At 44.7% G+C, this 72,089-nt stretch overlaps 2 protein-coding genes across 2 annotated transcripts; one reads left to right on the top strand and one right to left on the bottom strand.

The window, feature by feature from the left end:
• Positions 1-16,167: 16,167 nt before the first annotated feature.
• Positions 16,168-32,571, bottom strand: mrpl46 (mitochondrial ribosomal protein L46). The gene is made up of 4 exons (XM_078427335.1): positions 32,284-32,571; positions 18,847-19,045; positions 16,848-17,021; positions 16,168-16,484 (listed from the first exon to the last, which is right to left on the bottom strand). The coding sequence occupies exons 1-4, from the start codon at positions 32,542-32,544 to the stop codon at positions 16,222-16,224; spliced, it is 897 nt and encodes a 298-aa protein (XP_078283461.1). The 5' UTR covers positions 32,545-32,571; the 3' UTR covers positions 16,168-16,221.
• A 406-nt stretch (positions 32,572-32,977) lies between these two features.
• Positions 32,978-68,369, top strand: mrps11 (mitochondrial ribosomal protein S11). Its single transcript, XM_078427336.1, has 6 exons — positions 32,978-33,097; positions 38,811-38,939; positions 42,481-42,579; positions 49,640-49,769; positions 58,081-58,146; positions 67,733-68,369. The coding sequence occupies exons 1-6, from the start codon at positions 33,030-33,032 to the stop codon at positions 67,838-67,840; spliced, it is 600 nt and encodes a 199-aa protein (XP_078283462.1). The 5' UTR covers positions 32,978-33,029; the 3' UTR covers positions 67,841-68,369.
• Positions 68,370-72,089: the final 3,720 nt, after the last annotated feature.

Genomic DNA, 72,089 nt, shown 5'->3' with positions numbered 1-72,089 from the left:
TGGATTAGTGCAAGCAGGGGGTTGGTGGTCAGCATGGATCCAGTGGGCCGAAGGTCCTGTTTCCATGCTATATCTCTCTAAGATTTGATAACTCCATCTGTGAGTCACTGCGACCAGTGTAAGACTCTAAAGTAAACCCAAGAAGGGGGATGTGATCCTTTAAAGTAACGGGGTATTCCTATTACTGTAGATGGTGTCACGATGTGGGACAGATCAAAATCATTACACAGAAATTGTGTGCAATCATAAGAGGTATTTCATGCAAGATAAGTATTGTGCAAATTCATTATGGTATCATAATACACGTGGATGTTCATACAAGGGATGGCGTACCTGTGAGGCGGTAAGGTTGCTGCCTTACAGAGCCAGAGACCCGGGTTCGATCCTGACTACGGCTGCTGACTGTACATAGTTAGTACGTTCTCCCCGTGACCACGTGGGTTTCCTCCGGGTGCTCCGGTTTCCTCCCACACTCCAAAGACGTGCAGGTTTGTAGGTTTATTGGCTTCGGTAAGATTTGTAAATTGTTCCTAGTGTGTAGGATAGTGTTGGAGTATGGGGTTGACGCAGATCGACGCGGACTCGGTGGGCCGAAGGGCTTGTTTCCACGCTGTATCTCTAAAGTAATAAACTAACCTAAATGAGATGTGTGTGAGGGAATCACCTGTAGTTTTGTACATGACCAATTAGGAAGGGGTGCCGGAGTCTAGAAATACTGGAGAAAAGGTCACAAGGTTCTCAACATTGGGGAGAGGTTCTTGGTCTAATGGGATAGTTTCCAAGTAAAGAGGAATCAAAATAGGAAAACAGGGAAATTGGCAGTCTTGGGGAGGCAGAGAAGCCCATTATTTAGCCTCTGAGCTCTCTCTTCACATAAACGGCCGTCATTGTTGTGCCTTTGTGTTTAGTTTAGTTTTCGTTAGAGATACAGTGTGGAAACAGGCCCTTCGGCCCGCCAAGTCCGCGCCGACCAGCGTGCACACTAACACTATCCTACGCACTGCTTTTAGGTCTGGCGATAGGGCTTTATACAGCATGGCCCGAGCTAACCTGAAGAGAGGCATCAGAGAGGCCAAATTAGACTACAGGAGGAAGATAGAGGACCACCTGGACAGTAACAACAGCAGGCAGGTGTGGCAGGGGATCCAGTATCTAACCAACTATAAGACCAACCTTGGAGCTGCTGAAGGTGACGCCTCGTTGGCAGAGGAGCTGAACCTCTTCTTTGCTCGCTTTGAAGTGGAGCCACCCGAGACAGCCATATCACACCACATGGTCCACAGCAGCCTAACCCTCAAGATAGAGGAGCATGAGGTGAGGCGCACGCTGCGGGCCATCAATCCAAGGAAGGCTACTGGACCCGACGGCGTCTCTGGACGCGTGCTGAAGGACTGCGCTGACCAGCTGGCTGGAGTCTGTACGAGGATTTTCAACCAGTCTCTGGCCCAGTCCACTGTTCCATCCTGTCTGAAGTCCGCAATCATAGTCCCCTTGCCCAAAAAACCCCACATTTCCAGCCTCAACGACTACCGGCCAGTCGCACTCACACCAGTGGTGATGAAGTGTTTTGAAAAACTGGTCCGGGGTCATATCACATCACTCCTGCCCCGAAGCTTTGACCCCCACCAGTTTGCGTACAGAGCGAATAGATCCACAGAGGACGCTATAGCCACAGCCCTCCATGCTGCACTGTTCCACCTGGAGCAGCCGGGGAGCTACGTGCGGATGCTCTTTGTGGACTACAGCTCTGCCTTTAATACCATCCTTCCCCATAAACTGGTGGACAAACTGGGGGACTTGGGACTTCCACACTCCACCTGCATGTGGATAAATAGCTTCCTGTCAGCTCGCAGCCAGAGAGTCAGAGTGGGCCATCACACATCCACGGCCCTCAGCCTCAGTACCGGCTCTCCACAGGGCTGCGTGCTGAGCCCCCTGCTCTACACCATCTATACACATGACTGCACCCCCGCCCACCACAGCAACACCATTGTCAAATTTGCGGATGACACTACGGTGGTGGGACTCATCACCGGGGGGGACGAGTACGCCTACCGGGATGAGGCGGAGCAGCTGATAGTGTGGTGTGGAGAAAATAACCTGCTCCTCAACACCTTAAAGACAAAGGAAATAATAATAGACTTCAGAAAGAATAAAACGGACATGGTACCATTAACTATCAGAGGGGACTGTGTGGAGAGGGTGGCGGATTTCCGCTTCCTGGGAATCCATATTGAGGAGGACCTGACGTGGAGCGTGAACACCTCTGCGCTGCTGAAAAAGGTCCAGCAGAGACTGCACTTCCTGAGGGTGCTCAGGAAGAATAACATCACTCAGAGACTGCTGTTGTCCTTTTATCGGTGCTACATTGAGAGCATCCTAACATACTGTGTATGCGTATGGTACACCAGCTGCACAGCGGCTCAGAGGAAAGCGCTCCAGAGGGCCATTGACAACGCCCAGAGGATTGTCGGCTGCCCTCTACTTACCTTGGAGGACTTACACAGTTCCCGCTGCATCAAAAAATCCCAGAGTATTATAAAGGACATTTCCCACCCCGGACACTCCCTGTTTGAACTGTTACCGTCAGGCAGACGGTACAGATCTACAAGGACAAGGACAAACAGACTTAAAAATAGTTTTTACCCCACTGCTATAAAGGCACTAAATGTAGCCGCCAAGGAACGCAGGGGCGATACATAATAAGAGACTGTGAAATCGACAGAAGGATGTAGGGTTGGGTGTTTATGCGTGCTATTTTCATGATATTTATTTTAGTTGTTTATCTTTTTTAAAATATTTTACCTTGTATGTATCGTTAGCTTTTAGAAATGTTTGAATGGTGCACTGACTGGCTGACATTTTACAATTTTGTTGTACATGGCTCATGTTACAATGACAATAAAGGAACTATTCTAACTATTCTAACTAGGGACAATTTACAATCTTTACCGAAGCCAAATAACCTACAATCCTGTATGTCTTATGAGTGTGGGAGGAAGCCAGAGCACCCGGAGAAAACCCTCACTGGTCATGGGGAGAACGTACAAACTCCGTACAGACCTCACCCGCAGTCAGTATCGAACCCGGGTCTCTGGGGCTGTAAGGCAGCAACTTTACCGCTGTGCCACCGTGATGTGTTCCAGCCATTTTTCTTAATTTAACCTCCAAGATACAACACAGGATGTCTTAATTCAATAAAGGCTCTCTCCAAATGGAAGTTAAGGCATTAATAAATTATATTTTACTCAATGGAGATAAAAGAGAGACTGCGAATGCTCTAATCTGTACAACAAACAAACTGCTGGAGGAACTCAGCAGGTCAAGCAGCATCTGTGTAGGCAAAGGAAAGGTCAAAGTATCGGGTCATGGCCCTGTTTTCTGCATTATGCTTACAAAATTGCTTGGAAGAATAGATAAATCCTCCATACACGAAAAGCCATCTCCTACAGCTCAAAAGCTCATTGCTCATGCAGTACCAGTTTTTAGCACAGGGTTCATGGTACATGATTATCAGAGTTCAACTTTCAGTGTATTACAGGTGAATACATTAATTTTAAATTATTAATCTTGTTCAAAGTCACATTCTTGTATCTGTTTGCTGGAGTTTTCATTTAAGGTAAACGGAGTGGCACGGTGGTGCAGCCTTACAGTTGCTGCCTCACAGCGCCAGAGACCCAGGTTCGATCCTGACTACGGGTGCTGTCTGTACGGAGTTTGTACGTTCTCCCCGTGATCTATGTGGGTTTTCTCCGGGTGCTCTGGTTTCCTCCCACACTCCGAAGATGTACAAGTTTGTAGATTCATATGGCTTCGGCAAAAATTGTAAATTGTAACTTTTTCACACAGGGGGTGGTAGGTGTATGGAACAAGCTGCCAGTGGAAACAGTTGAGGCTGGGACTATCCCATTGTTTAAGAAGCAGCTGGACAGGTAGATGGATCGGACAGGTTTGGAGGGTTATGGACCAAGTGGACTGGGGTGGCTGGCACATTGTTGGCCGGTGTGGGCGAGTTGGGCCGATGGGCCTGTTTCCACACTGTATGACCCTACAACTCTATGATTCTATGACCCACCTCTCTGGTCCTTGGGGCCAGCAGGGGCTGGGCTCGGCGCTCCGCTCTCCAGGTGGGTTCTGGGCTGGCGAGCCAGGCCTGATGTCAGGGTATGGCTGCAGCTCAGCGGCATCCTTCTGCCACGTGACTCTTGCATTTAACTTCAAAATATCCTCAGCCAACGCGTCAAGATGTGGACCCTTGTACATCGGACCCTTGTACATCGGCGAGACCAAACGTAGACTGGGCGATGGTTTCGCTGAACACCTTCCCTCAGCCTACCTGAACCTACCTGATCTCCCGGTTGCTAAACACTTTATTTCTCCTTCCCATTCCCACACTGACCTTTCTGTCCTAGGTCTCCTCCATTGTCAGAGTGAGGCTAAATGCAAATTGGAGGAACAGTATCTCATATTTCGCTTGGGCAGCTTACAGCCCAGTGGGATGAATATTGATTTATTCACAAAATGCTGGAGTAACTCAGCAGGTCAGGCAGCATCTTGGGAGAGAAGGAATGGGTGACGTTTCGGGTCGAGACCCTTCTTCAGACTGATGTCGGGGGTGGGACAAAGGAAGGATATAGGTGGAGACAGGAAGATAGAGGGAGATCTGGGAAGGAGGAGGGGAAGGGAGGGACAGGGGAGCTATCTGAAGTTGATTTCTCTAACTTCAGGTAGCCCCGGCATTCCCTCTCTCTCTCTCTCTATCCCTCCCCCACCCAAGTCGCATCAGCTTCTCATTTTCACCCAACAAACAGCTAACAATGGCCTGTTTCCTTTATCATCGTTACTTTTTTTGCATATCTTTCATTCATTGTTCTTTCTCTCTCTCCATCACCATCTATATCTCTAGTTTCCCTTTTCCCTGACTAGTCTGAAGAAAGGCCTCGACCCGAAACGTCACCCATTCCTTCTCTCCAGAGATGCTGCCTGTCCCGCTGAGTTACTCCAGCTTTTTGTGTCTATCTTTGGTTTAAACCAGAATCTGCAGTTCCTTCCTACACATTGCGTCAGCTTTAGTTTAGTTTAGTTTCAGAGATACAGCATGGAAACAGGGCCATTATATCTGCTCTCTGAGAAACTAAATTTTTCCAAATCATAGAGAGGTCAAAGTATCGGGTCATGGCCCTGTTTTCTGCATTATGCTTACAAAATTGCTTGGAAGAATAGATAAATCCTCCATTCACATAAAGCCATCTCCAACAGCTCAAAAGCTCATTGTTCATGCAGTACCAGTTTTTAGCACAGGATCCATGGTACATGATTATCAGAGTTCAACTTTCAGTGTATTACAGGTGAATACATTAATTTTAAATTATTAACCTTGTTTAAAGTCACATTCTTGTATCTGTTTGCTGGGGTTCTCACTTAAGGTAAATGGAGTGGCACGTTGGTGCAGCCTTACAGTTGCTGCCTCACAGCGCCAGAGACCCAGGTTCGATCCTGACTACGGGTGCTGTCTGTACGGAGTTTGTACGTTCTCCCTGTGATCTACGTAGGTTTTCTCCGGTTGCTCTGGTTTCCTCCCACACTCCCAAGACGTACGGGTTTGTAGATTAATTTGGCTTGGGTAAAAATTGTAAATTGTCCCTATTGTGTAGGATTACGTTAGAGTACGAGGATCGCTGGTCAGCGCGGACTCAGTGGTTCAAAGGGCCTGTTTCTGGTTCTCTAAAAAAACAAAACAAGTCACCTTGGGAGGCCTGTTGTAATTGGCAGACTTGTTACATGGATACCATCTAATGGAATGGAACAAAAAGTGCTGGAGTTACTCGGTGGGTCAGGCAGCATCGCAGGAGGACATGGTTAGGTGACGTTTCGGGTCGGAACCCTTCTTCAGACTGAAGAGGGGTCCTCACCTATCCATGTCCTCCAGAGATGCTGCCTGACCCACCGAGTTCTTCCAGCACTTTGTGTTCTACACAAGATTCCAGCATCTAGTTTAGTTTAATTCACTGTTTGTGTGCTATCCAGTTAAGAAAAGTCTACACGTGATTAACATCAAGCCGTCCATGGTGTACAGATATAGAACAATGGGCACAACATTTAGTGCAAGGTAAAGTCCAATAAGGTGCATGCCACAGGGAGACTGAGCTGCATAACTGTGGCACCGTGATGGAGACAATCATCTGGGGAAATCAACCTCCCCTGTGCCTTTGCCCTCTCACCGACTGAACTATTTATACCCTCCACAGCCTGCATTCCTTCCTCTAGCTTCACAATTTATAACTCTTCCAACCTGTCGCACCCCTTCTGCTTTTATCTCTGGCCTTTGTTCCAACCATCTGACCATCTAACCCCTCTCTCGCCTCTTTCCACCTATTACCTGCCACACTTTGTCCTGCTGCGCCTCTCTTCTAGCCATCTTCCCCCCCCCACTCCCCACCCTCACAATCATTCTGACGATGGGACCCGACTTCAGGCACCTCACCGATCCATGTTCTCCAGAGATGCTGCCTGACCTGCTGAGTTAATCCAGAGCTCTGTGTCCTTTTGTGTAAACCAACATCTGCAGTTCCTGGTTTCTACAAGAATGGAGTGGTAGCAGGAGATAGTTTGAAGAAGGTGTGTAACATTCAATGGTTCCATGGCACTTTATTGTCCCATGTGCCGAAGTACAGTGAAATTCATTTTTGCATACAGTTCAGTACAAGTATTATTATGCATAAGTACATCTTAGATACGGTAGAAGCGTAAAGCGTTAGTACACTGAGACAGTATACAACAGTTGCCAGTTTGGTCCCATTTTCAAGTCCCGGCTGCTGTAAGTGCTTAGTTTCTTAACCTGCCATGAAGGCCCGTTGTCCTGGCAGTGTTGCAGGGTCGGCCTGGCCAAGCGTAGACATTGTGTCGCTGCAGGCCGTGTCTGGTCCATGGGCCCGGCCTCTTGGAGCGGTGCCGACTCAAGCCGAGCCCCAGGCTGCTGCAGGGCCTCCAGTGGCCCACTCCCCCGTCCTGTGCCTCCAGTGGCCCACTCCACCATCCCGTGCCTCCAGTGGCCCACTCCACCGTCCCGTGCCTCCAGCGACTTCAAGGTCGGCTGCAGGAAGCGTCCCCAGGACACAAAGAAGGCCGGGCGTGGAGAGGGACGTTGGATCGCCTTGGCTGAGCAGGGTGAGGGTGATGGGAGAAGGCCCTGCAGGAGCCTGGGGCTCACTGGGATTGGGAACCGCTTCAGTAGACCAAGCACGTGCACGGGCACATCTCTGTGGAAATGACGACAAACGTCATTGCAAAAATATGCAAAAATAATTTCACTGTGGTTGAGGCTGGGACCATCCCATCGTTTAAGAAACAGTTGGACAGGTACATGGATAGGACAGGTTTGGAGTGTTACGGACCAAGCGCAGGCAAGTGGACTGTGGTAGCTGGGACATTGTTGGCCGGTGTGGGCAAGTTGGGCCGAAGGGCCTGTTTCCACACTGTATGACTCTACGACTCTATGATTCTATGACCTTCCTCTCTAGTCCTCGGGGCCAGCAGGGGCCGGGCTCGGCGCTTCGCTCTCCAGGTGGGTTCTGGGCTGGCGAGCCAGGCCTGATGTCAGGGTATGGCCGCAGCTCAGCGGCATCCTTCTGCCACACGGCTCTTGCATTCAACTTCAAAATAGTCCTCAGCCAACGTGTCAAGATTTGGACCCTTGTACATCGGACCCTTGTACATCGGTGAGACCAAACGTAGACTGGGCGTTGGTTTCGCTGAACACCTTCACTCAGCCCGCCTGAACCTACCTGGTCTCCCGGTTGCCGAACACTTTAATTCTCCTTCCCATTCCCACACTGACCTTTCTGTTCTAGGTCTCCTCCATTGTCAGAGTGAGGCTAAACGCAAATTGGAGGAACAGCATCTCATATTTCGCTTGGGCAGCTTACAGCCCAGCGGCATGAATATTGATTTCTCTCACTTCAGGTAGCCCCGACATTCCCTCTCTCTCTATCCCTCCCCCACCCAAGACGCACCAGCTTCTCATTTTCACCCAACATACAGCTAACAATGGCCTGTTTCCTTTATCATCGTTACTTTTTTGCATATCTTTCATTCATTGGTCTTTCTCTCTCTCCATCATTGCCTATTTCTCTCGTTTCCCCTTTCCCTGACTAGTCTGAAGAAGGATCTCGACCTGAAACGTCACCCATTCCTTCTCTCCAGAGATGCTGCCTGTCCCGCTGAGTTACTCCAGCTTTTTGTGTCTATCTTTGGTTTAAACCAGCATCTGCAGTTCCTTCCTACACATTGCGTCAGCTTTAGTTTAGTTTAGTTTCAGAGATACAGCATGGAAACAGGCCCTTCAGCCCACCGAGTCCATTGCCCTTGCAGCCAAGGACAGGGCTCGAGGCTGCATTGTCTGACCTATGCAAGGGTTTGGGATATCTGTTGTGTGCTGGTGTGCTGGTGGACAAGCTGGGGAGATGGACCCTTTACTGTACCTACCAGCGATGGAGAGTATAAAGGAACAGGTTTGCATCTAATGGTGAAGCCAAACCTCAAAGATAATTATCTCCAGATAATTCTAGTTCTCCAACCAGTCCGACTATCCTCCTGAGTAAATATCACATTATATGCCTCGTTGTCACCTTCTCCTTATTAACAATGAAAAATTTTCCTTAATCTTCGTCCCCTTTTGATCTCTTGTTCAAAGTCTGAAGAAGGGTCTCGACCCGAAACGTCACCCATTCCTTCTCTCCAGAGATGCTGCCTGACCTGCTGAGTTACTCCAGCATTTTTGTGTCTAAAGCAGAACTAAGGTTTGATAACTGATTACAGATTACAGACTGATGGGTTAGACATTGGTTCTGATGCTTGGAGTATTGGCAACACCAAGGAATCTCTGAGTTACACCACTGTGCTGGTCCTGAAGCAGGCCAATGTTCCAGCTTGCTGTATAACTCCACCAGGTGGCGCCACCGGCACTGCCTGCCTCGCCAAGTCTGTCTGTGCTTTCTACTGTTTTTTTATTATTTTAATTTTGTGTTATAAGTATGTTTTAGTGTTTCTTGGTTTGTTTTATGTGGGGGGTGGGGGTGGGGGTGGGGGAGGGGAATTGGGGAAAACTTTTTTTCAATCTTTTTTTACAAATAATTTATTTGAAAAAGGGACAATGTACATTAATTGACCTTTAAACAAATGTAAATGTACTCGAGTTAGCCGAGAGGCTAGTTTTCGTCGACAGTCCCTTAGCCTGATGTTGTTAGGCATCCTAGAAAATAAATACAATACAATATGTGCAATAGTTAAAAACATAGTACATTACCATACAAAGCAATACAGTTCATTAAAATGAGCAGACAAAACCCAAACAGCAGATGTAGATTTTAGATTTAGATTTAGAGATACAGCGCAGAAACAGGCCCTTTGGCCCACCGAGTCCGCGCCACCCAGCGATCCCCGCACACTAACACTATCCTACACACACTAGGAACCATTTTTACATTTGCCCAGCCAATTAACCTACATACCTGTACGTCTTTGGAGTGTGGGAGGAAACCGAAGATCCCGGAGAAAAGTCACGCAGGTCACGGGGAGAATGTACAAACTCCGTACAGACAGAACCCGTAGTCGGGATCGAACCTGAGTCTCCGGCGCTGCATTCGCTGTAAGGCAGCAACTCTACCGCTGCGCCACCATTCTCCTGCCTTCTCCCCATAACCTTTGACACCCGCACTAACCAATTGTCTATAAAATCTCCACTTTAAGAATACTCAAGGTCTCCACGGCCGTTTGTGGCAATTAATTCTACAGATTCACCAATCTCTGGCGAAAGAAATTTAGAACCATCCGCAGGCGGTGCTGGCGACTGTCCGAGGGCCTCGCGTTGGGATGATCGAAACTCCAGCGTCGAGATGGTTGAAAAAATTCTCCGTGGCATTGGAGCTCCTGAGTCGGCCTCTTCTTACCAGAGGTTAAATTCCACAGGCCCTTTTTGGATTTTTTTTTTTTTACCTTGCTGGAGATGCGTTTTTTTCTCCGTATCGTATCTCCGTCCCCACTGCGGCCTTTCCTGGGGACCGGCCCGGCGCTTCGTGCCACGGGCACGGCGCGGACTTTAACATCGCGGAGCTGCGATCCTTTGCCGAGGATCGACTGTGGAGAGCTCCAACAGTGGGGCCTGTGGACTTTAACCTCTGGTAAGAAGAGGCCGAGAGAGAGAGAGACAGAGAGAGAGACAGAGACAGAGAGACAGAGACAGAGACAGAGAGAGAGAGAGAGAGAGAGAGACGGAGAGAGGGAACAAGAGAGAGTGAATATCAAGCAGATAACAACTTTCCATGCTTGATTTTTTTTTAAATGAAAAGTTAACCAAGAACGTTTGGTACAAAAAGTGAGCCTTGTAATGGAAAAAACAAGGAAATGGCAAATGAATTCAACAGGGCTTTGTATCAGACTTCACTGTAAAAAGGATGAAACAATGCCCCAGAAATAACTACAGGTCAGGAATCGGCATGGCATTGTACAACACAAATTGTTGGAAGTGCAGGCTGATGATGCTGTGTGTGCTGATGGACTTTATCCTTGAGTTTTAAATGAAGTCGTTAAGTGGGATAGTTGATGCATTGTCAGTCACACCGAACAGAAACAGGCCCTTCAGCCTCTCTGGGACCACCTTTTTGCACATCCACACCAATCACATTAACGTGCATTGGGGCCGAGTCTGCAGAAGGGTCTCGACCCCGGTATCTCACCTATTCCTTTTCTCCAGAGATGCTGCCTGTCCCGCTGTTACTCCAGCTTTTTATGTCTATCTTGGAGCTATGCTTTGCCTATTTCAGTATCTATTAGTATATTCTATCAATCCTAAGGACGGCATGATAGCGCAGCAGTTGCTGCCTTACAGCGCTTGCAGCACCAGAGACCCGGGTTCGATCCCGACTACAGGTGCTGTCTGTGCGGATTTTGCACGTTCGCCCCGTGACCGTATAGATTTTCTCCGAGACCTTCAGTTTCCTCCCACATTCCAAAGATGTATAGGTTTGTAGGTTAATTGGCTTGGACTAAGTGTAAATTGTCCCGTGTGTGTAGGATAGTGTTAATGTGCAGGGATCGCTGGTCGGTGCAGACTCGGTGGGCCAAAAGGCCTGTTTCTGCGCTGTATCACTAAACTAACTTTTCCCTCCACAGATACTGCCTGGCCTGATGAGTTCCTCCAGCACTCTGTTTTTTGCTCGAGCTTACAGTGCCTGCAGTCTCGTGTAGCCAGAATAAGTAATTTATGAGAAAGATTGGGTAGCCAAAGCTTATAGCCACTGGAATTTTGAATAAAAGTTTTGAAAGTTAATATTCTGCAGGAGCTTGACATGAACATAGAACAAGAAGTATAAGAAAATAACTGCAGATGCTGGTACAAATCGATTTATTCACAAAATGCTGGAGTAACTCAGCAGGTCAGGCAGCATCTCGGGAGAGAAGGAATGGGTGACGTTCAGCACAAGAATGGTCCCCTTTGACACACAATGTTTAGGCCGACTATAGTACTAAGTATAACCGATCTTGTCTTCTTTTACATGTTGAAATTATCGTCATGTACAGTAAAAGCTTTCGTTGTGTGCTAAGCAGTCAGCAGAAAGACAACACATGGTTACAATCGAGCCGTCCAGGGTGCAGATGCATGATAAGGGGAATAGCGTGAATAATGTTTAGTGCAAGATAACGCCAGTAAAGTCCGATCAAAGATAATCCAAGGGTCTCCAATGATGTGGATAATAGTTCAGGACTGCTCTCTAGTTGGTGACAGGATGGTTCAGTTGCCCGATCACAGCTGGGAAGAAACTGGTGCTGAATCTGGAGGTGTGCGTTGTCCAATTCCACATGCCTTTCAAATGTGGAATTGGAGTGGACGTTTCCTTGTGAGAAAACCCAAGAACTGGAATCTCAGTTTAACCGCCACTCATTTTTTTCAAAATGGTTTTCGCATAACAAATCTCTGGAATGCTTTGCCTCAAAAAATATTGGAAGCAGTCTTTGAATGTCTTAAAGGCAGCGGTACATGGATTCTCAAGTGCAGGAGGATGAAAGATTGCTATAGGGCGGCACGGTAGCGCAGCGGTAGAGTTGCTGCTTTACAGCGAATGCAGCGCCGGAGACTCAGGTTCGATCCTGACTACGGGTGCTGCACTGTAAGGAGTTTGTACGTTCTCCCCGTGACCTGCGTGGGTTTTCTCCGAGATCTTCGGTTTCCTCCCACACTCCAAAGACGTACAGGTTTGTAGGTTAATTGGCTGGGTAAATGTAAAAATTGTCCCTAGTGGGTGTAGGATAGTGTTAATGTACGGGGATCGCTGGGCGGCACGGACTTGGTGGGCCGAAAAGGCCTGTTTCCGGCTGTATATATATGATATGATATGATATGATAGAGGGGAAATGGAGTTGTGTTGCAATCAGATCAGCTATGACCTTGTTAAATGGTGAACACATTTAAGGGCCCTACTCCTTTCTTCACTTGAACCATCCATTTAACTTTTATCTTAAAACTCTTGTTCGTTTGTTTGTTCCTGAACTACAGCCGAAACGGTACACGATAGCGCGATAATTTTAGGCCCACCTTACTCACCGTTGTCCCTTTGGTGATAATGGAAGAAGTTTCATTGAAATCGGTGTTATATTTTTAAAGTTATTCACATTTTAAAGTTTAAATCTATCTCCTAGGGAGGGAGGGGGGAGGGAAGATAAGGGGGGATAGAGGGGGATGATTTGGGGGAGGGGGATGGGGAGGGGAGGGGGTGCTGCACTAATGCTGGAGAGGTTTGGGCCCAACGGGTCCACTTGGCCTAGTTTAATACTAAATCAGTTCCCTTATTAAGTGATTTTTGAAAAAGAATGGGAAACAAAAATGTAAGATTTTTTTTCTCACTGCCATTAGCTTAGTTTAGTGATACAGCACAGAAACAGGCCCTTCGACCCACCAAGTCCGCACCGATCTGTGATCCCCGTACCCTAGCACTATCCTGCACACGAGGGACAATTTACTATCTTTTACCAATGCCAATCAACCTACAAACCTGTACATCTTTAGAGTGTGGGTGGAAACGGGAGCCACCTGATTGTAGAAACAAATCAGGCAAAACTAATACCTCGATTTCACCTTTTCCTTATGGAAAATCTTTGGCTGCCCATTGTGAATGAGATCAGGCCAGTAATCCAGGTTTTTAAACTTTCAAACTATCACGAAAAGATCGTAACAGGTGCTGTTTGACTGCAGATTTTTAATATAAAATTTTTACTAACATACTGGAAAAAGTAAATAATTCTAACATGGAAATCATCTGATATATAGACTCAGGAACAGCTTCATCCTGTTATTGGGTTTCTGAACAGTTCTTCCATCAGTCAGGGTGCTGTCTGATTCACCTCTGTCCCATTGAGGACATTGGACTTTGTCTATGGAACTATAACTATAAAAGTGGGCAGGTGGGACTAGTGTAGATCAGGCATCTTGGTGGACATAATTGAGCCAAAGGTCCTTTTCTGTGTTGTATGACTGTAAGACTCTAAATGCGCTACAATGCACTCTGTATCTTCTCCTCTGCTCTATTTAATGTACTTGAGTTTGAACTGATTGTATGGTATATCTGATCTGTTTGGATAGCAACAATAGACAATAGGTGCAGGAGGAGGCCATTCGGCCCTTCGAGCCAGCACCGCCATTGAATGTGATCATGGCTGATCATTCTCAATCAGTACCCCGTTCCTGCCTTCTCCCCATACCCCCTGACTCCGCTATCCTTAAGAGCTCTATCTAGCTCTCTATTGAATGCATTCAGAGAATTTGCCTCCACTGCCTTCTGAAGCAGAGAATTCCACAGATTCACAACTCTCTGACTGAAAAAGTTTTTCCTCATCTGTTCTAAATGGCCTACCCCTTATTCTTAAACTGTGGCCCCTTGTTCTGGACTCCCCCAACATTGGAAACATGTTATATAAGAAAATAACTGCAGATGCTGGTACAAATCGATTTATTCACAAAATGCTGGAGTAACTCAGCAGGTCAGGCAGCATCTCGGGAGAGAAGGAATGGGTGACCCGAAACGTCACCCATTCCTTCTCTCCCGAGATGCTGCCTGACCTGCTGAGTTACTCCAGCATTTTGTGAATAAATTGGGAACATGTTTCCTGCCTCTAACGTGTCCAACCCCTTAATAATCTTATACGTTTCGATAAGATCTCCTCTCATCCTTCTAAATTCCAGTGTATACAAGCCTAGTCGCTCCAGTCTGTCAACATATGACAGTCCCGCCATTGAATAAATTGTGGCGTAACGGTAGCGTTGATGCCTTACAGCACCAGAGACCCGGGTTCAATCCTGACTACGGGTACTGTCAATACGGAGTTTGTAGTTCTCCCCGTGACCTGCATGGATTTTCTCTGGGTGCTCCTGTTTCTTCCCACACTCCATAGGTGTACGTTTGTAGGTTAATCGGTTTGGTAAAATTGTAAACTTGCCCCTAGTGTGTGTAGGATGGTGTTAGTGTGCAGGGATCGCTGGTTGGCGGGTACTCAGGCCGAAGGGTCAGTTACCTGTATCTCTAAACTAAACTAACTCAATTAGTATATGCAATCAGATCTGCAAAGCACCTCTGCTTTAACCTTATTTTGTCTAAAACATGAGGGAAACATAGCTGAAACAACTAACAATTTTATGCTGCTCAGTGTTTTATTTGCTCCAACCATGCTTTTGGTATGTCCACCATTAGGTGTACCCAGGCTATTTAGACTTTGCAATTGTTTAACATAACATTACGCACCAAAACGTGACAGGGATATGTTTGTGAGACTTGAAATCGCATATGTGCAATGATTTAATACTTAATGTTACCACATGGCATAAATGAGTTGTTGCGTGAATCTTCCACCAAAGTAGAGGGGAAGAACATCACCCAAAGTGACTTGCAATAAAATCCCGTGAAGTATTGTTTTAGATTCTGTTCACTCAATAGCAAGTACATTTCAGTCGGGTGAAATCTAGATAATCTAATTTGCATCTTCCAAGCTAAAAGCAATTTAAGTGCAAATTTCATTATCACTGACAAGCTCAGAAATTGTGCATACAAACATCTAACAAATGCAGTTTATAAAGATGCTGGTTTACACAAAGACACAGAAGGATACAAATTGCTGGAGTAACTCAGCAGGTCAGGCAACATCTCTGGAGAACATGTTTTAACAAATAGAGTAGTTTGATAATGCCTGGCTTAAAATCAGCTTCCATTTGTCACTGGTCTGAAGGCTTCTGATTTTACTAGCTGGTAACAGATAATGGTTGATTATGGAACAGTTCTCACTGATAGTGCGAGATGGGGGATAAACTGTTGAAACCAAACAATGCCCTCGCTTTTAGATTCTCCCATTCCAAATTTCTCCCTTTATTCCCACAAATATCTGTTGCTTACCGATATACAATTTGAGAGTCTGTAACAAAACTTCAAGTGGCTCAATAGTTTTGTTTTTCCTAGGATATTATAGTCAAAATCAATTGTTTTCTTGCACTGATTTCTACCACACAAAATGGTATAGTGGTTCAAATTACCAGACCGCCAGTTCAGAGACTAGAACACAAATCCCACTACGACAGCTATGGAACTAAATTGTTAATAATCTAGAACAGCCATTAATAAGAATGAGACATAAACCGCTGAATTGGAATTAATTCTCACCTGGTTCACTAATGCTAATCTGCCATCTTTACCTGGTCCAGGTCCAGGTACTTGGTCCACGACTCCAGACACAGCAATGTGGCTGACTTTGAAATGGCTGCAAGAGCATGGATGATTGGGGATTGACAGTAAATGCTGGTTTCAACCTGTGATGATTATATATTTTTTTAATTGAAAATGGACTAGATTTGATAACTAAACTGGATTTGATAAATGGACTGGATTTTAAAATGCTGCCTTTACCTGTGATTGCCCTAATCAAAATATAAATTAAATAAAATGGACTGGATTTGATCAGTGGACTGGATTAAATAAAATAGTGTGGATTAAATGAAATGGACTGGATTTGATCAATGGACTGGATTAAATAAAATGGACTGGAACATACCCAGTTCGATTTCTGACAGTGACAAAACTAAGCTAAAGACTTAAGAAATCCCCAGCGTACGAGAAAATGGTAACACGCAGATTTGATTTATAATTTAATGTTGATAATAATTCTATTTTTAACAAAATAACTTTTCTATACATATATTGTCGAGCTATCAAAGATGAAGCGGTTCACTTGTTTCAAGTAGTTTGGTTTGAGGTAGTCCTTCAGTTCACTCTTGGTTACCCACACATGGTCCTCTTTATTTCTTGTCTCAAGATCTCCGTTTATCAGCAAGGCTTTAAAGAAAAATACTTTGGATCCGACATTACTGGAAGTTTGTATAGGCTTGGGATACTTGTATTTGTAGACACCGGTTGGAGCATTGCCCATAAAAACAGCTTGCAATTCATTTCCTACAAAATAGTGGGAGAGGATTGAAGAGAGAAAAGGACATATTAAGTTAAATTCAAAAAACCAACACCCTATACTGAAGAGATGCAACCTTAAATATGCAAGGACACAATATTTATTGTCAAACGAACCAGAGAAGGTACAAGAAGTTTTATTCCCAACTGCAAATTGGCGCGATGTGAAATGCAATGCTTGAAAGAACAGCGAAAACAGATTCAATAGTTATGTTCATAAATATCAAAAGTGAAAAAATATGACTAGTCTGTCGGGAAAAGACACAAGCACAATAGACTTGATGGCCATTTCCCCATCCTTTATCATGCTACAATTCTATTGACGTCAAAAGCTACCAAAAACGCTCTTACCAGCCAGCACCGACAAGGTACGTTCTGCAGTCTGCCTCATGGTTTCCCCTGGTGTCCAGTAACTCTGTGGCAGCAACCAGATCTCTTCACCCCCCACTTTTTCTTTTACTAACAACAGCAGTTTTTCATCCAGTCGCCTGTTCACTGTTGATCTATCATTCCACTTGTCCGTTTCTGTGTGGAAATACACATTTAAAAACTAATCTGCATGGACACCAACACGTTTGAAGGAATGATTCAGCACCACTGACTGCATTCTTCCCAATCGAAGAATTATTCACATTAAATAATCACAAACAAACCATTAATCGTTCTGTTACCATTCAGGAACCCGAGATTCTTAAACTCAGAAAGTTCAATGGAGATGTGAGGAGCGAAAGAATGGTGGGGGCCTGCAATGCTTTGCCAGTGGTGGAGGCAGATACCATAGTGGCATTTCGGAGGCTTTTATAGATTGGCACATCAGAGTACAGGGAATGGAGGGATTATGGATCATGTACAGGAAGATGAGATCATGTTCGGCACAAACATTGTGGACCGAAGGTGAAGGTGAATCCTTCCATCTTCAGTGGTCATTGCATCACACTGTCCCCATCTGTACTAATGGATATTGGTCACTCATCCATTCTGAGATGAAGATAGAAAAATTGGGAAAGAGAAGGGCAGAGTCAGAGGGAGACCATGCGAGCAGGCAGGAAATTGGCAGCTACAATGGTAAAACATTTTGAGTTCTGTGCAAATATTTAGGAGAATCAGTTGCAAATAAGATATGAAGGTTACAAAGGGATATAGATAATTTAGATAGGTGGACTAAGACCAGGCAAATATAAAATGAGGAAAATGTAAAATAAATGGTTTTTAAAAAGCTTATTAGCTTAATGGTAAAATATTTCACATGTAGAGGCCTCAGCCTATCCGAGTAAATGATCTGCAATAGGCTGTGTACCACTAGAATAAATAGTTAGGAAAGCTAACAATTTAATCCGAGCAGGTGTAAGGTGCTGCACTTTGGCAGGTCAAAGAGAAAGGGAAATTATGCATTTAATGGCAGAACCTTTAACACCATTGATTTACAGAGAGATCTTGGGGTCCAAGTCCATAGCTCCCTGAAAGTAGCAACACAAGTGGATAGAGCGGTAAAGACGACATATGGAATGAGCTGGAGCCTTTACTATGAGAGTCAGGAAGTCATGTTGCAGCTTTATAAAACATTAGCTTGAATACATTCGGAGTATTGTCGAGATCCAGGGGACAAACTCAATAATACAGGATTGATTCTTTAGGACAAAGATGAAAAGAAATGTCTTCACCAAAAATGTACCAAATGTCTTGAAATTTATATCCAGGATGTTTGGGGGAGGGGGGTTTAGTCACTATTGAACTCAGAGATCAATACCTCAGATGGTCACACACATGACCGGTCATATTTGACCGCTGACCCTAAACAAACATTGTCAGCATAACATAAAAATGTCACTTGATAAGCTTCAACATATACAAGTCATAAATACAGTACAAAACAATATACCTGTAATGCTTTCAGAATTTCAGAAGATAGGTATTTCACAATTTTTCACATTTTTGGGTCACACAAGTGACTAAGAATGGCCCTTTTGTTTATATGGTAAGTTTTGAACAGTATCTCTGGCAGGAATTACAGTGTCTAAACAGCACAGATACTGAGTCCACATTATGACTCTCTAACAGTTAAGGTACTGTGAAAGAACAAATGGGGTGGGATTGGGCTGTGTTTGTTGATCTGCGTCTTTCTGAGGAGCATGATTTTACAATTGTCATAAGAGCATTCTGATGAAGGAAAAAATGCTAAAGTGCCCGCAACCATAAACAACACATTAAAGGGAGATTCTGTATAAAAGGAGCAGATGAATCTTTGCTGTATTTGATGCTCTTAAATAAAGTTTTGATTGCCCTGCCTGATCTTTGTGGTGTGTTTTAGAGTATTTCTTTTAAACAGTACAAATCAGGAAAAGACACAGACCTTGCACTCTATCAGCAGGTATGAACTGCTTGAGCTTCTCTTCCCACACATCCTCTAGATCTTGGCTGCTCATAATGTCTTGGCTAGCATCCTCCTCTTCATCAGAATCATAATTGTTTGCCTGCCTCCGACGAATTCTTTCTTCATCTTCAAAGACTCGTAGCTCATGTTCAGAATAGAGACTTTTCTCCAGTTCCATCTGTAAGATGTCAGCAAGATCAATTGCATTTTAGGAAGCTGGATGTGAATGTACCATTGCATTAGTCATACACTCAGAGACAAGATCTCCAGCCCAGCAAATCCATATTGACCATCAAGCACCCATTTATATTATCCATATCCGTCTATTCCCTGCACATGAACGTGCCCACCCAGAAGTCATCAAGCACCCATTTACATTAAATCAACACAAATCCCATTTTATTCTCCTCACATATCCATCAACTTCTGACGCGGAGTGGTGGAGTTGCTGCCTCACATCCCGACCTCAGGTGCTGTGTGTATGGAGTTTGCACATTCTCCCCGTGACTGCGTGGTCATTTCCTCCCACACTTCAAAGAAGGTTAATTGGCTTCTGTAAATTGTCCCTAGTGTGTAGGACAGTGTTAGTGTATGGGCATCACTGGTCGGCACACACTCGGTGGGCCAAACAGCCTGTTTCCACTCTGTATCTCTAAACTAAACTTCCCCAAAATTCTACCATTCACATACCTGAAGGCATTTTAAGCGCAGCCTCCAGATTCTAGTATTTCACAATAAGCAAAATAAAACTTGAAAAATTAGACTGATTCAAGATGCACACGATGCATTAGTATGCAGTATCTTTTCAAGAAAGATTGCTATATCCAAAGCTGACAAGTGCCTAATTTAAAAGATTTCAGCCAGATTCAAATATCAAATATTAGAGGGCAGAGCTTTAAGGTGAAATGGGGCAAAGTTTAAAGGAGATGTGGAAGGCAGATTTGCTTTTTAAACAATGTGGGTAGTGAGTGCCTGGAGTCGGGGGTGGTGGTGGAGATGAGATGCAATTGTGGTATTTAAGACACTTCTGGATGGGTACATGCCAGTGCAGGGAGTGGAGGGATATGGATTATGTGCAGGCAGATAAGAGTTGGTCTTGGCACACACATTGTGAGTTGAAGGGCCTGTTCCTGTGCTGTACAACTCATGCAGCTTCAATCTCGAGATACAAACTCCAGGGTCTTCATATTTCCAGCTACTGTCATCAGTTATTATCAAATAATTAATCTACTCTTTGATTAAAATCACATGCTGGGTGGTGTCACACACACCTGCTGCCCCTCCCACACACCCTCCCACAATGTGCACCACATTGAACAAACAAGCTGTTTGACTGCAAACTATCTTAGCAATATTTGATATTTTTATAGACATGCACAATTTAGAGATTACAGGATACACAAGTACAAATTAATTACTTTTTTACTCCTCTCTGACTGAATTTGCAGTTGTCAATAACAGTGTCTGGATTTCTACTTAAGAAGAGATCAAATAACTGATACAGACAGGGACAAAGTGTTGGACTAACTCAGTGGGTCAGGCAGCATCTTTGGAGAACATAGATAGGCAGTTTCAGGCTGGAACCCTTCTTCAGACTGGTTAGGTAACCTTAGACCTTGACTTGAATCATCAACACCTATCCATGATTAGTTTAGAGTTACAGCATGGAAACTGGCCTTTCGGCCCACTGAGTCCGCGCCAACCAGCGATCCCCGCATACCAACACTATCCTACACACACTGGGAACAATTTACAATTTTACGAAACCAATTAACCTACACACCTGTATGCCTTTGGAGTGTGGGAGGAAAAACTCCACACAGGTCATGGGGAGAAGACAATAGACAATAGACAACAGACAATAGGTGCAGGAGTAGGCCATTCGGCCCTTCGAGCCAGCACCACCATTCAATGTGATCATAGCTGATCATTCTCAATCAGTACCCCGTTCCTGCCTTCTCCCCATACCCCCTGACTCCGCTATCATTTAGAGCTCTATCTAGCTCTCTCTTGAAAGCATTCAGAGAATTGGCCTCCACTGCCTTCTGAGGCAGAGAATTCCACAGATTTACAACTCTCTGACTCAAAAAGTTTTTCCTCATCTCTGTTGTAAATGGCCTACCCCTTATTCTTAAACTGTGGCCCCTGGTTCTGGACTCCCCCAACATTAGTGTTCCATCATATAGTACCAGTATCCAGTGGGGATTTATACTCTTTGTAAACTTTTTTTGTTACTGTTATTCTTTATATCTTACATTATTTATACATTAAAGAAAGAAAGCAGGAATTTTGATCTCACAATAAGACAGCATGATTGATTATTAATTAAATATTTATTTCACAACCAGGGTTATGAAAAGAGACCACCCGGTCAAATTTTTTTACATGATACAGTATTAGATTGAATAAAACAAAAGATCCTGCATTTATATTGCTTCTTATTTAACCTCAGGTCTTTCCAAAGAGTGATAACATCCAAAGTAACTGCTTCATTGTTGCAGTGTAGAAAATGCACCAATCTTTGCAAAATATGATAGACACAAGAAGGTGGAGTAACTCAGCGGGACAGGCAGCATCTCTGGAGAGAAGGAATGGGTGACGTTTTGGGTCGAGACCCTTCTTCAGACGGGTTAGGGATAAGGGAAACGAGACATATAGACGGTGATGTGGAGAGATAAAGAACAATGAATGAAGGATATGCAAACCAGTAACGATGCTAAAGGAAACAGGCCATTGGCTCTATTAACATCAGTGATTACACAATAAGATGAACGGTTTTAGATAATCAGATAGTTGCAGGAATACCAGATCAACTGCTAAATGTATCAGGTTAAGATAGAGTCTGAAGAAGGGTCTGGACCCGAAACGTCACCCATTCCCTCTCCTGCGATGCTGCCTGACCTGCTGAGTTACTCCAGCATTTTGTGAATAAAGAGTCATCACACAGCCAGCGCTGCCGTCGCAGCTGCGGCTTGCCTGCAGTCCGTCTGTCTTTTGTGTTTTTTGTTGTTTTTGTATGAATTGTAGTTTTAATATGGTGTAGTGTTTGTATTATGTTTGGGGGGGGGGGGGGGTGGGAGGGAATGGGAACTGTATAATTCTCTCTCCCGAACGGAGACGCGACCTTTGTTTCTGTGTCGTGTCTCCGTTCCCGCTGCGGTCTACGACCGGCCATGCACCTGGGACCACCTGGGGCTCTGGTTCGCAGAGCCCGCGGCCCGGACTCACCACCTGCGGCGCTGGCCGCCTGCGGATGCTGCGGGAGCGGCTGCGACTCGTCTCCGGAGGCTCCGGCGCGGGCCGCGTGGACGTCGGAAGCCCGCAGGCCCCTGGGTGGGGGCCGACATCGGGAGCACCGGCAGCGGCAGCGATAGCGTCTTCGCCCGCCCCGAATCGCGGGGCTTGGGTCGGCCCGCCGCGGACCTTTCACCGTCAGCAGGGGCTTCAATGTCCCGACTGCCCCGACGTGGCAACGACAACAGCCTGACCGCGGGAGAAGACGGCAGGGGAAGAGAAAAGACATTCTGGCCTTCCATCACAGTGAGGAGGGGACTGGAGGAGACTCACTGTGATGGATGTTTCTTTTTGTTTGGTGTTAGTTTGTGATTGTATGTGTTATTGCATTTTTATTGATTATTCTTATTGGTCTTATTGTTCAACTGCGGGTAATGTTTCATTTCACTACACATTTATGTGTATGTGACAAATAAACGACTATTGACTATTGATATTGAAACAGGCACTTAGGCCCAATTCGTCCATGCCGATCAAGATTAGGTCCTACCTGCCCCCATTTATAGACAATAGACAATAGGTGCAGGAGTAGGCCATTCAGCCCTTCGAGCCAGCACCGCCATTCAATGCGATCATGGCTGATCACTATCAATCAGTACCCCGTTCCTGCCTTCTCCCCATACCCCCTCACTCCGCTATCCTTAAGAGCTCTATCCAGCTCTCTCTTGAAAGCATCCAACGAACTGGCCTCCACTGCCTTCTGAGGCAGAGAATTCCACACCTTCACCACCCTCTGGCTGAAAAAGTTCTTCCTCATCTCCGTTCTAAATGGCCTACCCCTTATTCTCAAACGGTGGCCCCTTGTTCTGGACTCCCCCAACATTGGGAACATGTTATCTGCCTCTAATGTGTCCAATCCTCTAATTATCTTATATGTTTCAATAAGATCCCCCCTCATCCTTCTAAATTCCAGTGTATACAAGCCCAATCGCTCCAGCCTTTCAACATACGACAGTCCCGCCATTCCGGGAATTAATCTAGTGAACCTACGCTGCACGCCCTCCATAGCAAGAATATCCAGGTGCCTTACAGCGCCTGAGACCCAGGTTCCATCCTGACTATGAGTACTGTCTGTATGACGGAGAAAGGTTCTACGTCATGCTGGGCTGGGAACTCATTGTGGTCGGAGCAGAGAGGAAGCAAGTCTGGGTTAAAACATGGTCGTAGAGCAGTAGGAATCACAGAGGGGGAGCAGCGAGAGTTGGTCTCACATAACTTCCGTCAGAGAGAGGAGAACTTCGTCAAAGTAGGCATACCTTGAGAGTTGTAGAGCAGACAAAATGTGTAGGAAGTCAGATTCTTGAACTGACCTGCACAACCCTAATCCTACTTGGTAACAGAACACAACAGACCACCTCTTGCACTACAATAGACGTTTTCTACTGTGTATTTTTGCAGTCTTTTTCTCTTCACTGTCTTGTATAATTTGTTTACAAGTGTGTTTGTTTAGTCTATGTGCCTGCGATGCTGCTGGAGGCAAGATTTTCATTGTACCTGTGCCTCACCATACTTGTGCGTATGGCAATAAACTCAACTTGACGCCTTCATTTACCATCTTTATCTTCTTCCCTGCACCGTTATCTCTACAATCACTCAACTTCATCTACCAAAGACCTTTTGTATTTTTCCTTTCTCTTCCCCTTTATTCTACTTGTACTTGCTTAAAAACAATTTTCAATGTTGACAAAAGAAAACATTTTTCCCCACAGGCATCTACTGAGACTGGCTGAGAATTTTTAAGCAAGTGACAGTTTTCTTTCAGATCCACCATAGTTTCTTTAGGAAGTATACCCTCAGAATATTAAAGAGTATATGTACATGGCCACTGAATGCTTCAGGGCAGGTGACAAATTTCATCAAAAGCAATCTAAATTACATTCTTCAAAACAAATAAATAACTTACCTCAAATGTTTCCAAGGCCTCACCGAAAGCTAACCTTACTGGATAATTCACTGTCCTATTCTAATTTGGTCCTTTACTGACCCACAAATTTAAGTATTATAAAGTTAGCAGCTACATCTTCAATTACCAAGACCCAAACTCTAATTCCTTCCTACCTCTTTCCTCGATCTATCTACACTCTTGGACTCTCGTTGATCGGACTTTACATTGCACTAAACGTTATTAACGTTATTTCCTTTAACATCTATCTGTACACAGTGGATGGCTCGATTGTAATCATGGATTGACTTTCCGCTAACCGGTTTGCAAGCAACAAAAGCTTTTCTCTGTACCTCGGTCGGTACATATGACAATAAACTAAACTGAAACTCCATTTAAATGCCCCAGAAAACTTCCTTCGTTAACTGATTCTAATAAGAGCACAAAATGTAAGTAGCAGAAATGTGCCATACAACTTGGAAGTTTTGCTAATCAAAGAACAGTGCTTATCTGATTTATGATCCCAATTTTATTCTCTTCTTATGATTTCAAAGATCAATTACTCAACATCATATCTCTTTGAGAATTCAAAATTCCAAAGATTTACAACCTTCTAAGAGATGTATCCTAATTTCTGACCCACCAATTCAACCCCCCCCCCTCGCCTAAGGGAAACATCCACACAACATTTATGCAAGATAATTCCCTCAAAAGGACTATCTAGGTTAGGCAGTCAGAATCTTTCTCCCCAGAGTGGAAATGTCCAACACTTGAGGACAAAGCTATAAGATGAGAGGGGAAGGTTTAATGGAGATTTCACAATGAATAATGGGTAGATGGAACGAGCTGCCAAAGGAGGTAGTTGAGGCAGGTACTATCACAGAGTTTAACGGACATTTGGACAGGTACATGTATAGGATAGATTTTAAAGGATATGGGCCAATTGCAGGCTGGTGGAGCTAATGTTAGTTGGTGTGGGCAAAATAGGCTGAAGGGCCTGTTTCCACATTGTATGACAAAGATTTTCACACAAAGAGTGATTGGGGCCTGGAACACATTGCCAAGGGTGGTGCTGGAGGAAGATACAATACGGGCATTTAAGAGGCTTTTAGACAGGCACATGGAAGTGCAGGAAATAAAGGGATATGGATCATGTACAGGCAAGTGAGATCAGTTTAACTTGGGGCCTGGATCACGGCCTGCTGCCGATCACAGCTGGCCAGCAAGTGGTGGTGGATGTGAGAGGCGATAGACTGGACTCGAGGCCTGGGCGGCACCTCCCCTCTCTGGCGGAGGGGGCCGGAATCAGAGAGTCATACAGCACAGAAACAGGTAATTCGGCCCAACTTGCCCTATGCCAACTAAGATGCTCCGTCTACACTAGTTCCACCTGCCCAGATTTGGCCCATATCTCTGAATCTTTCCTTTTCATTTACCTGTCCAAATGTCTTTTAAATATTGTTATATAGTATCTGCTCGACATCGGTGTGAAGTCCTGGGAGAGCCTTGCAGGTGACCGTACGAGGTGGAGAGGTACCCTGAACCAACATCTCAAAACTGGGGGAGAGAAACTGATCAAAGCAGGGGCAGACAAGCGGGCACGCAGAATGGAGCGCAGCAACTTCAACAGACCAGAGACCACACACAAATGTGACCTTTGCGACAGAGACGTCACTCCCGCATTGGTCCCTTCAGCCACAAGCAACGCTGCTCTAGCCGAGGTGTGGAGCAAGCAGCCAACAACTAGGATGCATCACCATGGTCAGCCATGACCAAGGGGGCCCGAGAGTACCTGCCTCCTCCATATATCTCCCACCCTCTGTGTGAAAAAAGTTGCTCCTCAAGTTCCTACTAAATCTAGTTCTTGATTCCGCTACTTTGGCTATCATGTACAGGCAGATGAGATCAGTTTAACCTGGCATTGTGTCTGGCACATCATTGTGGGCTGAACTGTGCTGTACTGTTCTATGTTTAAAACCTTACCTCTTTTACCAATGAAAATACCTCTCATTTTTCTATACTCCAAAGAATTTAAGTCCATTTTGCTCGAATTCATACTCTAAGGACAACCCATACATCCCAGGAATCAAACTGATGAACGTGTACTGCCCCACTTCTAAAGTCATCATTCCTTAAAGGATATCTTCAAGGCACAGAGCAAGAACATATGAATTGCTCTGCTTTCCTGCGCAAATGCAGCTTCAAAAAATCTCAAATAGCACAACATTAGAAGGTTACATGAAACACTAAGGCATAGAAGATCAGCGATTAATTAATGAAAATGGGATGTGTAGATAGATGGACCAGAGTCTGCTTCTATGCTGTGCGCCTGTATTCAGGTCAAAGCAGCAAAATTGGCTCTAATGCCATCAAACACCCTGAATCACCAGCACACTACAAAACCAATGCGTATCATCTACAAAATACACAAAAGACAAAGTATTGGAGTAACTCAGTGGGTCAAGTAGCATTTCTTGATAACATCAATAGGTGAAGAAGGGTCGCAACTCAAAACGTCACCTGTCCATGTTCTTCAGGGATGCTGCCTGACCCTGCTGAATTACTCCAGCATTTTTTGTGTGCTATTTTGTAAACCAGCACCTGCAGTTCCTTGTGTTTACATACACAAAATACAACTTGGTCAGCATATATAGATTTATTATTGTCATATGAACTGAGATAGAATTAAAAAAATGTTTTGAATGCTATCAAGGCAAATCATACCACACACGAGTACACCAGAGAAAATAAACAGTACAGAATATAGTGGCACACTATATATATACATATGCATATATATATATATATATATATATATATATACAGAATATAGCTGGACAGAATGGCCAGTTCCCAAATTGTATAGCTCTACGACTACTACTGACCCAGAATATTCCAAAATTATCTCATTCCAAAAATGAGAAGAGCGACAGGCACAATAGACAATAGGTGCAAGAGTAGGCCATTCGGCCCTTCGAGCCAGCACCGCCATTCACCGTGATCATGGCTGATCATCCACAATCAGTACCCCGTTCCTGCCTTTGAAAGAGTTAATAGCTATTAACTTTGCATGATGGGATGCTTGGCCATTGTCTGCAAACCTGTTTATATGCTTTTGGGGCTTCTGTATTGTTGTAAGTGGATGAATGTTAATTGATCATAAGGATGAGTCTGGTAGCTGAAACTTACAATCCCTGGAAACCACAGAAATAATAAAATGGTAGAATGAATGAACAGGATGAGCCTGAACTTTGGGTCCTGAATAGGTGATGTTTGCAAAATTGCACCAGGCAGGATATAACTATGTGATTCCTAAAGCTTCAATGCCAGCTTCGATACTATATCCTGTTATCCCTGGGAAGGATGTCTGGGAAAGACAATGGACAATGCTCTCGCTAATGTGGTTAACTGTTGACTATTTGTGAGAATGTGTAAACAAGCCCTTCTGTGGTATGATAAGGATCCTTACCTTCGACTAATGACTTATTGTGTGGAATATTTTATGACTGTAGGGTGTCAAATATATTGTGTTCGATACAGTTTGTGATTGATTTGAAGGAAATGTTGTGTTAAACATCCTGGCTGCAAATTCTGTATAGAAATGCTGTGAAAATGCTGTATCTTTGAGTGGAAGCAAGGGGAGTGCTATGTATGGTCACACCCTTAGCACTGGTCCCCCCACTCCCGTCAGATGATAATTAAAGCTTTGCTTGGTTTACCTTTAACTGTTTGTGTTGTTGTTTGTTTTAAGAACCGAACTTTAACACCTTCTCCCCATATCCCCTGACTCCGCTATCATACAGAGCTCTATCTAACTCTATCTTGAAAGCATCCAGGGAATTGGCCTCCACTGCCTTCTGAGGCAGAGAATTCCACAGCTTCACAACTCTCTGTGAAAAAGTTTTTCGTCATCTCCGTTCTAAATGACCTACCCCTTATTCTTAAACTGTGGCCCCTGGTTCGGGACTCCCCCAACATTGGGAACATGTTTCCTGCCTCAAGCGTGTCCAATCCCTTAATAATCTGTATGTTTCAATAAAATCCCCTCTCATCCTTCTAAATTCCAGAATATACAAGCCCAGTCGCTCCAGTCTTTCAACATACGACAGTCCCGCCATTCTGGAAATTAACCTCGTGAACCTACGCAGCACTCCCTCAATAGTAAGAACGTCATCCCTCAAATTTGGAGACCAAAACTGCATACAATACTCCAGGTGTGGTCTCACTCGGGCCCTGTACAACTGCAGGACCTCTTTGCTCCTATACTCAACTCCTCTTGTTATGAAGGCCAACATTCCATTAGCTTTCTTCACTGCCTGCTGCACTTGCGTGCTTACTTTCAGTGATTGATGAACTAGGACATCCAGATCTCGTTGTACTTCCCCTTTTCCTAACTTGACAACATTCAGATAATCTGAAGAAGGGTCTCGACCCGAAACGTTACCCATTCCTTCTCTCCCGAGATGCTGCCTGACCTGCTGAGTTACTCCAGCATTTTGTGAATAAATCGATTTGTACCAGCATCTGCAGTTATTTTCTTATACCATTCAGATAATAATCTGCCTTCCTGTTCTTACCACCAAACTGGATAACCTCACATTTATCCACATTAAACTGCATCTGCCATGCATCTGCCCACTCACACAACCTGTCCAAGTCACCCTGCATCCTCATAGCATCCTCCTCACACTTCACACTGCCACCCGGCTTTGTGTCATCTGCAAATTTGCTAATGTTACTTTTAATCCCTTCATCTAAGTCATTAATGTATATTGTTAATAGCTGCGGTCCCAGCACAGAGCCTTGCGGTATCCCACTAGTCACTGCCTGCCATTCTGAAAGGGACCCATTTATCCCTACTCTTTGTTTCCTGTCTGCCAACAAATTTTCTATCCATGTCAGTACCCTACCCCCAATACCGTGCACTAATTTTGCCCACTAATCTCCTGTGTGGGACCTTATCGAAGGCTTTCTGAAAGTCCAGATACACTACATCCACTGGCTTTTTCACAAAATGCTGGAATAACTCAGCAGGTCAGGCAGCATCTCGGGAGAGAAGGAATGCGTGACGTTTCGGGTCGAGACCCTTCTTCAGAAGGGTCTGAAGAAGGGTCTCGACCCGAAACGTCACCCATTCCTTCTCTCCCGAGATGCTGCCTGACCTGCTGAGTTACTCCAGCATTTTGTGAATAAATCGATTTGTACCAGCATCTGCAGTTATTTTCTTATACTACATCCACTGGCTCTCCCTTGTCCATTTTCCTAGTTACATCCTCAAAAAGTTCCAGAAGATTAGTCAAGCATGATTTCCCCTTCGTAAATCCACGCTGACTCAGAACAATCCTGTTACTGCTATCCAAATGTTCCCCAATTTCTTCCTTTATAATTGACTCCCGCATGTACATAGGAATGTACTATTTTTCCTCTCCAAGTCACACCACCCTGACATGAAGACCTATTGCCATGCCAAGGTCTTTGGGTTGGTGTATTGGAACTCCATCCCCAATGACCATGGGAATGGCCTTGGGATTATGAAGGACTGCAGCAGTTCAAGAGGCACCTCAACCCCACGTTTTTGAGTGTAATCTGCGGTGAGAAACCGATGCTGACCTTTGAAGAACTTGTTAGTAATTAACACTGTAGACACAAAAAGCTGGAGTAACTCAGCAGATTAGGCAGCATCCGTACCTCTGTACCATCTGCATATGTACAGTGAAAGCTTTTCACTGTGCCTCGGACACGTGACGGGACTCGGTAGTTTAAACTAAAGGTCAAAACCCTTCTTCAGACTGAGAGTCAGGGGAGAGGGAAACTAAAGATATGAAAAGGTACATTGAACAAATGAATGAAAGGTATGCCAGAACACAAATCAAAGCCAGCAAAGATGATCAAGGAAATGTGGAGCCCACAATGATCCATTGTTGGCTGTGGAGAGGGTGATAACGAGTGAAACTAACGAGTAGTTTTGTTCTGTGTAGGAAGGAACTGCAGTTGCTGGTTTAAACCGTAGACACAAAATGCTGGAGTAACTCAGCGGGACAGGCAGCATCTCCGACAGAAGGAATGGGTGATGTTTCTGGGCGAGAGTAGACACACAATTCTGGAGTAACTCAGCGGGTCAGGCAGCATCTCTGGAGAGAAGGAAAGCGTGACATTTTGGGTTGAGACCCTTCTTCAGACTGATGTCAGGGGAGGGGGCGGGACAAAAATAGAATGTAGTCGGAGACAGGAAGACTAGTGGGAGGACTGGGAAGGGGAGGGGATAGAGAGGGAAAGCAGGGACTATCTGAAGTTAGAGAAGTCAATGTTCATACCGCTGGGGTGTAAACTACCCATTGAAAATCCTGCGGTCTATTTCAGGCCGCGCCGGACGGTGAAAGGTCCGCGGCGGACCGACCCAAGCCCCGCGATTTGGGGTAGGCGAATACGCTGCCGCTGCCGGAGGTCCCGATGTCGGCCCCCACCCAGGGGCCTGCGGGCTTCCGACGTCCAGGCGGCCCGCGCCGGAGCCACTGGAGACGAGTCGCAGCCGTTCCCGCAGCATCCGCAGGCAGCCAGCGCCGCAGGTGGTGAGTCCAGGCCATGGGCTCTGCGAACCAGAGCCCCAGGTGGTCCTAGGTGCATGGCCGATGGTAGGTGGAGCCCGCCGGTCCCAGGTGCATGGCCGGTGGTAGGCCGCAACGGGAACGGAGACACAACACAGAAACAAAGGTCGCGTCTCCGTTCGGGAGAGAGAATTTTACAGTTCCCGTTCCCGTTCCCGTTCCCTCCCCCCCCCCCCCAAACATAACATACAAACATTACACCATATTAAAACTACAATTCAGACAAAAACAACAAAAAACACAAAAGACAGACGGACTGCAGGCAAGCCGCAGCTGCGACGGCAGCGGAGGTAGGTTAATAATAATAATAATGCATTTTATTTATATAGCGCTTTTCATATACTCAAAGACGCTTTACAGAGATTTTGAGAACATAGGGAAATGAATAAATAGATAAATAAGTAAATAAATAAATGAACAGAGAAAGGAGACAGAAGGTGAGGTGACCTTCAGTGGTTGAAGGCAGTACTGAACAGGTGAGACTTCAGCGATGTTTTGAATGTGGTGAGTGTGGAGGAGTCTCTAACGGTTTGGGGTAGTGAGTTCCATAGGGTGGGAGCAGCGATGGAGAAAGCCCTGTCCCCCCAGGATCTGAGTTTGGTCCGGATGTGGGGGGATAGAAGATTGGCAGCGGCAGAGCGGAGGGTGCAGGTGGGAGTGTGCCTGTGGAGGAGGTCGGTCAGGTAGGATGGGGCCAGGTTATGGAGGGCTTTGTAGGTTATGAGGAGGATTTTGTACTGGATTCTCTGGGGGATGGGGAGCCAGTGGAGTTTATAATGTACGGGGGTGATATGGTCACGGATCGAGGTGTGTGTGAGTAGACGGGCAGCGGAGTTTTGAATGTATTGAAGTTTATTGATGGGTGCGCCATAGAGGAGGCTGTTGCAGTAGTCCAGACGGGAGGTGATGAAGGCGTGGATGAGGGTTTCTGCAGCTGTGGAGGAGAGGGATGGACGGAGACGGGCAATGTTTTTGAGGTGGAAGAAGGCTGTCTTTGTAATGTGTTTGATGTGTTTGTCGAAGGAGAGGGTTTGATCAAGGATGATTCCAAGATTCTGGATGTGAGGTGAGGTGGATACTGGGAGACCATCAATGTTGAGGATGAAGTTTTGGGTGGATTTGGTGAGCGTTTTTGGACCAATGATGATGATTTCAGATTTGTTGCAATTTGTTGCAATTAAGACGGACTGAGCAAAGGTGTTCAGTGAAACGATCGCCGAGACTGCGTTTGGTCTCGCCGAGGTAGAGAAGTTGACACTTGGAACAGCGGATGCAATAGATGAGGTTGGGGGAGGTGCACCTCACCTGGAAAGACTGTTTGGGTCCTTGGATGGAGTTGAGGGGGGGAGGTAAAGGGACAGGTGTTGCATCTCGTGCGGCTGCAGGGGAAAGTGCCCGGGGATGGGGTGCTTTGAGTGGGAAGGGACGAGTGGACCAGGGCAGGGGGTTATGGAGTGAACGGTCTCTGCGGAAAGCCCTTCTTCAGACTGAGTCACATTGCCTGTCCCGCTGAGTTACGCCAACATTTTGTGTCTAGGAGTGGTTGTGCTCTTATGGGTGGCATCAGTATGACCCCTCCCCCCCCCCTTGATGCAGGCACGTCCCCGCTCCCCCAGTGCGCGCCCCTGCTCCCACCTGCTCCAGCAGCCGCGTGAACGCGCTCTCCAGGCCGTTGCGCTCCCGCGACACCACGGCCGCTCGCTGCAGACACACGGCGCTGTACAGCTGCCAGCGGCTCACCGCCAGCTCCTGGCCACGGCTGCCCTGGGGCTCGGGCTGCAGCGAGGCCTGGGCCGCGGGACCTGTGGACACTCCCCGGGCGGCGGTGGCGGGGCTGAGCCGTGCGGCGGTCGCGGACGCCCCGAGCGCGGGCAACCGGCGCAGCGCTGCCGCCATGTTGGCGATACCACTCGTCTGGGGTGGGGGAGTTTGGGGAGAAGGTGCAACTCACAAACCCCCACCGCAGCCCCGATCAGCAACAGTCCGCATCCCACCGCTTAGAATAAATTAATACCCAACTCAATAGCGGTCGCCGACCCCCAGATCACAACAATCCTCCCCGTATTCCTGATTAAACCTTGTTCTTCGCCCCCTGCCCCTGAGTTGGAGCAGTCTGAGCGGGACCAAGTGCTGCGGTGGGGGGGGGGGGGGGGGGGCGGGGACTAATTTTAAGACAAATCCGTTAAAATCCACTAAATCAGAAAGGAGAAATATGAACAGAATATTGAGGAGGAAAGTGTGAAATATACTGCCTTACTCCTGAGGATGAATGGGTGGGGAGCTGTGAGGACGTTGTCCGTCTCCGCCGCCTCGCCCCCTGCCAGGGGTAGGGGAGGGGGAGGAGGAGGAGGAGGAGGAGGAGGACAGGCGGTGTCTGGACGATGCAGGCGGCGGCGGCGCGGCGGCTGTGGGGCCTCGGCCTCGGCCTCTCCCCGAGCGCGGCCGGCCGGTGAGTGCCAGCGGCGGCGCCTGGCGGGGCATGTGTGAGGGGGAGACGTGTGTGTGTGTGTGTGTGGGAGGGGTTGGGGTGGGGGGGGGGGCTTCACATAGCGCGGAAACAGGCCCTTCGGCCCACCTCGCCCCGTGCTGACCCAAGATGGACACCAAATGCTGGAATAACTCAGCGGGCCAGGCAGCATCTGTGGAGAAGAAGGAATAGGTGACGTTTTGGGTCGAGACCCTTCTTCAGACTACCCATGCTGACCCATCTACACTATAGTCTCACCTGCCCACATCCCTCTAAACTCTGCCCTATCCAAGTACCTGTCTAAATATGTAGGAAGGAACTGCAGATGTTGGTTTGCATTGAGGTTGGACTGTGGTTGACCTTTCATTTCACTGCACATCTTGTATGTGACAAATAAACTGACTTGACGTGAAGTTGTACACAAAACGCTGGAGTAATTTACCAGGTCAGACAGCATCTCTGGAAATAAGTCTTTTAAATGCTGTTCTGGCACCTGCCTTCTCGGCAGCTCGTTCCGTGTACCGACGACCACCCTTTAGTTTAGGTAGGAACTGCAAATGCTGGCTTAAACCAAAGATAGACACAAAAAGTTGGAGTAATTCAGTGGGTCAGGCAGCATCTCGAGAAAAGGGAAGAGGTGACATTTTGGGTCGAGACTCTCAGTCTGAAGAAGGGTCTCGAACTGAAACGTCACCTATTCCCTTTCTCCAGAGATGTTCCCTGATCTGCTGAGTTACTCCTGCTTTTTGAGTCTACCCTTTAGTTTAGAGATACAACGCAGAAACAGGCCCACCGAGTCCACGCTGACTTGCACTATCCTACACACTGGGGACAATTTACAATTTCTACCAAAGCCAATTAACCTACAAACTTCTACGTCTTTGGAGTGTGGGAGGAGACCCGAGCTACAGGGAGAGGTTGGACAGACATTTATTATTTTCTCAGGAACACTGGAAGTTGCGGGAGAACTGATAAAAGTATATAAAATTATGAGAGCCTATGATAAGGTGGACAGTCAACCTTTTTTCCAGTATGGAAAATTCAAATACTATAGGTCATAGCTCTGAGAGGCGCAAAGTTTAAAGGAAATACACGGGTCAAGTTTTTTAACGCAGGGTGATGAGTGCCTGGAACACACTGCTAGAAATGGTGGTTGAGGTTGAAGCACATATGTTGGCATTTAAAAGACTTTTAGATAGGCTCGTGGATATGCGGGGATACGGATCATGGGCAGTTAGGCACGGTGGCGCAGTGGTAGAGTTGCTGCCTTACAGCACCAGAGACCCGGATTCAATCCTGACCTACGGGTGCTGTCTGTGTAGAGTTTGTACGTTCTCCTCGTGACCTATGTGGGGTTTTTTTCCGGGATCTCCGGTTTCCTCTCACTCTCCAAAGACATATAGGTTTGTAGGTTAATTGGTTTTGGTATAATTGTAGATTTTCCTAGTATGTGTAGATAGTGTTAATGTGCGGGGATCGCCGGTCGGTGCGGACTCATTGGGCCGAAGGGCCTGTTTCCACGTTGTATCTCTAAACTAAACTTAACTCTGCTGGACAGGGAGCATGTCTGTGACGTTTTGGGTCAAGTCAGACTCTCAGTCTGGCCTGTTTTGAAGGGCCAGCATTATGTTTCCATGCTGTATCTCTAAACTAAACTAGTGTAAGAAAATAACTGCAGATGCTGGTACAAATCGACGGTATTTATTCACAAAATGCTGGAGTAACTCAGCAGGTCAGGCAGCATCTCAGGAGAGAAGGAATGGGTGACGTTTCGGGTCGAGACCCTTCTTCAGACTTCTAAACTAAACTAGATAAGCGATGGTCTTGGCATCATGTTCAGCACAGACAACGTGGGCCTGTTCTTGTGCTGTACTATATTCTACTCAGCAGGTCGAGTGGCATATGTGGGAAAAGAAGCTCAAAGTCTCTGCGGACAGTGCAAGAACACTCCGCAAAGCCGTCACTCTTCCTGCATTTTATTTTTCCAGTGTAGAGTTGACCGCATTGTAAACACTGAATATTAGATTGGAAGAAGTGCAACTGAATCGATGGTGTGTGTGCTTTGGGTCACTGGAATCAAGATGTTCAATTGTCATACGTACCAATTACAGAACAATAAATTCTTACTCGAGTAACATAACCGGCCTGTAAACGCAATACACACAGATAAGATAAAATAAACAAAAAAGTTCAACAAATTAATCATTACAATATTAATGCAATAAAACCCATGGTCAATGCAACCAAAAGCAATCCATAGAACTTCATAGTTGAGGTTAGTGTTGTGCAGTATTAAAAGCTTGATGGTTGTTAGGAAGAAGCTATTCTTGAACCTGAAGATATGAAATGATAGGTAATGAAAAGGAACTGCCGATGCAGGTTTATACCAAAGATAGACACATGCTGGAGTAACCCAGCGGCTCAGGCAGCATCTATGGAGAAAACGGGTAGATGAGGTTTCGGGTCTGAAGAAGGGTCCCGACCCGAAAAATGACATCCATTTTTTCCAGAGATACTGTCTGACCTGCATCATTTTGTGCCTATGAAAGGATCGGTGTTTGCTTCTCCTGCAGTTACATGGGGAAATGCCGCAAGACAATGAGTTGGGGACAGAAAAGCAGAACAGGGAGTCATGAAAGAAAGGATGCTGAAAGGGGAGGGGGAGATGTGTCCTGTGATGTTATATTATTGGAGCTGGTGGATGACCTGATTAATATGGAGACCAGTAGGATGGAAGATGTGGTCCAGAGCAATTCTATTCTTGCTCTTTCCATGGAAAGATACTGAGAGCAGAGGTAAGGGAGATACATAAGGTGCGGTCAATACTGTGTCAGTATTGTCGAGGGGAAGGCGCAATTTGGGAGAAAAGAAGACATTTCAAAGGCGCAGGAAGCAGTACCAATGCAATCGTTGATGTACTGGAAAAACGGTTGGGGCCCTGAGTTTCTGAATGTCCCACAGATGAATAGATGAAGTTTGTCCACATGCAAAGGCCCATCACTATGTCTTTGGCTAGACTTAATGAAAAATTGTTCATTGGGAAATGGTTGGGTGGCTGCTCAAGGAAGAAGCGAATGGCCATCAAACTCGCTGATGTGTGACAGAGGTGGCGTGGGATTGTGTATCCATGGTAATAGACAATAGGTGAAGGAGTAGGCCATTCAGCCCTTCGAGCCAGCACCGCCATTCAATGCAATCATGGCTGATCACTCTCAATCAGTACCCCGTTCCTGCCTTCTCCCCATACCCGCCCACTCCGCTATCCTTAAGAGCTCTATCCAGCTCTCTCTTGAAAGCATCCAACGAACTGGCCTCCACTGCCTTCTGAGGCAGAGAATTCCACACCTTCACCACTCTCTGACTGAAAAAGTTCTTCCTCATCTGTGATTGGGGAAATGAAATAGAAAACTCAAAATGTTGGAGGGTATCAGAAGATGGAGTAATGTAAGGAAGAAATAAGTTGGTGGGGAGAGAACGAGGTGAAGCAATGCATTTGCTCAGATAATCATTGTCAATTTGGGGCAGCAAGTTAATGTGAGCTGTGCAGGAAGGGGTCGTGCAAAATTAGAGGCTGTGGAGGACAGTCCTCCTGAGGAGCAGGTCCATGACTGAGAAAATGGCCTGAGGTTTTGTGGTGGGATCATAGCACGAGGTTCATCACAGCACATCAACACAACCCTTATTGCATTGTTTGACGATATCAGGTTTAGTTTTTAATGAGTGGAGTGCTGCAATTTGAGAATGAGGTCAATTAGAACAAGTGACCGCAGTGGTAGAATCAAGGTGTTCAAGTCCTCTCAACAGTTAACGGAGAATCGATTTAGGGAGAGGATAGGGATGGATAGAGAAGTCAAATTCACCCTGAAATTAGAAAGAAGGGGAAAAATCTGGAATAAAAACTCTTCGACAAAGAAATGGTCACAGTCGATGGAAAAAAATTCTAAATTTTATTGGCCACAAAATTTGTTATGCTGGGGTCTCTCTTGAGAGTGAACCTTCAGACTGAGAGAGGGGAAGATCAGAAGAGATGGTGAAAACACATCACAAAGTAGAACCGGAGCTAGAACTTGGGTTGGAGGAAAGTGAAGAGGGAGAGAGGTCGGGAGGGAATTGGAATACAGGACTCGATAGAGTTTGCGATCTTTGATATAAGAAAGAAAAGAAAGTTGCCTGTTCCAGCGCCAAATGTGGCAAAGAATAAAGTTAGACTGAATCACGTAGCTTTGAAATGAAGTGAGTAGGTGTTGCTGTAGAGAGTGGCAGAGAGTAGGCGGTGGCTCTTGGGATTTGCTTTTCTGCATAGCTTGAATATACCTGTGATCTCCAAATTGTATCCATGTTCAAAATATGCCCCAATTGTGAGGGGTGGAATTTGAGTTGACGCTAATGTGGGATGATTTGGAATTAGTGCTAGAGACATTCGTGAAGGGAACGGGTATGGTTGTAGAATGGAGTTTTGGACAAAATCTTACCATTAGGCAACAAGGGAAACAGAAACAAAGAGTGACGAAAGCAAAAGAGAGAGAAATCCCACCGGAGAGCATTTCTTCAAGGTTGACCTTCACTGCATCTTCTCTTCCAAGCAAATAAAAATCAAAAAACTTCAGATGCCGGAAATGAGAATAAAAACAAACTACTGGAAACATTCAGGTTTAATCGAAGGTATCACAAAACGCTGGAGTAACTCAGCAGGTCAGGCAGCATCTAGGAGAGAGGGAATGGGTGACGTTTCGGGTCGAGGCCCTTCTTCAGACTGAAGAAGGTTTAATCCCTCTTGGTACAGGGGAATAGAAAAACAAGTTTGTTTCAGTTTGCTGAATGGTAAAGGAGTGGCTAGATAAACAGAGGAAGTGTCAGTATTAGGATGGGACCAGGAATGCGTGAGGGCATGTTGTGGAGGTCCCCTGGTCTTCCTACAGTCACCCTTGTATTGTCCCCATTAACTCACTTGACTGGAGCACCTCTACAACTGACAATTTATCCAAATCTTCCCTCGCCCTGTTTTCTCTACAGATTGCATCTAACGTCTGAAGAAGGGTCTTGAACCGAAACGTCACCCATTCCTTCTCACCAGAGATGCTGCCTGTCCCGCTGAGTTGCTCCAGCATTTTGTGTCTATCTTTGATTTACTCCCCCAGTTCTGGTAAAGGGTCTTCCAACCTCAATTATGAACTCTTTTGCTCTCTGTAGATGCTGCATGACCTGCTGAGTGGTTTTGGCAATTTCCGTTTTCATTTCTTTCACCTTGTCTGTGGCCTGACCTGAGCATTTGACCCATTCCACTACTTCAGATATTCAGCATCAGCGGGCTATTGCTCTCGGCTTACCTGGTCCTTTCATCACTGCTGAGCAGGAATGTTTTCCAAGCCATGCAGACGTGTACTCTTGTGATGAGATTTTTATCACTTGCCTAAACCTGTTATGTGGTGCTTCAGGAAAAATGCCTTATTCAAAAGGCAACATCTCTGAAAATAATGTAATTTTCAGTCTATATAAAAGAAAATAAACATAAACATATGGTTTTAAAGGCTGTGAAACCTGGTATTCATGAGTTGATAAGTTGTTCTGCAGACAGATGCTCATGGTTCACCCGCATGAGTTACAAATACTAATGGAAATTCAGTTCAATTTTTATCTCTCATGTGTGGAGTTCTATTTATGTTTGTGCTAACCTGTTCATATTTTCTGCTCCCAGTTCTCATGTCAGTTCAATGGAGTCCCAGTGCCGATTAATACAGACAGGTTTACGGAAGCACCAGGCACCAACAGAAAAGGAGAGAGCCTCTACAGCACAGGCACAGTCCAGGCAGTCGGAGGATTTCAGGTATCTCCTTTCTATACCAGCTCCATCATTTCAAGGCAGTGATCTGTTGAGCGTAACCAATTGCCTAATTTTAATCCAGATAGGAAAATTTCATTAGAGGCGGTCAAGAAATTGTGACACTTGAAAAATGAACAAAACAGCTCTTTTTAAACAGGACCTTAATGAAGACCACATACAAAATGATCCAATCTTTCCTATGGAGCCATCCCCCATTTTATACAATGGCAGTCAAAAGTAGCTCACAAGGTTTAGAGATTGAATTTAGCTCTTAAAGATAGCGGAGTCAGGGGGTATGGGGAGAAGGCAGGAATGGGGTACTGATTGTGAATGATCAGCCATGATCACATTGAATGGCGGTGCTGGCTCGAAGGGCCAAATGGCCTACTCCTGCACCTATTGTCTATTGTATTGTCTTAGAATCATAGAATTATACAACACCGAAATAGGCTCTTTGGCCCAACTCCTCCATGTTGACCAAGGAGCCTTCCCATTTTCCTATATTCCTCAAATCTGGAGTATGGTATGCAGTTCTGGTCGCCAAATTATAGGAAGGATGTCGACAAAATGGAGAGGGTACAGAGGAGATTTACTAGAATGTTGCCTGGGTTTCAGCACTTAGGCTACAGAGAGAGGTTGAACAGGTTGGGTCTTTATTCTTTGGAGCGTAGAAGGTTGAGGGGGGACTTGATAGAGGTTTTTAAAATTTTGAGAGGGACGGACAGAGTTGACGTGGGTAGACTTTTCCCTTTGAGAGTGGGGAAGATTCCAACAAGGGGACATAGCTTCAGAATTGAGGGACAAAGGTTTAGGGGTAACATGAGGGGGAACTTCTTTACTCAGAGGGTTGTGGCTGTATGGAATGGGCTTCCGGTGGAAGTGGTGGAGGCTGGCTCGATTTTATTATTTAAGAGTAAATTGGATAGGTATATGGATAGGAGGGGATTGGAGGGTTATGGTCTGAGTGCAGGTAGATGAGACTAGGTCAGGGAGAATGGTCGGCGTGGACTGGTAGGGCCGGACAGGCCTGTTTCCATGCTGTAGTTATATGTTATGTTATAAACCACTCCTATCTATAGGAACCTATCCAAATGTTTTTTTAATGTATTTACACCCGCCTCTACAACTTCTCCTGGAAGCTTGTTCCATCTACCTACTATCCTCTATGTGACAAACCTTGCTCCTCGTGTCCCTTTTGAATCATTCCCCACTAAACCCATGCCTTCTCGTTTTAGATTCTCCTATTCAGGAGGAGGAGGGGGAACGGGCCAACCATCTTATTTATGCTCTTCGTGATTTTATAAACTAAAAAAAATCGCCCCTCTGTCTCCTTCACTCCAGGGAAACCAGTCCCAACTTATCTAATCTCTCCTCATCACTCAATCAGCCAGTCCTGGCAACATCCTTGTTAATCTTTCCTGCATCCTTTCTAACTCAATTCATATCGCCTTTGTAGTATGGTGACCACAGTGCTGCATACAACACTCCAAGCGTGGTCTCATCATTGTTCTATACAACCGTTACATGACATCCCAACTATTGGGTGTGCCAAGAAGGGTCTCGACCCGAAACGTCACCCATTCCTTCTCTCCCGAGATGCTGCCTGACCTGCTGAGTTACTCCAGCATTTTGTGAATGCATGACACCATCACGGTTTTGTCAATAGTGTCGCCACCATTAGGGAACTATGTACTTCTACCCCTAAGTCTCTGTTCTTCAACACTGCCCAGGGCCTTGTCATTTACTGTTCAAGTCCTATGCAGGTTTAACATCACCCAATGCATCACTTTGCACTGGGCTGAGTTAAATTCCATTTGCCTTGTCTTTGCCCACTTTCCCAGATAATCTAAATCCTGTGGAACCTCAGACAACCTTTTTCACTGTCCACCAAATCACTAATTTGTCATATCATATCATATCATATCATATCATATATCTACAGCCGGAAACAGGCCTTTTCGGCCCTCCAAGTCCGTGCCGCCCAGTGATCCCCGTACATTAACACTATCCTACACCCACTAGGGACAATTTTTTTTTTTACATTTACCCAGCCAATTAACCTACATACCTGTACGTCTTTGGAGTGTGGGAGGAAACCGAAGATCTCGGAGAAAACCCACGCAGGTCACAGGGAGAACGTACAAACTCCTTACAGTGCAGCACCCGTAGTCAGGATCGAACCTGTGTCTCCGGCGCTGCATTCGCTGTAAAGCAGCAACTCTACCGCTGCGCTACCGTGTCATCTGCATTATCATCCAAATGGTTGAAATACAGTCAATTCTCGTTAAACCAACACTTACTATTCCTGAATATTCACTATCTGACACTAACGTGTGAGGCAGATCTTAAGACATCAAAAATATACCTGTTCAACCAACAATTCATATTCTGACACCAACCGTTTCTTCGAAAATCAAACATTAATTTAGCCAAATATTTAAATCGTTTGACTGACAGTCAAACGACTGACTCCAACTCTTCAGTCAACTCACTGCCAACCAAAAGTATCAATGTGTAGGAAGGAACTGCAAATGCTGGTTTAAACGAATATTGACACAGAATGCTGGAGTAACATCGGGACAGGCAGTATCTCTGGATAGAAGGAAAGGGTGACTTTTCGGGTTGAGACCCTTCTTCAGACTGCCTGTCCTGCTGAGTTACTCCAGCATTTTGTGTCTATTAAAAGCATCTATGGTTGTTCACACCCCTATTTTAATTATAAGACCACAGCTGATTGGAAAGTGTGAAGCAATAACTTTAATACAGTAACTGAATTGCAACTGTGAGAATTGCATTCCATTGCATTTTAGCACTTTTGTAAATATAAAAGGAAATTAAATTGTCATCTATTCATAAAAGTTCTCATTAGCAATTCTTATGTTTGTCCGCGCATACTTTTGGACAAAAAAATAAAGGAATAGATTTATGATAAACTGATAATTCCATGCCTAATTTATATTTATCTTTCAATAAAGTGAAATTGTGCATTATATCTTGTGGACAAATAACCTCTATTTTAAGCAATCATTAGTTTGTTTTATAAACTATAAAAGATGTTGAAATGATGCACAGAGGATCATGTGACTCAGCAGCCCAACAAGCACATGCAGGCAGAAGGTGCTGCTGCACTGAATGGAGCTTTGTGTTTAGACAAGAAGCAATAACTTAAAGTTTCACAACTTTAATATATGCCTTCACTTCTCAAAGCTTTAGTGAGGGGGCACTACAATCACTGATCTACTGTCTATGACTACTATGTAACAAAAAATCTTTTCATTGTACCTCAGTACACGTGACAATAATAAACTATACTAACCCTGTAACTTGATAACAAGGGCGAATCATGAATGCAGAAGTCAGTTCAGTGTCAAATGTGCAATCGTAGTGCGTTGATAATAATAACATTGGGCAGGAATATAAAGAATCAAATGGCCTTTGTCTATTTACAGGTGATTTAGAAGGGGAAGACGATTTAACATTTCAGGTAGTGTTTTGCTTGTGTATTATTTATGTTGTAAAATTCATATTTTTGTGTTATTTATAGTTTTCTACCTCCAATGCCAGGACAAGAGAGCTCTTTACGCTGGGAGGGCAAGAAGTATGAAGATCTGCATATAGTGCATGTTAAGGCCACTTATAATAAGTAAGTCAAGAATGTTTTATTGTCGTACGTCCCAGATAGAACAACGAAATTCTTACTTGCAGCAGCACAACAGAATATGTTAACATAGTACTCTGTAAACAATATAATAAACAAGAAAAAAATAGTTCAGGCAAGTATACACACATACACACACTTCGCATGACTGTACACATGTACAGTCGATGATAATTTATGAATAATGGAGGACTTTCTAAACTTGTAACATTATTAAAAGCGTTGTTGCTCTGGGTTAAGAAAGAAAAGAACAGTAGTTGGGATTGCTGTTGCTTTCCATTGATTCGTGCTTAAAAATGCATACAAGTCAAGTCAAGTCAATTTTATTTGTATAGCACATTTAAAAACAACCCACGTTGACCAAAATACAGATTATTATCTCAATGGTGTCAGATTAGGTAGAGGGGAAGTGCAACGAGACCTGCGTGTCCTTGTACACCAGTCACTAAAAGTAAGCATGCAGGTACAGCAGGCAGTGAAGAAAGCTATTGGCATGTTGGCCTTCATAATGAGAGGATTTGAGTATAGGAGTAAAGAGGTCCTTCTGCAGTTGTATAGGGCCCTGGTGAGACCACATCTGGAGTATTGTGTGCAGTTTTGGTCTCCTAATTTAAGGAAGGACGTCCTTCCTATTGAGGCAGTGCAGCGTAGGTTCACGTGGTTAATCCCTGGGATAGTGGGACTGTCATATGAGGAAAGATTGGAAAGAAAGGGCTTGTATTCACTGGAGTTTAGAAGGATGAGAGGGGATCTTTTCGAGAGGCATATATTTATGAAAGGACTGGACAAGTTAGATGCAGGAAAAATGTTCCCAATGTTGGGGGAGTCCAGAACCAGGAGCCACAGTCTAAGAATAAAGGGGAGGCCATTTAAAATTGAGGTGAGAAAAAACTTTTTCACCCAGAGAGTTGTGAATTTGTGGAATTCTCTGCCACAGAAGGCAGTGGAGGCCATTACACTGGATGAATTTAAAAGAGAGTTACATGGAGATCTAGGGGCTAGTGGAATCATGGGATATGGAGAGAAGGCAGGCACAGGTTACTGATTGTGGATGATCAGCCATGATCACAATGAATGGCGGTGCTGGCTCAAAGGGCCAAATGGCCTCCTCCGGCACCTATTTTCTATGTTTCTACATATTACTGAGAATAGTATTGTGCTTGGCTTTAGTGCGAATCATAATCAAATCTTCAGGACGCTTGTTGCCCATGTGGACTTTGGAAAGACAATAGGTGCAGGAGTAGGCCATTCGGCCCTTCGAGCCAGCACCGCCATTCAATGTGATCATGGCTGATCATTCACAATCAGTACCCCGTTCCTGCCCTCTCCCCATACCCCCTGACTCCGCTATCTTTAAGAGCTCTATCTAGCTCTCTTGAAAGCATCCAGAGCATTGGCCTCCACTGCCTTCTGAGGCAGAGAATTCCAGGGTCATTGGCAAAGCACATGTCCTTAGGAGTGAAGTTTGATGAGTCAGGCTGGTGAGAGGAATAGAACTGGCAGTAAAATATCAGTACTGCACATAAACCTTTAAAGTGAGGTTGTCTTATAAGCATTTAATAAGATTCTGTGTGGCAGGCTGCTCTGGAAGGTTAGATTGCTTTGGACCCAGAGAGAGCTAGCTGACTGGATAGAGAATTGCCTTCAAGGAAGGACACAGCGGGTGATAGTGGAAGGTTGGATTTCGGAATGGAGGCCTGTGACTGGTCGTGTGTCTCAGGGATCGATGCTGGGTCCATTGTTGTTTGTAGTTTATATCAACTATTTGGATGAGAATGTACACGGCATGATTAGTAAGTTTGCGAATGACACAAAAGTAGGTGGCATCGTAGATAGTGAAGATGGTTATGCAAAATTGAAGCAGGATTTTGATCAGTTGGGCAAGTAGGCTGAGGAATAGTTGATGGAATTTAATATAAATAACTGCGAGACCTTGTATTTTGGGAAGTCAAACCAGGGTAGGACCTCGTGGTGAATGGCAGGACTCTGAGGAGTGTTGTGGAGGTGAGGGATCTAGAAATGCAGGTACATAGTTTCTTGAAAGTGGTGTCAAAGGTAGATGGGGGTGGTCAAGAAGGCTTTTGGCACACTCGGAACATTGGCCTTCATCAGTCGGAGTATTGAGTATAGAAGTTGGGATATTATGTTACAGTTGTACAAGACATTGGTGAGACCACGTTTGCAGTATTTTGTTCAATTTTGGTCAGCCTGTTATTAAAAAAGATGTCACTAAGTTGGAAAAGGTGCAGAGAAGATTTACGAGGATGTTGCCAGGATTTGAGGGCCTGAACTATAAGGAGAGGTTGGGCAGGCTAGGACTTGGAGCGCAGGAGGATGAGGGGGGATTTATAGAGGTGTATAAGATCATGAGGGGAATGGATAGGGTAAATGCACAGAGTAAATTTACCCAGAGTTGGGGAATCAAAAACCAGATTTAAGGAAAGAGGGGAAAGATTTAAAGGGAACCTTGGGGAAGTTGCCAGAGGAGGTAATTGAGGCATGTCCTATCATGATATTTGAAAGATATTTAGACGGGTACACGGATAGGAAAGGGTTGGAAACGGTGTGGGCCAAAAGCAGGCAGGTGGGACTACAGTAGATGGGACCACATCTTGGTCGGTGTGGGCAAGTTGGGCCAAAGGGCCTGTTTCCATGCTGTATGACTCTCTCTAAGTGCACTAAGTATCTATTGTGCCTCAAAAACAGCATCTTCCATTTAAATAGAACTTTTAAAATGTCAAAAGCTGCACAAATGTAATTAAACAACAGTAATACTGAGCCATAATAGAATGAAGAACAACATTTAATCAATAATTAATTACGAGACAGTCAATGCGGACTGCAGTACATATCCGAATTCCACTTTCTCCTTAATCCCACCTTCTCTGCACTTTGATTTCTTCTACCACTAGTTCAGTATTATTAACTTCCATAGTCTATCTGCCTCTGATACTCCTACACTCACCTATTCTTGTTCACTTCCAGGTACTCTTCCATTAACTGGCTTTTAGGATTGGCACCTCACTCAAACGTTTCCTCTCCATGTTCTGTCCCCTCGCTTCCATCCAACACTCCCAGGTTGGAGATTACCTTTGCTGGCTGAAATGATGGTCACATCACCTCAGTGAGCAGATCTGCCAGTAATATTTAGGGCGGCACAGTGGTGCAACTCATGGGGCTGCTGCCTCACAGCGCCAGAGACCCGGGTTCCATCTTTACCTCAGGTACTAAGTGTTTGAATTTTCACATTCTCCCTGTGACCGTTTGGATGACCTCTGGGCTGGGTGCTCTGGTTTTCTCCCACATCCCAAAGACATGTAATTGGCCGCTGTAAAATTGCCTCAAGTGTGTAGGGAGTGGATAATATGGATCTAGTGTGAAAGGTTGATCGATGAATGGCGTGGACTCGGTGGGCTGAAGGGCCTGTTTCCATGCTGTATCTCTAAACTCAACTAAAACATTTGCAGCACTGAACTAGTTTGATTCAAGATTCAAGATATCTTTATTTGTCATCCAAAAAACAAGTTTTTTGGACGAAATTTAGTCACCCACAGTCCAATAATAAAAGCAATAAAACAAGCAAATTACACAACCCCAACCAACACACAAAAAAAAGAAACATCCATCACAGTGAGTCTCCTCCAGTCCCCTCCTCACTGTGATGGAAGGCCAGAATGTCTTTTCCCTTCCCCTGCCGTCTTCTCCCGCGGTCAGGCTGGTGTCGTTGCCACGTTCCAGGCCGCGCCGGACGGTGAAAGGTTCGCAGCGGGCCGACCCAAGCCCCGCGATCCGGGGCGGGCGAACACACTGTCGCTGGCTCCCGACATTGAAGCCCCCGCCCAACAGAGAAAAATCCCGTGGCCTATTTCAGGCCGCGCCGGACGGTGATACTAGTCTTATCCAAGGAGGTCCTGTTGTGAGACTTGCAGCAACTAGAAGCTCCACAATGTGGTAGTGACAGAGGGGAACGATCTTTGTGCACTAAGCTATATTTGGCATGAGATTATGCATCAGAGGTTATTCACTTTGGAAGTAAGAATAGAAAGGCAGATTATTATCTGAATGGTGTCAAGTTAGGAAGAGGGGATGTTCAACGAGATCTGGGTGTCCTAGTGCATCAGTCACTGAAAGGAAGCATGCAGGTACAGCAGGCAGTGAAGAAAGCCAATGGAATGTTGGCCTTCATAACAAGAGGAGTTGAGTATAGGAGCAAAGAGGTCCTTCTACAGTTGTACCGGGCACTGGTGAGACCGCACCTGGAGTACTGTGTGCAGTTTTGGTCTCCAAATTTGAGGAAGGATATTCTTGCTATTGAGGGCGTGCAGCGTAGGTTCACTAGGTTAATTCCCGGAATGGCGGGACTGTCGTATGTTGAAAGGCTGGAGCAATTAGGCTTGTATACACTGGCGAAGATGGCGGCGCTGCCCTAGCAGCTGCGGCTTACCTGCAGTCCATTTGTCTTTGTGTTTTTTGTTGTTTTTGTTGTCTTAATTGTAGTTGTGATGTGGTGTTTTGGTGTTTTTGTACTGTGTGTGGGTGTGGGGGGGGAGGGGGGGAACTGTAACATTGTAAATATGTATCCCTTCCGAACGGAGACCCGACCTTTGTTTTCTGGGCCGTGTCTCCGTTCCTGCTGCGGCCTACCATCGGCCCAACTCCTGGAGCTGGCGGCCTCCAGGGCTCTGGTTCGCAGAGCCCGCGGACCAGACTCACCATCAGCGGAGCCGGCCGTTCTCGGAGGCTGCGGGAGCGGCTGCGACTCGCCTTAGGCTCGGGCCGCCTGGATGCCGACATCGGGAGCTCCGGCAGCGGCAGCGTGTTCGCCCGCCCCGGATCGCAGGGCTTGGGTCGGCCCGCCGCGGATATTTCACCGTCCGCGCGGCCTGAAATAGGCCACGGAATTTTCTCTGCTCGGCGGGGCTTCAATGTCGGGAGCCCCGACCGCCCCGACTTACAGCGGGGCTTGGGTCGGCCCGTTGCGGACATTTCACCGTCCGGCGCAGCCTGGAACATGGCAACGACAACAGCCTGACCGCAGGAGAAGACGGCAGGGGAAGAGAAAAATACATTCTGGCCTTCCATCACAGTGAGGAGGGGACTGGAGAAGACTCACTGTGATGGATGTTTCTTTTTGGGGGGTTTTGTGTTGGTTGGGGTTGTGTAATTTGCTTATTTTATTGCTCTTATTGTTGGACTGTGGGTGACGAAATTTCGTCCAAAAAACTTGTTTTTTGGATGACAAATAAAGATATCTTGAATCTTGAATCTTGAATCTTGAATCTTGAATTTAGAAGGATGAGGGGGGATCTTATTGAAACATATAAGATAATTAGGGGATTGGACACATTAGAGGCAGGAAACATGTTCCCAATGTTGGGGGAGTCCAGAACAAGGGGCCACAGTTTAAGAATAAGGGGTAGGCCATTTAGAACGGAGATGAGGAAGAACTTTTTCAGTCAGAGAGTGGTGAAGGTGTGGAATTCTCTGCCTCAGAAGGCAGTGGAGGCCAGTTCGTTGGATGCTTTCAAGAGAGAGCTGGATAGAGCTCTTAAGGATAGCGGAGTGAGGGGGTATGGGGAGAAGGCAGGAACGGGGTACTGATTGGGAGTGATCAGCCATGATCGCATTGAATGGCGGTGCTGGCTCGAAGGGTTGAATGTCCTACTCCTGCACCTATTGTCTATTGTCTATTGTCTATCAGCACTTAACTTTCTTCATGCCATTTAAAATAAATTTGTGGTAACTACAATGGTTAAGCATTTTCCACTGATTGTTTTCTCACCCTTTTCCATCTCTTACACACTGTTGCATTTTTCTTTTTTTTTTTTATTTTTTTTTTTTTAAAAGTACGGTAAATTACAATAATACAACAGATATATCTTAATACATTTTTTATACCGCTTCCTTTTTTTGAGCTTTAAGAAAAAGATAGAAGTAAAGAAGTAAAGAAAGAAAGTGCGCAAGAGTCGTGAAGTGCAAGAGAGTGTTGGGAAAAGAAAGCCCCTTGGAAAAGAAGTTAGAGAAGAAAGTAAAGTAAGAAAGTAGACCCTAGAAAAGAAAGAAAAAAAAAAAGTAGAAACAATCGCTCTATTATAACATTAAACTCCGCAGGAAGGGGACTACCAACCAAGTCTGTTTTGTTGTTTTACCTCCCGTTACCAGGTCCTGATACCATTTATTTATTTATTTCTTTGTAAAATTACTATTGCACCTCATACTTGTAATAGGTCCAGAAACGTAGACCATGTCTTTTGGAATTGGTCTGCTTTACCTGCTAAGAGGAATCTCATCTCTTCCAAATGTAGTGTTTCAAACATATTTGATATCCACATTTTTATTGTTGGTGTGGGCGCATTTTTCCAGAATTTCAGTATGAGCTTTTTTCCCATTATTAGCCCGTAATTAAATAAATTCTTCTGAAACACGTTTAATTCAGGGTTACCTTCCGATATTCCAAAAATGATCCATTCTGGTTTTGGTACCAGTTTTATTTTGATTAATTTTGAAAAAATATCAAATATTTCATACCAGAATTTTTGGATTTTTGTACAAAAAACAAAAGAATGCGCTATAGTAGCTTCTTGACACAGACATTTATCACAAATTGGTGAAACATTCGGGAAGATTTTATTTAATTTAGTTTTTGAATAATATAATCTATGTAATGTTTTGAATTGGATGAGCGTATGTCGTACGTTGATCGAACATTTATGCACCTGTAGTAAATGATTATCCCAACTCTCTTTTGAAATTTTTATAGCTAATTCTTGTTCCCAGTCTCTTCTAATTCCATCTGTTGTGGGTATTGCTATGTTTAAAATGATATTATATAAATACGATATTAGATTAGCTGATTCCGCCTTTGTCTTCATTGCTTCATCCAGTAAGTCGGAAGGCATATTATAATAATCTTTTGTATATTTTTTCAGATAATCACGAATTTGAAGATATTTAAAATATTGGTTATTTTTCAAATTATATTTCAGTTGTATTTGTTGAAATGATAGTAATTTTCCCAATTCATACACTGTTGCATTTTTCTAAGCACACACATTCAGGTGACCGACCACAACGGACAGAGCATGGTGCGGACTTCATGTGGTACCGAAGGGTTTAAGAATACGAAGAAGGGCACCCCGATTGCTGCTCAGACAGCCGCCATTTCAGCCGCAGCGGTAAAGCAATGCTCTCCCCCCCCCCCCCCAATGTACATATTTAACTCATTTTTACAATGGATGGTTGCAATCTTTCATTGCTGCATCTGAGAAACTGTGCTTCTGACCTTTTTTATCAGATCCGCTAGTCCTTGGGGGCTGATAATTACTGTCAGTTTGCTCCCTCTGACGTCTCGGTGGAGCCGGATGCCTTTTGATTGCTAATTTGACCACGCTGTCTGCAGCCACTCCTCTGTTTAGCGCTACACATGCTCTCGCCTTCCGAGCATGACGTGAATCGCATTGCTCGTACACATTGCAGATTCTGATTGTGTCCAACAACCAGCACTTAGGACGTTGTAGACAGGAGCTATTCAAGCATGGACTAAGCCCCCAGTTCTACCGCACAGGACATTATATATCAAAACTGGCAGTAACAAAAAATATTGTACAACAATCGAGTTACTTGTACTCCCTTAATTTATCTTGTGACAATAAAATAAACAAGATAACAAACAAGAAGAACAAGATGACAAAAAAACAACTTAGAGCTCACGGAATCAAGGGAGATGGGGGAAAACCAGGAACGGGGTACTGATTTTGGATGCTCAGCCATGATCATATTGAATGCCAGTGCTGTCTCTAAGGGCCGAATGGCCTACTCCTGCACCTATTTTCTGTGTTTCCTTAAGTCCAAGATTCACCAAACTGTCTTCAGAGACATAATTACACTGTAATTTTAAATATTGTCGTTTTAGCTGCAGACTCCGATCAGATATGACAGATTTGCATTCTGCTGGTTGTATGGGTTCTACGTTAAATGTGTTTTGGCAGCATCAGTTTAATTGATAGTAATTGGAAAGGAATAGGAAAGGATCATAAGAAATAGGAGCAGAATTAGGCAATTCGACCCAGCAAGTCTGCTCCATCATTCAATCATGGCTGATCTATCTTACCCTCTCAACCCCATTCTCCTGCCTTCTCCCGTAACCCCTGGCACCCATACTAATCAAAAATCCTGATTACAAATTTAGAAAGGCCACAAAAATGGCCGTACCTGTGACCATGTGGATTTCCTCCTGGTGCCCCAAATTCCTCCCACATCCCAAAGGAACAGCTTTGGGAAGTCCGATTCACTTCTACCCCATTGTGGACGTTGGACTTTGTCAATGGAACTGATGCGCTACAATGCTGAGAACTACAGTGCCCTCCATAATGTTTGGGACAAAGACCCATCATCTATTTATTTGCCCCTGTATTCCACAATTTGAGATTTGTAATAGAAAAAATCACACGTGGTTAAAGTGCGCATTGTCAGATTTTATTAAAGGGTGTTTTTATACATTTTGGTTTCACCATGTAGAAATTTTTAGCAGTTTTTTTACATAGTCCCCCCATTTCAGGGCACCATAATGTTTGGGACACATGGCTTCACAGGCATTTGTAATTGCTCAGGTGTGTTTAATTGCCTCTTTAATGCAGGTATAAGAGAGCTCTCAACACCTAGTCTTTCCTCCAGTCTTTCCATCACCATTGGAAACTTTTATTGTTGTTTATATGAGAAGACACCCAGCAACTGGTGATGTCCATGAATCGCAGACTTCAAGCAGTCATTGCATGCAAAGGATATGCAACAAAATACTAAACATGACATTGCTGTGTCCCAAACATTATGATGCCCTGAAATGGGGAGACACTTTATAAACACTGCTGTAATTTCTACATGGTGAAACCAAAATGTATGAAAATGGCCTTTATTAAAATCTGATAATGTGCACTTTAACCACATGTAATTTTTTCTATTACAAATCTCAAATTGTGGAGTACAGAGGCAAATAAATAAATGATGGGTCCTTGTCCCAAACATTATGGAGGGCACTGTATATTCTGCACTCTTCCCATTTACTCTATCTATTGTACTTGAGTTTGACTTGATTGTATTTATCTCTGGTATTATCCAATCTGTTTGGAAATAGAAACATAGAAATTAGGTGCAGGAGGAGGCCATTCGGCCCTTTGAGCCAGCACCGCCATTCTTTGTGATCATGGCTGATCGTCCACAATCAATAACCCGTGCCTACCTTCGCCCCATGTCCCTTGATTCCACTAGCTCCTAGAGCTCTGTCTAACTCTCTCTTAAATCCATCCAGTGATTTGACCTCCACTGCCCTCTGGGGCAGAGAATTCCACAAATTCACAACTCTCTGGGTGAAAAAGTTCCTTCTCACCTCCGTTTTAAATAGCCTCCCCTTTATTCTAAGACTGGCCCCTGGTTCTGGACTCCCCCAACATTGGGAACATTTTTCCTGCATCTAACTTGTTCAGTCCTTTTATAATTTAATATGTTTCTATAAGATCCTCTCTCATCCTTCAATGCAAAACAAAACCTTTCACTGTACACTTGACAATAATGTCGCATCTAAACCGAAAGATTTGCCGTTTATAGGTTAATTTGTCTCTGTGTAAAAAAAGTAATCCCCCAGTGTGTGGGGAAGTTTATGTCAAATTGGAGTAACATGCAACTCGTGCCAACGGGTGATCGATGATTGGCATGAAATCGGTGGACTAAAGGGCCTGTTTCCATGCTGTATCTCTAAACTAAATCAAAATGTGGTGTTAGTGACATACAGATTGCTGTATGGGTTTTTTTCCTGGTTCTGCCTCATTGTTATTATAGGAGCGATAGTTGCTGCAATAGTTGGGGTTCTTGATTGAATGTTGTTGAGGGAATGTTACTGTGGATTGAACACATTCTCTGCTTCACCGGGAAGCACTCATTGCTGGTCGTGGCTCCAATCTAAGAATTAATGTCCCCTGCCCTGAAGTACATGTAAATTCATCAATAACATTTGCCCTTTCCCCTGCGAGAATCTGCAAATATTCCACACAATATCCTCTTCAGACTGCAAACAATAATCCTCATTCAGTTTCCTGATTGATAGCAGGTTGGATCTCAGCAATAATTAGTGTTATCTGCCAGCACATCCATGCATTATACTTTTGCATCATTGGTTTTGTCCAGAGGGAAATATTAAACTATTGATTAGAAACATTGCTAATGTTTTCACTTCTGTGTTTAAGAAGCAGAAAACCTGAGAGTGGCACAATTTATCATACTTGTTTCCAAAGCTTGATATGCCAAATCTGTTTTCTGGGCCCTGTTTGGTGGAGCTGATGTTAGTATAATAATCTAAACAGAAATTGTGAGAATGTGGAGCTGAACTTCAGATATTGGAATGAGGGGTGGGCAGTGTAATGCTTTGGGTAACCCGAGTGCCAACATATGAAGATCGGGATGTAGAAACTAGGAACTGCAGGTGCTGCTTTACCAAGGAAAGCCACGAAACGCTGGAGTAACTCAGAGGGTCAGGCAGCATCTTGATGGACCTGAGTTACCATCAACCTCTTTGGAGACACTCTGACCATCTTTAATTGGATTTTACTGGACTTTTATCTTGCACTCAATATTATTCCCTTTTCCCTTTGATCTGTACACTGTAGACGGCTCAATTGAAATCATGTATGGTCTTTCCGCTAACTAGTTAGCACACAACAAAAAGCTTTTCACTGCATTTCGGTACACGTGACAATAAACTAAACTCGATATTCCTGGAGAATATGGATAGGTGACGTTTTGGGTCAGGATCCTTCTTCAGACTGATTGCAGGCATGGGGCGGGGGGGGCAAGCATAGACTGCATCCGGTGTTCTTGATGTGACTTCCTGTACATCAGCGAGACCAAGTGTAGTCACGGCAACAGTTTTGTCAAAGACGTGCTCAGTCCGCTAAGGCTTACGGGAACTCCCGGTTGCTCACCATTTTAACTCCCCTTCCCATACTGTCCCGGTCCTCCATTGCCAGAATGAGGCCTTACCCAAACTGTAGGAACAACACCTCATATTCTGCCTGGGTAGCAAACAACCAAATGGAATGAACATTGAATTCTGAAACTTTATGTAACCTCTACAAACCCCCCCCCCCCCCTCCCCTCCCCTGAACCCTGGATAACTTTGCACCTATCGCTCCCCTCCTCTCCCCCTAAACAATTTACAACTCGTCAATCCTCGAGCTTCACAATTCGCAACTCTCTTGCCTCACACCTTGTGTGTGTTCATCCCTGGCCTTGGTAACCCCCCCCCCCCCTTGCCTTTGTTAACCTATGACGTGCTTTGCTTTGTCCGGCCCCTCCACTATTCTAGCATTCTTTCCCTCTACCCCTGCAATCAGTCTGAACAAGGGTCCCTACCCATGTCACCTGTCCATGTTCTCCACGGATGCTGCCTGAGTCGATGTGTTACTCCAGCATTTTGAGTCAGCGTAAAGATCACTTGGTTCGAGTTTCTGGACATGGTGATGTTGAACAATGCAATGCTATTACTGACTAAACAAAAAAATTGTGGAAACGGAAGCATTGGTCTTTCTTGCTTTGTCCCAGAGAGCAAACATTCATTCGTTAAGTAAGTTAAAATAGGTGCTTTTCAAACTGTCATTAGTAATAATCAAAATTATATTGGAGGAATATTATTGACTTTGGGAGCTGTTTTCTTTAAATCTGTTTTAAACTTTTGTTGCATTTAAAGAAGGCTGCAAATTTTTCCTCTAGTCAATCTGTTAAAATGCTTTTGATTGGATTGAATTGATTGCAGGGAACAGGCCTTTCGGCCCACACTAATTCTGTGTTATCCCACTTTCGCATCCACCTCCTACACACACAGCAATTTACGGAATCCAATTAACCTACAAACCTGAGGTGTGGGAGGAAGCTGGAGCACCTGGAGGTAACCCACTCAGTAACTTGACACAGATAACATCCCAGATGAAGTTTGAACCGAGTCCGGCACTGTGAGTTAGAAACTCTACCGGCTGCACCACTGTGCCACAAGTGTGCCACTGTGCCGCCCCTTTGTTGGGTAGAGCATAGAACAGTGCAGAATCTAAAGGCTCTGTTTTCTAGCAATGTATTAGTTTTCCTTTCACTCCATTCCTGTTCTATCAGATTCTCCACCCTTGTCAGCCTTGACTGACGTTCTTTGTACATCTGTTGAGATGGGAGGTGTATTTGCCCATCGGGTCCTTTAAAACAAAAGGTGGCTTAATTTGCACTGATGCCTAGAATATGCACCTCACAAATCCGGCATGGTGGTGCAGTGGTAGAGTTGCTGCCTCACAGCGCCAGAGACCCGGGTTTGATCCTGACTCCGGGTGCTGTCTGTACGAAGTTTTACGGTCTCCCCGTGACTGCGTGGGTTTTCTCCAGGTGCTCCAGTTTCCTCCCACACTCCAAAGACGTGCAGGTTTGCAGGTTAATTGACTTTGGTAAAAATTATAAATCGTCCCTAGTGTGTAGGATAGTGCTAGTGTACGGGGTGATCGCTTGTCGGCACGGACCCGGTGGGCTGAAGGGCCTGTTTCCGCGTTGTATCTCTAAACTAAAGCCCTAACTCGCTGCAAAGTTAAGGCTACTTTGAATAATTATTCGAAGCTTAACCCTGCAGAATTTATCTGTGATGAGGAGCAGCAAGGAAATCTAAAACCCAATCCCAAACAACCAGAAATAAAGTTAAAAATGGACAGATGGGAAGGAATTAAGCTCCACTGTAATGCGATATGTTGCAGTTATCTTAACCATCCAAATGCACTGCAACTTGAAAAACAATTCTAAACATCTCTCAAAGCAATTAATTTAATTAAAACACTTTTTAAAAATGGGTTTTGTTTCGACCAGCAGTCATGTTTGAGGTAAGTTCACGATGAATACTTCAAAATAATAATAGGCTTCATTTTACCAGGATGACCAGCTGATAAACCTTGCTTCTATATCCTCGGTTATTTAATAGTTTTCCTGAAATCATATCTGCTTGCAAATGAGTGTTAATCCTCAGGTGCACATTTACCACTCACACGATTAATATTTATTGCAAGGATTACTCAAATGTAATATTCCAACAAATTAACATTGCTTATACTCACTTTATCAAAATCAGTCTATTTTATTCATAACCTTGGGCGATCCTGCTTAAAAAAACAATTTAAAAGTTGCTGTTGGTGATTGTAAAATAATTATGAGGTGGCACTAACCTGCAAAAGTGGAGACACAAGCCTTCTAGATTTGCAGGGACACAGACATTGAAAGCAATGTTGTTAAGCGTTGTTCATGAATTTTGAAACAGCATCATTACAATTTTGCACGTTTAAGAACAGCTTCAATAGGTGGTGCTATTGCCACAAAAAACTCGAAGTAGTAGTGAAGAAAAGGACGTTAGGGAAAGTAGGGATGTTGATTGTGTAGGAGTAACTCAGCGGGGACAGGCAGCATCTCAGGCAGGAGAGAAGAAATGGGTGATGTTTCGGGTCAAGAAAAGAAGGATTTTGACCAGAAACGTCACCCATTCCTTCTCTCCTGAGATGCTGCCTGTCCAGCATTTTGTGTCTATCCAGGGATATTGATTCACATGCAGCCACCCATGCTTTTGTAAATGTGTTACAATTCTGTGTTAAATATCATGGTACAATAATGTTGTTCATTTCACCAGCCCTTAGAAAGCATTCAGCCCCCAGTGTCTAGCTGACGATCTGTTATTTACGAGTCAACCAGGTTACTGTGGATGGGTCAATGTGTAGAGTTTATGGACAAACCTGCCAGATTTTGAAATATTGCTATATTCAGCTTGGGCAGCTTATAACCCAGTGGTATTAACCTTGAATGATCAAGTTTTAGGTAACAACCCACACCCCAGTGCCTTCTCCACCGCTGCCCACCCCTTTCCTGTGCCCCATCCAGACATGCAACCATTTCTCCCACTGTCCTGCCCTTTTTTCTTTTCCCTTGCCCTCCCCCATCCTGTCCCACCTATATCCCTTCTTCTGCACATTCCACTCCTCTTCTCATCTTATCTAACATCGTTTTGTCTCGTTTTCCACCCATCTGCCGATCAAATCCTCCTCGCCTGTATCCACCTATCACTTGCCGGGTGTTGTCCCACCCCCACCTCTTTTCTAGCTTTCTCCCCCCCCCCACTACATTTATTCCGTATGTGTCTCGACCCGAAAAATCAGATATTCCAGAGATGCTGCCTGGCCCACTGAGTTACGCCAATATTTGTGTTTAGAAACAAAAAATATTGATCAATTTCTCCCATGAAAGGGGAAGACTTTTAAAATTTGTGTTTTATGCTTATATTGATACTGCTCTGACTGTCCCATGAGTATTCACCAGTCTGATACAGGCTCGTTCACCACTGAGATCCAGACAGAAACATACATAATTTATAATGGGGAGATCCAAGGACCAACTTTTTCTAGGCTTGGGAGGAAATTTAAGGAAGTAGTTTTATATGAGAAATGAGTAAGGTGCACTAATTAATTTATGACCTTTAACTACTGAGACTTTATATTTATTTGTTGAGTAGTTAGTCACAAAACCATGCTGACTTTGGCCTATTTTATCATGTGCTTCTAAGTATTTGGAAACCTCATTCTTAATAATGGACACTTACCAAATCTTACCAACCACTGAAGTCAGGCTAACCAGCCTAGAGTTTCCCCTCATTTGCCCCGCTCCCTTCTTGAACAGTTGAGTAACATTTACAATCTTCCAGTCATCTGGGACCATTCCTGACCCTAGTGATTCTTGAAAGATCACCACTAATGCCTCCACAATCTCTGAAGCCACTTCTTTGCTACAAGTTTATATTCTGCTACAGATCTCACAGGATTTCTTTCAGATTAAAAGATTTAAAATGTTCCTGGCTGAACAGTTGTGTTCTTGCTCATTTCTTCAAGTGGGCCTTTTAGAAGTTGCATCCTAGTTCCCTCCGGGCCTGGTTTGAACGGCATCCTCCAAAGGTCAATTTTTCCATAATGCAAAAATTCCCTGTCAGAGATGATCGTTACACTGGAAAGTTTCCATTTATATAAATAGTTAACGTCAGAGACTATGGGGTCAGTCTGCTTACAATCACGGGAAAAAACTGCAAAAGACGTCTTCTCTGCTAACACTACCATGCGATCTTTAATCAGTAGCGTCAACTACAGTACTCTGAAGCACCAATTGCCACTTTTGATTGTTGTAGTTGACATACGAAAGAAGAAGAAGCTAGGTAGTGATGTTATCAAGACAGTGGAGATGTAGTAATATTAATACTGTAAGAGGCAAAATCAAAGGGGAAAGCATTTCAAAATCAAATGTGGAATAATTACTGAAAGCATCAGCAGATTTTAAAAAGATAGCACCAATGGTGAGGAAGTGCAGAGGACAAAAGGGAACAAACTATTGCTTTCAAAAGAAATAAAATCCAAAATAACATTTTGCATTTTTTTGTTTTGTGGACAGAAGGCAATAAATCGGGGAATAACCTTTGTCCGGGTGATGGTGAAGGGATTGGGACCTGGCAGAATGGTGAGTTATACATAGATTTCACAGTGCTGGCGGTTTCTGTTACAGGCTATTCCCAGGGTAACGAACACCCGACTTATGTATGCGACTACATAAGAACGATCTCCCATAATATTATTAAATACAAAAGTCCAACCTACATACATATTAGTTTAGTTTAGAGATACTGCATGGAAACAGGCCCTTCGGCCCACCAAGTCCGTGCCGACCGGCGATCACTGCACACTAATACTATCCTACACACACTGGGGACAGTTTACAATTTTACCAAGCCAATTAAACTACAAACCTGTACGTCTTTGGGGTGTGGGAGGAAATCGGAGAAAATCCATGTGGTCACGGGGGGACGTACATACTCCATACAGACAGCACCCGTGGTCAGTATCGAACCCAGGTCTCTGGCGCTGTAAGGCTTGAACTCTACCTCTGCACCATCGTGCTGCCATGTGTTTGTTCCTACCAAAAGTCGAACTCAGTTTCCTCTCCCTCTCTACTATTAGTAATTGTTCTTTCTCATCAGTTTTGATGCCTCTCATTACAATGCTGTGGAGGTTTTGTTACCATATCAAGTGATTCTTGTGTTTCCCCTATTTACAGACAAAATCGACATGGGTGTCTGTAAAAACACAATCTGCTCTTATCTGGGAACAGCCTGTATTCCTTGTTGTGTCCTCTGTTTATCAATACCTTTGTATCTCTAGAAGCAGTTCCAATGTGAAAGAAAATGTCAAATGAAGAGGCTTTGTGCTGCCCCTCCTCTCTTCCAGCTTTCTTCCCTCCCTACAATCAGTCTGAAGAGGGTCCCGATCCAATACATTACCTATCCATGCTCTTCAGAGATGTTGCCTGACCTACTGAGTTATTCAAGCACTTGTGTCTTGTATTCATTTATCAAAAACATGTTTGAGATATCCACACGTATTTGCTCAACAACCAGTAGGGTGTAAATTGAATAATATCTTCTTGAATATTTATTGTTTTAATATCTATTTTTATTGACTCGGAAGAATGCTGAACACTAGGACTGATTCTGTAGTCCCAAGAACTTGATAAAGAATGGGGAAAACATCAGTGGACATGTCAGAACTGACCATAAACTGATAACGCAGCCACACACTGCATAATTCTTTACTAGGTTCGCTATGTATGTAATTTATTTAATACTGTGATGGGTTTGTTTCTCAAATACATTTGGAGAAAAATGTATTTAAAAAAGTGCATGATTTCTTTTGCTCAGCAGAGAAGTTTTGCCTAAGGCAGATAGACACAAAATGTTGGAGTAACTTAGCGGGTCAGGCAGCATCATGGGAGAGAAGGAATGGGTGACGTTTCGGGTCGAGACCCTTCTTCAGACTGAGGACACTCAGTCCTCAGGCATTTTGCCTAAGGCATTCAGTAGCTTACTCTCACCAATGTAAACCAATGAACCTTCGACAGTTTTAGTTTAGTTAAGAGATACAGTGCGGAAACAGGAAACAGGCCCTTCAGCTCACCGAGTCCGTGCCGACCAGCGATTCCCTGCACACACTTAACATTATCCTACACACTTGGGACAATTTACCATTTACAATTTTACCAAGCCAATTAACCTCCATGAATGAAGTCTTTTTTTGACATTTGGTTTCCCAAAACACTGTACAGTTCTGGCCTCTTGCACACCCTGGATTACATTTGCTATCGTCATCGAGTCCTCAACATCCAGGGCACAGATACTGAAATTTCCCATGGGCTTTCTACATTAAAACCCCTGTTCCTACTAGCTCTTTAAGTGGCTTTATGTGAAATTTTCCTGAAGGCGCAGTCTGAAATATGATCCCAACGCAAAACGTCACCTATCCATGTCCTCCAGGGATGCTGCCTGACCCACTAAAGTACACCAGCATTTTGTGCTCTATGTAAGATTCCAGAGTTTGCAGTTTCTTCTGCCTTTTTATGTTAAATGTTGTTTCAGTTCTGTTTAGTTTATTGTCCCGTGTACCGTTGTACAGAGAAACGCTTTTGTTGAGTGCTAACCAGTCGGTGGCAAGATGATGCGTAATTATAATCGCGCCATTTACAGTGGACAGATACATGATAGGGGAATAACGTTTAGTGCAAGGTAAAGCCAGTAAAGTCCGATCAAAGAGAGTCCGAGGGTCACCAGTGAGGCGGACAGTAGTTCAGGATAGATAACACCACTGTGGCAGTGGTTACAATTATTGGGCTTTCAATAATGTCGTTTCCAAGAAAGGAACAGAAATCAATAATCTGCTTGGCCAGTTGGGAATTGAGAACCATCCATGTTGGGATAAGTCAAGAAATTGGGCGAAGACAAGTTAAATCCTCAGATTTCCTCCCCTTAAGGGCATTGGTGAACCAGCTATATTTTTACTACATTACCTTTAGTTCAGGTTTCTGAATTCTAGTGCAGTAATCTTACTGCTGCTCCAGCACACTGCAAAAAACCTGTGGGCAAAATATTCCCACAACCACAGTTAGGCTTCGTTTGGCTTGGTTTTGTTCCAGAATCATGAAATGACCGCTGGGATGTGGGCCCTGGGTAAACAAGGCATTCGGAGTATTGTGTATCATTCTGTTCACACCACTACTGCAAGGATCTACAGCTTTTTGAGAGGGTGCAGAAGAGGCTTGCCAGAATAGTTAGACTAGTTGAGTTTAGTTTATTGTCACGTGTACCAAGGTACTGTGGACTGCCTTTGTTGTGTGCGAACCAGTCAGCGGAAAGATATAGGAAAAGAACTGCAGATGCTGGTTAAAATCTCAGGTAGACACAAAATGCTGGAGTAACTCAGCGGGACAGGCAGCATCTCGGGAGAGAAGGAATGGGTGACGTTTCAGGTTGAAACCCGTCTTCAGACTGATGGCGGGGTCCCGCCCCATCCCCTGACATCAGTCTGAAGAAGGGTCTCGACCCAAAACATCACCCATTCCTTCTCTCCCGAGATGCTGCCTGACCCGCTGAGTTACTCCAGCATTTTGTGTCTACCAGTGGAAAGACTATACATGATTGCAATCAAGCCATCCACAGTGGACAGACACAAGATAAAGGGAATAATGTTTAGTACATGGTAAAGTCTGATTAAAGAAAGCCTGAGGGTCTGCAGTCTGGTGGATGGTAGCTCTGTGTGGAATACTGTCTGGATTGGAGGGCTCTATCTATCAGGAGAGGTTAGACAAACTTGGATTGTTTTCTCTGAAACGCTGGAGGTTAAGAGATCGGATAGAGGTATATAATGTTCTGACAGACGGTCAGAATCTTTTTCCCATGGTGGAAATGTCAAAGACCAGAAAGCATAGCTTTACGGTCAGAGGGAAAGGTTTAAAGGAGATGTTTCGGGCAAGTTTTTGAAGCGTGTTGGTTGCTGGAATGTGCTGCCAGGGGTGGTGGTGGAGGAATATACAATAGTGGTGATGAAGAGGTTTTTAGATAGGCACATGTATATGCAGGGAATAGAGGGATATGGATCATGTTCAGGCAGTGGAGATTACTTTAACAGCATCATGTTCGGCACAGACTTTGTGGGCCAAAGGGCCTGTTGCTGTGTCTACGCAACAAGATGTGTCTCCATACCAAAAGCAACTGTGAAATAAGAGTATTACCCAGGCCAAGTATTAGTTTAGTGCCTGGTGTGGTCTCGTTTCTAATCATTATAATACTGTGGCACGGTGGCACAGCGGTAGAGTTGCCGCCTTACAGCACCAAAGATCCAGGTTTGATCCTGACTATGGATGCTAGTATGTACAGCATTTGTACCGTATGTTCATGACCTCGAAACATAGAAAATAGGTGCAGGAGGAGGCCATTCGGCCCTTCGAGCCAGCACCGCCATTCATTGTGATCATGGCTGATCGTCCCCAATCAATAACCTGTGCCTGCTTTCTCCCCATATCCCTTGATTCCACTAGCTCCTAGAGCTCTATCTAACTCACTCTGAAATCCACCCAGTGATTTGGCTTCCACTGCCCTCTGTGGCAGAGAATTCCACAAATTCACAACTCTCTGGGTGAAAAAGTTTCTTCTCACCTCTGTTTTAAATGGCCTCCCCTTTATTCTAAGACTGTGGCCCCTAGTTCTGGACTCCCCCAACATTGGGAACATTTTTCCTGCATCTAGCTTGTCCAGCCCTTTTATAATTTTATATGTCTCTATAACCCTGCGTGGGTTTTCTCTGGGCGCTCTGTTTTCCTCCCACACTCCAAAGATGTACAGGTTTGTAGGTTAATTGGCATGGTAAAATTGTAAATTGTCCCTCGTGTGCTAGTGTTCGGGGATCACTGGCAGACTCCGTGAGCTGAAGGACCTGTTTCTCTAAACTAAATTGGAGTAGCATTTCACTCGAAATAATACAAATAAAATATACTAATTGGACTGAGAGAGTGCAACATTCATCTTGCGATTAACCAATTTAACTACGTTATATATTACACGCTATGTTGATGTGATCTAAAATACATTAACATACTTTGTGTGGGTGAAAGCTGAAGAAACCATGAAACTGAAAATACATTGGCCTCAGCAAGCTGATTTCCTCTGTCCCCCTGTACCTAGGGGAGAAACATATTTAGATTTTGCACCCCCCAGAGATGACTTCTCAGAACACCACATGCAAACATTATTCATTATTACATCCCAGGCTGCTCAGAGATTAGTTCTTAGCAAATTAACTTAAGGAATGCTTATTTAGTAAAGCAGACCTGATGCTGCATCTACTGACGGCATTAGTTTGTTCCCTCACTGATCTCGTGGCTGTCAGTCTCCATGCTGATATTTTCTCCCTCTTGGCCTTAATCCCTAAGTGCTTATTATTTTCAAACTTGTCTGATTTATGGGAGACAGCACAATCTGTACATTTGTAGTTATGGTAATGTTGTTACAGGGAGAGGGTATTTAGCAAGTTGCCTGTATTGTTGCACACAGTGCCTTCCATAATGTTTGGGACAAAGGCCCATCATTTATTTATTTGCCTCTGTACTCCACAATTTGAGATTTGTAATAGAAAAAATCACATGTGGTTAAAGTGCACATTGTCCGATTTTAATAAAGGCCATTTTTATACATTTTGGTTTCACCATGTAGAAATTACAGCAGTGTTTATACATAGTCCCCCCCATTTCAGAGCACCATAATGTTTGGGACACAGCAATGTCATGTAAATGAAAGTAGTCATGTTTAGTATTTTGTTGCATATCCTTTGCATGCAATGACTGCTTGAAGTCTGCGATTCATGGACATCACCAGTTGCTGGGTGTCTTCTCTGGTGATGCTCTGCCAGGCCTGTATTGCAGCCATCTTTAGCTTATGCTTGTTTTGGGGGCTAGTCCCCTTCAGTTTTCTCTTCAGCATATAAAAAGCATGCTCAATTGGGTTCAGATCAGGTGATTGACTTGGCCACTCAAGAATTGACCATTTTTTAGCTTTGAAAAACTCCTTTGTTGCTTTAGCAGTATGTTTGGGATCATTGTCTTGCTGCAGAATGAACCGCCGGCCAATGAGTTTTGAGGCATTTGTTTGAACGAGCAGATAGGATGTGTCTATACACTTCAGAATTCATTATGCTACTACCATCAGCAGTTGTATCATCAATGAAGATAAGTGAGCCGGTACCTTCAGCAGCCATACATGCCCAGGCCATAACACCCCCACTACCGTGTTTCACAGATGAGGTGGTATGCTTTAGATCTTGGGCAGTTCCTTCTCTCCTCCATACTTTGCTCTTGCCATCACTCTGATATAAGTTAAACTTCATCTCATCTGTCCACAAGACCTTTTTCCAGAACTGTGGTTGCTCTTTTAAGTACTTCTTGGCATTCTGTAACCTGGCCATCCTATTTTTGCGGCTAACCAGTGGTTTGCATCTTGCAGTGTAGCCTCTGGATTTCTGTTCCTGAAGTCTTCTGCGGACAGTGGTCATTGACAAATCCACACCTGACTCCTGAAGAGTGTTTCTGATCTGTCGGACAGGTGTTTGGGGATTTTTCTTTATTCTAGAGAGAATTCTTCTGTCATCAGCTGTGGACGTCTTCCTTGGCCTGCCAGTCCCTTTGCGATTAGTAAGCTCACCAATGCTCTCTTTCTTTTTAATGATGTCCAAACAGTTGATTTTGGTTTGGCTGATGTCTCCAACAGTTTTATTCTTGTTTCTCAGTCTCATAATGGCTTCTTTGACTTTCAATGGCACAACTTTGGTCCTCATGTTGATAAACAGCAATAAAAGTTTCCAAAGGTGATGGAAAGACTAAAGGAAAGACTAGGTGTTGGAAGCTCTCTTATACCTGCATTAAGGAGGCAATTAAACACACCTGAGCAATTACAAACGCCTGTGAAGCCATGTGTCCTAAACATTATGGTGCCCTGAAATGGGAGGGACTATGTATAAACACAGCTGTAATTTCTACACGGTGAAACCAAAATGTATAAAAATACCCTTTAATAAAATCTGACAATGTGCACTTTAACCACATGTGATTTTTTAAATTACAAATCTCAAATTGGGGAGTACAGAGGCAAATAAATAAATGATGGGGTCTTTGTCCCAAACATTATGGAGGGTACTGTATTTACCATATTCATGCACATGGCCACAGAGCGGTGCTGAACTACCAGCTACCTTATTGTTGACCCTCGGACTATCCTTGATCGGACTTTACTGCCTTTACCTTGCACTAAACGTTATTCCCTTATCATGTATCTCTACTGTGAACGGCACCATTGTAATCATGTATTGTCTTTCTGCTGACTGGTTAGCACGCAACAAAAGCTTTTCACTGTACCTCAGTACACGTGACAATGAACTAAACTAAACTTGTGCTTTTAGTCATAGAGTCATTCAGCACGAAAACAGGCCCTTCGGCCCAACTTGCACAAGTCGACCAAGATACCCCATTTACTATATGTTAATCCCACCTACCCGCATTTGGTCTATATCCCTCTAAACCTTTCCTGTCCTTTTACTCTGATCCCAATTTCCTTTGGATTCTTTTGCTCCTTGTGTTTTTCAAATTCCCTGTAGGTTTAGCTATGTTTCTTGAATGCACTGAAACCATATGACAGATGATAAAATGAAGGATTCATTATAACCAGAAGCATACTTGCAGCACTGATAAATGAGCAACCAGGGCCCTTTATTTCAGGAGCTTGTCTCTGCATTTTCATTGGGGGCGAGAAGGAAAAGATAGGTAGGCATGCGTGTGTTTCAGTTTTTAGTCTTAGAGATTCAGCACAGAAACAGGCCCTTCGGCCCACCGGGTCCACGCCGACCAGCGACCCCACACACTAACACTATCTTACACAGACTAGTGACAATTTTACATTTATACCAACCAATTAAACTACAAACATGTATGTCTTTGGAGTGTGGGAGGAAACCGAAGATCTCGGTGAAAACCAGCGCGGTCACGGGGAGAACGTACAAACGCCGTACAGACAGCGTCCGTAGTCAGGATGGAACCCGGGTCTCCGGCGCTGTGATACCTTTACCGCTACGCCACCGTGCTGTGTGTGTGTGTATTACACATGTGATGTAAGGTTTCATTCCTCATGTTCGTGCTGCTTATTCTGTCACTATTGAATCCCTTTTGACTGTGATAAATCTTTGCATCTATAATGCTCCTATTTTCCGAAGAGAATACGATGCATCAGGCCCAATGATAGCTGCGGGGAAACCACAAAAGATGCCACTTGAGAACAAGTGGATGAGGTATTCATGGCCCATTTATACAGGCCCATGATCATGGATTTTGTCAAGCATGGTTTCTAATCTGGGTATTATTCAATGATGCATCTGCTCACCTAACCTCCATACATGGCCATCATCAGTCAGGCTACTGACTCTAGAAACAATGAGCCAGATAGCACAGCGGGTTGAGCTGCTGCCTCACAGCACCAGAGACCCGGGTTTGATCCTGACTACTAGTGCTGTCAGTGTGGAGTTTGTACGCTCGTGAGTCTGCATTTGGAATATTGTGTTCAGTTTTAGTCTCCTTGTTATAGGAAGGCTATTGTGAAACTGGAAAGAGTGCAGAGAAGATTTATGAGGACGTTGGCAGGACTTGAGTTGTCGAGACCTATAGGAGGACTTTATTCCTTGGAACGCAGGGGGCTGAGGGGTGACCTTATAGAGGTGTATAAAATCATAAGGGGAATAGATAGAGTGAATGCAGTCGTACTCAGACTAGAGAAATCCAGTACCAGTGCACACTGGTAAGAGGGGAAGGTGAGAGGGGAAAGGTTTAACAGGAACCTGAGAGGCAACTTTTTCACACAGTGTGGTAGGTGCATGGAGTGGAATGCTTGGGGAGGTAGTTAAGGCAGGTACTATAACAACATTTAAAAGACATTTGGACAGGTACATGGAGAGGAAAGATTCAGAGGGATATGGGCCAAATGCGGGCAGTGGGAATAGCTTAAATTCAAGTAGATAGAGTGGCAAAGAAGGTACATGGACTACTTGCCTTGGTTGGTCAGGGCATGGAGTACAAGAGTCAAAGTCATGAGTGCCGCTCTGTAAGACCTTGGTTTGGCCGCATGTGGAGTATTGTGTGCGCTTCTCATCACCCCATTACAGGAAGGATGAGGAGGCCAGTGGCTGAGGGGTCATTGCATAATGAGAGACATCGATGAGTAGATGGTCAGAACCTTACTCCCAGGGTGGAAATGTCAAAGACAAGAGGGCATAGCTTTGCGTTAAGAGGGGCAAAGTTGAAAGGAATGCGTGGGGTCGTTTGTTTACCCAGTGGTGGGTGCCTGGAACATGCTGCCAGGGTGGTGGTGGTGGAGCCAGATACAGGTTGGAGTTGAAGAGGAGTTTAGATAGACATGGATATGCAGGGAGTGGAGGGATATACATCATGTGCAGCCAAACAAGATTCATTTAGCTTGACATCATGTTCAGCACAGACATTCCAGTGCTGTCCCTTTCTAAGTGCTAGTTGGCGTTTGACCCAGAGTGCCTCATCTTATGTGAATATGCACCAGCAAGCCTTGACATTAAGTAAAATGTCCAGTTATGGTCAGCTTCAAAACTAATTGTGTAATTGTAAGCATTTTCAAGAGGAGGTCACTGATACCACTATGTGCACGACTCCAGGTGTTTTTTCTTTCACTTCCCATCTACAGAGGACAGAAGTCCAATTAGTGTCTTTATCACCATCCAAAATGAATTTAGTTTAGTTTAGCATAGAGATACAGTTCGGAAACAGGCCCTTTGGCCCACCGAGTCCACGCCGACCAGCAATCCCCGGACACCCACAATCCTACACAGTAGGGACAATTTCCAATCATACCAAGCCAATTAACCTACAAACCTGTAGGAAAACAAACTGCAGATGCTGGTTGAAATCGAAGGTAGACACAAAATGCTGGAGTAACTCAGCAGGTCAGGCAGCATCTCTGGAGAGAAGGAATGGGTGATGTTTCGGGTTGAGACCCTTTGTCAGACTTCTTCAGTCAGCACTTGTAGTCAGGATGAAACCCGGGTCTCTGGCGCTGTAAGGCAGCAACTCTACCGCTGCACCACCGTCTTGTTCAATGGTCTGGAAGTGCTTTTAAGAGTATGGACATTGCAAATGAGCTGTTGTTTTTCCATTGCAGTCTGCCATAAAAGGACTAAACATGGGGGGCCTTCAGGTGGTTTCGATCACGGATAACACTCCGATCCCCCACAATGGCTGCCGGCCGCGCAAAGCACGCAGGATGTGAAGCCTTGTCTTGTGCACCGAATGAAGACATCAACATTATTGCAGAGTGGCCTGTGGTCAACACACGACAACGTGAGCTATGCTGAAATATCTGCACTCTAATTACGAGTGGCTTACCTGCAAAGTGAGTGGAACAGCCGAATCAGACTGTGTGGGTAAATGAACATACCTTCTAATTCAGTGTGTACAGCCTGATGGACAATGTGCAGGAAGGAACTGCAGATGCTGGTTTAAACCGAAGACAGACACAAAAAGCTGGAGTAACTCAGCGGGTCAGGCAGCATCTCTGAAGTAAAGGAATAGGTGCCATTTCGGGTGGAGACCCTTCTTCCGACTAACCCAAACCCTCGGTCTGAAGAAGGGTCTCGACAAGAAATGTCACCTATTCCTTTTCTCCTGAGATGCTGTCTAAACTGCTGAGTTACTCCGGCTTTTTGTGTCTATTTTCTGATGGACAATATGTTGATTTTCAAATCACTGAAACTTTTCAACAGCACAGACAATTGTAAAAGGTGTCATCAAATAAATTGTGAAAATATACCAACTTGTATATCAACTTTGTTTGCATTCAAAAGCAGCCTGCTTTTTCGTAGTAATGGTTTATTTTTTAATTCCAAACCTTAAAATTCTGAACGTGTCAGGAGGAACTGCTGGCTTAAAAAGGTTTAAAGCTTCAGACACAAAAAGCTGGAGTAACTCAGCGGGTCAGGCAGCATCTCTGGAGAGAAGGAATGGGTGACGTTTTGGGTCCAAATCCTTCTTGGTCTGCAGAAGGGTCTCGGCCCGAAACTTCACCTATTCCTTAAAACTCTGAACATCACAGCAGTTTTGAAGTTGTGTAGTTGATAACTGCAACAGTTTGTAAAACTGCAAACACTTTCACTCCCATTCCCATTCCCACTCTGACCTTTCTGTCCTGGGCCTCCACTGTCAGAATGAGGCCCAATGCAAATTGGAGGGACACCACCTCATATTTCAGTTGGGCAGCTTACAACCCAAAATGATTTCTCTAACTTCAAGTAACCCTTGCTTTCCCTCTCTCTCTCCCTCTCTCTCTCCCTCTCTCTCTCCCCCTCTCTCTCTCTCTCCCTCTCTCTCCCTCTCTCTCCCTCCCCCCCTCTCCCTCTCCCTCTCCCTCTCCCTCTCCCTCTCCCTCTCCCTCTCTCTCCCTCTCCCTCTCTCCCTCTCCCTCTCTCTCTCTCTCTCCTTCTCTCCCTCTCTCCCTCTCTCCCTCTCCCCCTCTCCCTCTCCCTCTCCCTCTCCCTCTCCCTCTCCCTCTCCCTCTCTCCCTCTCCCCCTCTCCCTCTCCCTCCCCCTCTCCCTCTCCCTCTCCCTCTCCCCCACCCTAGTTATCTGACTAGTTTAATTGTCCTCCTGATTAAATATTATTGATTGTGTGCCTCGTCATCACCTTCCCCATAGCTAACAATTAACGAATCTACAAATCCATAATCACCATCCCTTGATCTGTGCTTTCACACCTTACTCTTCCACATCTCCCTCTCCCCTGCCTCTCGGTCTGAAGAAGGGTCTTGACCCGAAACGTCACCCATTCCTTTTCTCCGCAGATGCTGCCTGTCCTGCTGAGTTACTCCAGCATTCTGTGTCTAACTGCAGAGGATAAAATAGAACGTTTGTCTGCTTGCCATCCTGGACGTGTTTCCCGGCCTAATCATTTAATGTTCGCCGTGTTCCCAGTGCAGTTGGAGTCGTATGATGAGCTGATTCAGCTCGGAGCTGAAGCATTTAGACTGATACGTGGGTTGTAGTCTGAATGAATTATTGTTCATCAAAATCTGTTAATATTAATTAAAGCTCGACTTCCCACAGCAGGGGGGGGCTGCTAGCTGCAACAACTAATTCTATCCCAGTGAAGCAGTCACTTAGATCCACAACCTTCACGAATACATTAACGATATTAATGAACACCTCCTCCACTTTCCACACCGCTCGGGCAATGATTTCAGTCGCAGATTAGTCGGGCTGATATTAGAAACGAACACAAAGACAGGCTCCAAACTTCTAGCCTTGCGTGAGTATTGATTGCAGGGCGCCACAGCTGCCACACTGCATACCTTGGCCACGCATTCATTGAGCTGCAGAAGGACTATCAGTGGGGAGCGAAAATGAATCCAAACCATTGCTGTAATAATGGCCCAGAAATGTCCACTTGGTTTATATGTCGAACGCTTGACTGGAATAGCAGTTTAATGAAAATTATCTTTTTAGTAGACCCTCTGGAGAATTTCATTATTGGCTGTAGTGTCCCTGCAAGGAATGATTTGAGTAATCGTGTGCCGGTCCTCACAATTTGGCAGTGGAAAATGGGAAAATCAGCACTAAAAAATATTTTTGAACATGTTTCTGAAATTGGTGCAAGGCACACAGGGCTATCTATGTGAGAGGCCTGCAGAGAACATGATGAACCAGCCCTTCCAGGACCATTCTGCTACCTCCTCTCTTTCCTATCATCCCCCCCACTACAATCAGTCTGAAGAAGGTCTGAAACATCACCTATTCATTTCCTCCAGAGATGTTGCCTGTCATGCTGAGTTCCTCCAGCACTTTGTGTTTTGCTCAAGTTTCCAGCAATTGCAGTTCCTTGTCATTGAGTCTTACAGTGTGGAAACAGGCCCTTCGGCCAAACTTGCCCACAACAGCCATCATGTCCCATCTACACTAGTCCCATCAGCTTACATTCAGCCCATATCCCTCTAAACCTATCCTATCCATGTACCTGTCGTATTGTTTCTTAAAAGTTACGATAGTCCCTGCCTCAACTACCTCCCCTGTCAGCTCATTCCATACACCCAAAAAAAGGTTGCTCATTCTATACACCAGGAAAAAGTTACCCCCAGGTTCCTATTAAATCTTTCCCCCCGCACCTTGAACCTATGTCCTCTGGTTCTCCATTCCCCTACCCTGGGCAAGAGGCTGTGTCTCCCTGAGCTATTCCTCTCATGATTTTGTATGCCAGAAAACCTTGCAAAGTTTTCCATTAGACAGTTTCTGCCCACATCTCAACAAAGAAAGAATTCTGATATTTTGAAATTCTGGAGCAGTTTCATTAGAATCATTCCTATGGATGTTTACGTTAAACTATTGGTTTAATCTTGCGCACATGAGAGAGGTTAGTCGTGGCTTAATAGAACAGTGGCTTTACCATGCCCTTTATATTTAATATTCCACAGTCCCTCGGGATATATCTATATATAATCAGTAAATGAAATAATAAAGGAAGGATTAATCTACTTGGACCATAATGTGTGTGACCTGCAGAACTATGTAAAATACTCTGTGCAGTTTAGCCCTAACCTGTGAACGCAAGCATGGCATGTTGCTTCACCATCAGAATCACCTGTATTAGAAACATAGAAAATAGGTACAGGAGTAGGCCATTCAGCCCTTCGAGCCTGCACCGCCATTCAATATGATCATGGCTGATCATCCAACTCAGTATCCCGTACCTGCCTTCTCTCCATACCCCCTGATCCCTTTAGCCACAAGGGCCACATCTAACTCCCTCTTAAATACAGCCAATGAACTGGCCTCAACTACCTTCTGTGGCAGAGAATCCCACAGATTCGCCACTCTCTGTGTGAAAAAAAACTTTCTCATCTCGGTCCTAAAAGACTTCCCCCTTATCCTTAAACTGTGACCCCTTGTTCTGGACTCCCCCAACATCGGGAACAATCTTCCTGCATCTAGCCTGTCCAACCCCTTAAGAATTTTGTAACTTTTTATAAGATCCCCCCTCAATCTTCTAAATTCCAGCGAGGATTGTCAGGGAACAGCCGAGATGAACCGTACCCTTTGTTCATCAGCATTCCTTGATGCGTTGCCACTGACTGCATGCGTCCCGCCTCTACTTGACTTCTAAAGATGCATCTCCTTGCACTTGTTGGGATTACGTTCCGTCGGCCCAACCCCATCCCACTCTTGCAGTGTTCCCAGCAAGTGGAGCCCAGCCCCCCAGTGGGCCCACTGCCAGAGCGAGGAGGGACCCGTGAGCAACCGCTGAGAGCGAGGGGGGCCGTCAGAGAGAGAGGGACCATCAGAGAGTGAGGGGGACCGTCAGAGAGTGAGGGGGACTGTCAGAGAGTGAGGGGAGGGCCGTCAGAGAGTGAGGGGGGGACTGTCAGAGAGTGAGGGGGGGGACTGTCAGAGAGTGAGGGGGGGACTGTCAGAGAGTGAGGGAACTGTCAGAGTGAGGGGGGGACTGTCAGAGCGAGGGGGGGACTGTCAGAGAG

This window comes from Rhinoraja longicauda, chromosome 33 (assembly GCF_053455715.1).
Source record: "Rhinoraja longicauda isolate Sanriku21f chromosome 33, sRhiLon1.1, whole genome shotgun sequence".
NCBI classification, from domain to species: Eukaryota; Metazoa; Chordata; class Chondrichthyes; order Rajiformes; family Arhynchobatidae; genus Rhinoraja; species Rhinoraja longicauda.
Note: the sequence above shows the minus strand (reverse complement) of the source record. Positions and strands in the feature narration are given on the sequence as shown.

What these genes read in the sequence shown, in the direction of transcription:
- mrpl46 (XM_078427335.1), bottom strand. Translation starts at nt 32,544, where the DNA reads ATGGCGGCAGCGCTGCGCCGGTTGCCCGCGCTCGGGGCGTCCGCGACC. An exon ending in ACCTGCTGATAGAGTGCAAG is followed by an intron (nt 17,022 to 18,846) that starts GTCTGTGTCTTT and finishes ATTTCCACACAG; the next exon opens with AAACGGACAAGTGGAATGAT. An exon ending in TACCTTGTCGGTGCTGGCTG is followed by an intron (nt 16,485 to 16,847) that starts GTAAGAGCGTTT and finishes ACTATTTTGTAG; the next exon opens with GAAATGAATTGCAAGCTGTT.
- mrps11 (XM_078427336.1), top strand. Translation starts at nt 33,030, where the DNA reads ATGCAGGCGGCGGCGGCGCGGCGGCTGTGGGGCCTCGGCCTCGGCCTC. An exon ending in GTTAAGGCCACTTATAATAA is followed by an intron (nt 42,580 to 49,639) that starts GTAAGTCAAGAA and finishes CATTTTTCTAAG; the next exon opens with CACACACATTCAGGTGACCG. An exon ending in GATTGGGACCTGGCAGAATG is followed by an intron (nt 58,147 to 67,732) that starts GTGAGTTATACA and finishes TTTCCATTGCAG; the next exon opens with TCTGCCATAAAAGGACTAAA.